We start from the raw sequence: 60,045 nt of genomic DNA on the forward strand, positions 1-60,045 counted from the left end.
AATAGCTTTTTTGTCCACAAAGCATCTAATTTCTGTTTTAGATTATAAATTCCTGGACAGCAAGATCATGGAAAATTTCCTATTTGGTACAGCTCATGTAAAGTGCACTTTGGGACCCTATTTAAAGAAAATGTATTAACATGCGGGCTACTTTTTTCAAGTTCTCATCTTATACAATGTCTTTGCCCTCTGGGACAACCCTGTGTCTGTGTCCTGTGTGGCATATACTCCCTCTGGGCATTTGCTAAGTGATAGTCATGATATGGTTTCACTGTGTCCCCACCCAAATTTCATCCTTTTTTTTTTTTTTTTTTGAGACAGAGTCTCATGCTGTCGCCCCAGCTGGAGTCCAGTGGCACAATCTCGGCTCACTGCAACCTCTGCCTCCCAGGTTCAAGTAATTCTCCTGCCTCAGCCTCCCAAGTAGCTGGGATTACAGGCATGCACCACCACGCCCAGCTGATTTTTGTATTTTTAGTAGAGCTGGGGTTTCACCATGTTGGCCAGGTGGGTCTCAAACTCCTGACCTCAGGTGATCCACCTGCCTCGGCCTCCCAAAGTGCTGGGATTATAGGTGTGAGCCACCACACCTGGAACCAAATCTCATCTTGAATTGTGGTTCCCATAATCACAATTCAAGACATGAGGGACCTGATGGGAGGTAACTGAATCATGGGGTGATTACCCCCATGCTGTTCTCATGATAGTGAGTAAGTTCTCACGAGATCTGATGGTTTTATAAGGAGTTTTGCCTCTTTGCTTGGCACTTCTCCTTCCTGCTGCCATGTGAAGAAGGACGTGTTTGCCTCCCCTTCCACCATAATTGTAAGTTTCCTGAGGCCTCCCCAGTCATGCTGCACTGTGTGTCAATTCAAACTCTTTCCTTTATAAATTACCCAGTCTCGCGTATGTCTCTATTAGCAGCATGAACTAATGCAGTCAGTATAATAGGAATTATTATTATTATAGTTCCATTCCATCTATTTCCTTTTACAAAGCCTGCTCTTCTACAAACTAGTTGAAGAAGCTGATCACATGGAAGGTATTTCATTTTTATATAGTCTTTAATGGTCTACTTTCAGTTCATCATAAAATACAACCTAGTTATGGAATCTGAAAATTGGAAGAAACACTGAAAAGCAATCTCTGTGGCTACCCTGGAAAAATATTTTAATAAAAGTTTGACAATCCTCAACAACCTCCTTCAACAAGTAACATAGGTTATAGCCACTAAAATTAGTTATTTTATATCTGGTATAAATCCTTATTATGGAAAAGGAATCCCGTGACTTATATTTATGTCTTCTATGGAAAGATTATTTAACAAAGGGTTACGGGTAGTATATATCATGAATAGGTAGAAAAAGAATTTCTGTTTTCTTAAGATCCATAAAGCCCAAGCATGGTGGCTCACGTCTGTAATCCTAGCACTTTGGTAGGCCGAGATGGGCAGATCACTTGAGGCCAGGAGTTTGAGACCACCCTGGGCAACATGGTGAAACCCCCTCTCTACTAAAAATACACAAATTAGCCAGGCACCATGGCGTGGGCCTGTGGTTCCAGCTACTAGAAAGGCTAAGGTGGGAGGACTGTTTGAGACTGAGAAGTCAAGGCTGCAGTGAGCCCGGATCACGCCATTGCACTCCAGCCTGCATGACAAAGTAAGACTCTGTCTCCAAAAAAAAAAAAAAAAAAAAAAAGGATACAGCTAGAGACTAAATTAAGCCCTGTGTTTGAATTCAGGAGCCACTCTTCTGGAAGCCAAGGCTTCCAGATTTTAGTCACTTCTGTTGGGCAGAGGCAAGTAAAACCTGACGGACAGTCTTACAGCTTGCCTGGGAACATTTGTGTCCCCATTTACCCTTCAAAGTGAATCATTCCCAAGGTTGACTTTAATTAATTCTGATGTAATTCACTTCCTTTCATTTAATAATTATTAAAAATTTCAGAGCAGGATGCAGTGGCTCACGCCTGTAATCCCAGCACTTTGGGGGCCAAGGCGGGATGATTGCTTGAGCCCAGGAATTTGAGACCAGCCTGGGCAACATAGTGAGACCCCATCTCTACAGAAAATTTAAAAATTAGCCAGGCGTGGTGGCACGTGCCTCCCAACTACTTGGGGCACTGAGATGGGAAGATTGCTTGAGCCCAGAGCTCAAGCCCCTCGCCTTAGTCAAGGCTGCAGTGAGTTATGATCACGCCACTGCACTCCAGCCTGGATGACAGTATGAGACCCTATTAAAAAGAAAAATAAAACAAAGAAACAGGGCAAGCAAATACATATAAGTTTTTTAAGTTAGTTATTAAAAGATTTTTTAAAAAATTGAGATAGGGTCTCACTTTGTCACCCAGGCTGGAGTGCAGTGGCACAATCTGGGCTCACTGCAGCCTCAACCTTCCAGGCTCAAGCCATCCTCCCAACTTAGCCCCCCAAGTAGCTGGAACCACAGGCTTGTGCCACCACACCCAGCTAATTTTTGTACTTTTTGTAGAGTTGGAGTTTCGCCATGTTACCCAGGCTGGTCTGGAACTCTTGGGCTAAGCGATCTGCCTGCCTCAGCGTCCCAAAGTGCTGGAATTACAGGCATGAGAAACTGCGCCCAGCCCCGTAATCTTTATGGTACTCCTTTGCCAAATAAGAATTATACTGAAAATTTAGATTTATACAGATTATACTGTTAATACATAGCTGGCAGTCCTGAGCTGGAAGCTCCCTTGTCATTCAGGAAATTTCCTAGAGAAATAACCTTCCTGATTCCATATTCCTGGGGGCAACACAATTGAAGATGGAGGGCCAGAAGAAATACTCAAGTCAGAATGCTGCACAGCATTCAGAGAAAATCTGGTTGGAGAGGAAAGCCATTTTCATAATTTAGAGAGCTTCCCCAGCTAGCCTGTAGGTGGGTGTGTTTAACAGAAGAAAGCAATGGGAACCCGCCTGTCAGCTAGCCTTTCGAGCTAATTAGCTCAGCATACAACAAAGATAAGTGAGCCTGGGAAGAGGGCCCCCTGAGGGGTCTTTAGATTCTGGGAAATGTCTGATTGGCAGATGTTAAAAGGGATTCTTTGGTAATCCAGTGCATCAATGAGCTGCAGAAATTCAGCCCAGGACTGCAAGAATTCAGGCATGAGGACACTCTGTACAGGAGGCTCACACAGGCAGACCCAAGATGGACAGAACCTTGGAATCTCTGAGACACATCATTGCCCAGGTCTTGCCTCACAGAGATCCGTCTCTAGTCTTCAAAGACTGTAAGTACTGAAGGGGGAAAAGTTTTTTGACTTTTTAGAAAATAGTCCTAAACGTCAAGTCACATCCTATTTAAGTAAGATTTCTCCTAAATCTCTGCAGTCGTATGCTGTGTTCTAAGTGATATTTTAACTTGTTCCTGACTTCAGTCAGAAGAACGATTTCATTTCACCTACAGGCATTAGGCGCTGGGTTATTCTGTCAGTGATACATCTTGCTAACTATTTGGAAGTCTCTTCTATAATCCAAGACCTGCCTAAGACCTAATGAACTTTTTCTGATGCTTTTAAAGTAAAGCAAAACTGATTGGTGCTGAGATTAAACCTAAAAATAACTTGGAAATGATACTAAAATATATCATTATTTGTTAACCTGTTTAATACCCCACAGCACATATTAGTTATGTTAATTCCAGTATCGTGTTTGTCTGAAAATTTTTGTTGCAAACCAGAATTAACAGTAAATCACCGCTGAGCTTTTAAATTTTGATAACAGATTATAATGCTTTAGTTAAAAGGCCAATAAAATGAGATGCCTCCCAACCTCAGCAACACTCGCTGTGGGGACCCCACACCCCCCCACCACCAATTTATACAGCAAGGCAAAGTTATTTTAAAATCTTTTTTTTTAAATGATTTAAAAATAATTCAATCAAGATTTCCAATTCTAGCAATACTATTAAACCATTTGTCATATAACTTCGTTTCTGGAACCAATTTGATTTCCTGCTGCTGCAAAACAGACTATCTTCATGTTGTATCTTATCTACAGTGGGTTTCATATTACAAAGGGCTTCTGAAATAGAACTTTGCTATGGAACTTCCCAAAAGGTAAAATGCATATGGATTTTTTTTTAACTTCAATAGGTTGCAGCTTTCCTCTTTGTGAATCTAGTTATGTTTGTCTCCATCAAAACATCAATGGTTTGAATTTTTGCTTTCTGATTGCTGAATAATGTTCCTTTCCAGATGTCCTCTTAGCTTAGATTTCTCATATGTTGAAGAAAGAGGAATGTTAGGCTATTTAATTCTATAATTTTTTCCTCTTAGATGTTAAATTGTAACCAATCTGTCCTTTAAGGCATAAAGTGAAAGCCTTTTCTTTCTCTCTCTCTCTCTTTTTAAATATTGTCTTTAAGCATTTGCCAATAACTATGTTAGATCTAATAAAAATCACTCTCTCCACTACTCTAGCCTGGAGTCTATTCAGGTTTGTTATGTTTTTTAAGCGAAAAGGGAAGGAAAGAATGTCTCTCTCCTACAATAGAACTGAATTCACTAGTGCGGGATAAAAGGGCTCTTGGGCTGCCCAAGCTTTGGATAAATTGTATAGGACCAGGGTTCTTATGCTGAGGGTTTAAATAGGGGAAGCAGTTAAAAAAATAGGGGGACATTTTTCACTGGCTCATTGAAAAACTCAATAAGTTCAAATGTGAAACTGTACAGCTCATTTTTAGATGAACTAAATTGCTGTGATTGTTTACAGTTTAGAAGAGAAGATAGACTAGAAAAAGGATTACAATAAAGCATACATTAAGTTCTGTCACCCAGGACTTCGCAGGACTTCTTTCATATGGGAGAACAAATAAGTGTCCTGTTTTATATATTTCATTCATTAACATAGAAACTAAATTTGACCAGAGAACATTTCCTGTTTACCCTAGAATGGACTGCTGCTCTGCAACTGCTTGCATGGCTTAATAGACGTGAATATTAAACTGCCGATTCTCTCCCTTCTTTTCTAATCTGCAAAATGACTAAATGACAGTAAGCCAAATGGCACATTTCTGTACCAGGAGTTTTCCTAACTGTAAAACATCCAATCACTTACCAATCTCGTGGAATAAGTGGGAATGGGCTTGCTTACTTTCTGGGACAGGACATCAAAAGTCTGTCTGGAGCCTATGCCATTGCCCTAGCAAGCTGTAGGTGCTGCACACGCCAGAGTTTGGCATATGGACCCATTTTCTTTGGCATACCCATAAGTTGCTGCCACCACACTCCTATTGGCAGCCTGTAAAAAGCTGCCACCAGCCTTGAATGGCAGGTTCTGAGCAGTCCCCTCTCCTCCTAGTCACTCCTAGCTCCTCCTCCACTCTAACCGGCTCCAAGCTCTTTCTGCCAGAAGGAAAGAGCTGAGCACTTGAGCACATCACTGCCAATTCCTTAAGAAAAATTGCTACCTTACTTTCCTACAAGATGAAAGCTGATCCAAGAATTTTTAAAACCCAGCCCCGTTGAACAAAAGAGCACACACACACAAACACACAAACACACACACATGCACACACAAAACACTTAAATTTTTTCTAAATTTCAATCCCATGAATGCAAACACAGTTTTTCTCTCTTCACTCTTTGGTTATACATAATGCAGGGAGTGTAAATGATCATGCAATTCATTTATTGCCCTCAGTTGGCTTTTGATTTGCTTAAAAACAAGCAACAGTAACTGAATTTTCTCTTCAAGAGAAAGCACCCAGAGAGTTTTCTGGTCTGAAACAGATGCACATGGGAATAGTTACGTTCATTTAAAGAAATAAAATTCAAATGCTTTCTCAGACAAGGAAGCTCTTCAAATGGTATTTTGCAATACATTAAACCTGTCATTTTATTTTATACAAGGCATTCATCTGGCAATAGTTGTGATTTGTTTCTTTTTTTATTTTCTCTTCTAGAAGGAAATAAATTCCATAACGCTTTTTTTTCTTTTCCCTATTTCACATTTCATATGAAAAATAATGGAAAGAGGTTTCAAATAAAGTGGACTCCCAATTTGAAATTTGTTCATCTAAGCTGACACTGGACTGTTCTTCCCTGCATAAATGTCTCTCTTTTAAAACAAGTAGCACTGGAAGTCTCCACACTACCAGGCAGAATCTCTGCAAAGTGTGTCTTGTCTCCATGTTGCCTTCCATTCTTGGCTTTGTGCAATATCCAATTTTGTTTCATGTGTCATGCATCACAACCAAAGCTGAGCTATCCTAAAAGCAGCCCCTGTCTGCTCTTTTGAAGAAGTGTTTGAACTTACTACTCGTTTGCCGCTGTTTGACAATTCCTTGCGTACCTTCTCAATAGAAATCACCATATGACTTCAAGATAGCTATGCTTTCAGATCCTAATCTGAATGTTAACTCTTCATATTACAAGAGCAGAATACATTTATCTGACATCTTTGGGCTCTTCCTTCAACCATTTAATAGTAAGGTTAAGATGTCAAGTCCTCATCATGTGCTAGGCACGGTACTAGAAACATTTATTCTTCATAGTAAGCTAGCAATGTAGGTACTATTGTTGTTAGAGGTGAGGAAACTGAGGCACGTGGCAGTTAAAATGACTTGCTCAAGGTCACACAGCTAGTATGTGATACAGCCAGGAATCAAATTCTGTCTTCTAACTCCTCACCTTGAAACACTATGAGACATTGCCTCTCACAAGTGCTAGTTACCATGTCATTAGTGTTGTAATACCAGTACAGGTTGAGTATGCCTTACCTGAAATGCTTGGGACCAGAAGTGTTATAGATTTCAGATTATTTTTGGATTTCAGAACATTTGCATTATATATACTTTAGCACCCCAAATCTGAAAATCTGAAATCTGAAATGCTTCAGTGAACATTTCCTTGGAGTCTCATGTCAGCAATTAAATGTTCTGGATTTTGGAACATTTTGGATTTTAGGTTTTTGGATTTGGGATGCTTGACTTTATCTGTTAGGAAAACAGAGGGGAGAAAAAGGAACTCTACCAGGAGCATAGAGGGAGTCCATTAAATAATCACATTTGAACAGAAGTGTGACAAGAAAGTGGAGAGGGGAAGATAATTTTTTTTTTTTTTTGAGACGGAGTCTCGCTCTGTCACCCAGGCTGGAGTGCAGTGGCGCGATCTCAGCTCACTGCAAGCTCCGCCTCCCAGGTTCACGCCATTCTCCTGCCTCAGCCTCCTGAGTAGCTGGGACTACAGGAGCCCGCGGCCACGCCCGGCTAATTTCTTTTCTTTTCTTTTCTTTTTTTTTTTTTTTTTTGTATTTTTAGTAGAGACGGGGTTTCACCATGTTAGCCAGGATGGTCTCACCTCCTGACCTCGTGATCCGCCCGCCTCGGCCTCCCAAAGTGCTGGGATTACAGGCATGAGCCACCGCGCCCGGCCAAGGGCAAGATAATTTTTGATGAGATAGCACAGCTTGTCCAAAGACAAATTGGGCAATACAAGAACCATGTGGTGGGGGAGGCAGAGACAGACTGAGGAGGCAGGTTGGGTCATGCTGACATGCCAACAATAGGGAGCCATTGGAGTTAACAGTGATCCTCAATTAGTTCTGGAAGTTTATGGCCTTATGTTGCATTGGGGAAAAGTTTATATTGACATTGGTTGGAGGTACACATCCCGATACCTAAGTTAGGGAAAACTGCAGCTTTTTCTTAGCAAGAAACCGTTTGCCAACTCAGATAAGATGCAAGATTTGTGAATGTCAAACATGCCTATGGGGAGAAACCACTTTCACTGACTGAAGGCCAAAACCAGGGTAAACTTTCTCAAAAAGATTGTTTAAAAAGTATCTTCATTGTCACTGTAGCCATGAGAATGAGTTGGTTTCTAGCATTGACTTATGAAGTGACGTGTAAGATTTCACTGGTATTTTTTCCCAAATTTTATAATGAAAAAGTAAGATGGATCCTTTAGTAAGCGTTGAAAAATTGGAAGCAAATTTCTCACATATTTGAGGTGCATTAACTCTTCCATTTGGGAGAACATTTTTCTGCATGAAAGATTTTATTTATATCAGATAGGTGAATACTTTACTTCAAAGAGTTCGTTTTTTACCCTTTGGAAAAACTGGACCAGACTACAGGGCTATTAAAAACATCTTAGTAATCATGAATCTAGCTATATGCAGCATGAGAGAGCAAGAATCCTCAGGAGTCAAGTACTTTATCCACCCCATGCTTTTCAGTACAGTTACGTGAAATCAATAAATTTGCTGATAAATGTATAGTTTTCACATTTCACTGAAAGGAATGGAGTAGGATGTAAAGGCTAAAGATTATTGTGTAGTAAAATCCCTATACATATTGCATTGCATTCCACCACCCCTGAAAAAATACAGTTTAAAACCACAAAAAACCAGCCAAACAAAAATAAACCCTATAGTGCTTGGTAGCTTATTTTAAAATAATGAGTGCATCTTAATTACAGTAATTTGAACTCTGCTAATTTTAGCATCTAAACTATGGATGTCTGTTTGTCTGAAGCCTATTCAAATGCGAATTTTACTTGATTTATTATAGGGCCTATTTTTATTTGAATCTATACTAAGGGAAAAATGTAAATTTTAGTACAACTATCAATGGCATAAGAGCTGGTTCTTTTTCTTTTTTCAGTAAATATACATTTGACAGAGTTTACAGTCAAATGTATAAAAGTCTCAACCCCAGAAGACAGGTTTTTAAAGTGGAAAAAATAGGTAGCTTCTTGATCACTTTATGGCCATATCTGTCCTAGTACATTTATTTATCATAGATAAGTGAGATTTAACAGATCAAAATCAAATATGACAGACACCTGTTCTGCGAGATCAAATCCGGGATCTCTTCATTGACTGCTCTCCCATCTCACCAGAGGTTTTTGGTGGTGGTTGCTGTTGTTTTTAACAGTTAAGATTTGTTAGTCTGAACTCAATTTTAACAACTTCTGAAACTCATGTGTTAAGTTACAGCCCATAATAAGATACAGATGCATAAGGTTGAGTTTCTAAGTTATGATCTTCTGTTTAAATGACACGGTTTTACTGATTATGTGCTACAGATTGATTTAAGAAATATAAGACAACTTTAGAAGCCTTTCATAAAAGAATCTTCTTTTTGTAATACATTTCATATTGATGTTTTAACCCCAAAAGCTCTTACTTCTTTACCTCCATGCTCAAATGCCCATATAAGTTTAGTCTGTCAAGGTAGTTAAAACATTTATATTTTAAAAGAAAAAGAAAAAAAAAGAATCCCATTGAAAGATTAATATTGACAAAATAGACAATTATTACACTCCCCATAATTCTTTATATTTTTTTCTCTGGTGTCCATGAAATGTTTGAATTATGGTTTTGCTTTTTTTTTTCCTCCTGCGATGATAATCAGTTGATCCCTATTTTGATCTCATCCCATTAAGCAGCTGTGAGAAACCATCATTTAGTCACCACTCCTTTGGCACTTATGGCCTGTGCTATTTAGTTTACATTTCCCTCATGTGGCTCTGTACAAAGTGTTACAGCTTCACTGGGGTGTTTTTGTCCACACCTAAGTTGTAAGTTCCAGGAGGGCAGAGCTGTACCTTGTACTTTCCTGTAACCCCCAGGTACCTCACACAGGGACACACACCTAGCAGGTGCACAATCAGACATTTTTGGATTGCCAATTGGTTGATTTTTCTTCCTCAAATAAAGGGGGGATGATTCTCCCCATTGTCAGGTGTTCTCCTTTACGATGAAATAAACTGTGCCAAGACCCTTTTAAGCCATTTATCCTCTGACTCCATTATCACAGGCTAATTACATGCAGGGTTAAGTTGATAGCCAGATAAAAGAGAACAGAGCATCAAGAAAGTCAGGGCTCCAAAGACAAACACACCCGCTCGGCTAGAGCTCTGCCGTGGGTTGGCCCTATCACACTCTCTCAGAATCATTTCATATGCCATGTTGGCACAATGGCTTAAATTGCCCATCCTTACATTCATCCACTGGATCTTCCCCCAACTGTGAGTCACCAAAGCCATGCATGCACCACGTTCTTTAGAGCCAAACTCTGTGCCTTGTACATAGACCTTCGTTAAATAGCTGTGGCAGGATCTTGAGCATTCTTATAATGATTGTTTCCAGGGAAGGAAGATGCATTGCACAAAGCTACATTTACACTTATTTGACCATTTTGACTAAGAAGAACTGATCAGCAGAGCAACCAGCATGACTAATCCTTTATTGGTTGTCTAAAATCATTGGTCCTCTAAAGTCTCTTTTAAATACAGTGCAATGTCATTATCCAATAGAATGTGAGAAAGATATGTACTTTCTGATTGGTTAAATAGGTACATCAGGCTTCTATTTTATGCAGTTTTTGAGATTGGATGACATCATCTGACCCAATGTGCACATATAAACCACACATGTGAAATCAGGCGTGCTGCTTAAATATGGGATACTTAATAACTTTTTACTTTAATTTGTCTTTGTGATTCCCTCTTACACCTTCATTAATTTTCCCCTCCCTCCTCAAAAAATTACCCTGTGCTTCCAAATATACATAAAATAAGTGTTATTTAAATTTTCCCCTAAAAGGATTTACAGTTCATTGGTTTTAAATTCTAAAGGTGAAAATTAAACAAAAAAGAATGATATCCCTTTTGCATGTTTTGCAGAGTCTCCTGAGAGGTTAACTTTGTAAAACAACCTAAAGGATCATAATTTCCTCAGGAAAATGTTTGGGGTAAAGGGTGGGCATGAAAGAAGTAAAAAAAAAAAAAAAAGCAAACAAAAGAAGAAACACAACCAGCTTTCCAGTTGCTGAAGAGTTAAGCTCTGACTTGGGAGCATTACCAAAGGAAAGTCCCTCTGCTGGGAACAAAGCAAGACTCCAAGCTGTCTCAGTCCTGCTGTGTGTTGTGGCTACCTTTAAAAGTGACTACACAAAAGAAAAGGGGTCCGTGATTCCTACGTGTTGTACCCTGTGTGTCCACAAGATTCCATTAGCCTGGCCAAAACTTGGCGAAGGCTGAGGATGGTTATAAACAACTAGACAGCAACTCTGTTTGTCAGTGTCCTGGGGTTCAGCTAAGACCAGCACAAGACCCAAAGGTACCGCATTTTTCAACTCATTTTGATTAATGGTAAATTAGCATCACATGTTGAGCTTGCCCTTTAAATTATGTAGGGGTCCTTTTCCCATTGTTCCTCAAGAAAACTAGGAAGTAACATTGGTAAAAACAAGTTGCACATGATTGGATTGCTAAAATACAAAATACTAATTAACTTTATTTTAAAATATCGCCTGCCAGGGATAATTTAATTAAAGGTTATATTAAAATATTACATGACATAAATCCATCTGTTCAGAGACAGAGAATCAATTTAGAAATATGGCGGCCGGGCACGGTGGCTCACGCCTGTAATCCCAGCACTTTGGGAGGCCCAGGCGGGTGGATCACCTGAGGTCAGGAGTTCAAAACTAGCCTGACCAACATGGTGAAACACCATCTCTACTAAAAATACAAAAATTAGCTGGGTTGGTGTTAGGCACATGTACTCCCAGCTACTCAGGAAGCTGAGGCAGGAGAATCACTTCAACCCGGGAGGTGGAGGCTGCAGTGAGCTGAGAAAGCGCCATTACACACCAGCTGGGTGACAAAAGCAAAACTCCATCTCAAAAAAAAAAAAAAAAAAAAGAAAAAAAAGAAATATGGTAATCATCTTGAGAGCCTCTTAATGATTTATCCTTAAATGGCAGCCTTTCCAATTTGTCTTTATTTTTGACAAGGGAAATTCTACCCAGCTAGAATATTTCCTCATGTAAGTCTTAAAGAAATTTGCTCTTTTTTTTCTATCAAATTTATAATGGATTTTTAAGATCCCTTTTTGTGAACAAATGACTGTCTTCTATGCAGGACTTGTGTCATATTAGGCAATTGAACTGAGCAATGAACTATATTGTTTCTACTTTCCTGAAGCATACACTGTTATGAAAATTAATTTAAAATAAGATTAGCTCCTCATGGTAGTTTTTGCTAGGAGCAGGTCTATTGCCTTTAGCATCCATTAGAAAGTGAAAAATTGGGACCAAAAAAATCCACATTTTCAAATTTTGAGACATGTAGCATTTTATCCATTATTTTCTGGCTATTAGGGAGTTCAAACTTTACCAGTGAAATGTTATCAAAAGATCTTTCTCTTTTCTATCCCTGAACTCTGCACCTATCTTGGAAATAAATAGCACAATGTGTTCAATTAGAGAATCTTCAGGTTGTAGACTATTTTTAGACTATTTAATGACTTAGTTTCCAATACAGGAACAGTTAGTTTCAAAGATGCAATATGGAAACATATATTCATGCCTTTTCTTTTCTTCCTTTACCTCCTCCAGTCACAAATAATAGCTAACACTCTAGTACTTACTATGTGTGAAGTTCTTTTCTGAGCATTTTCCATTTTAAGCCTTACAGCACCCCTGTGATATAGACACTATGTTCCACAGATGAAGAACTGAGGCATGGGGTGGTTAGACATCTTGCAGTGATAGAAACAGGATTCAAACCCAGACAGTCTGGCTTTGGAGAACAGTTTTTTTAACTACTAAGGAAACTGCCTGTCTGTTGATAAAAAGTGGAGAGACAAGATTCAGTGCATATTTTATTGTGTAATGAACTCATGCCTGTATTTGAGGACTCTTCTATAACAAACCCTATAATCCATAGAGCATTTAAACTCTCTACATCTCAAACTTTCCCTATGAAAACATAGATCATATATCCTTACTGGCATCTGCATTGTGTCCAATCTGTGAGAATAAAAATATAATTATATATATACACACATGATAAGCCCTGAATGTTGATTATGATGCCCTCTGGGTGTCCAATTACTGATGTCCTTCTCTGAAGGGGTTTCATCTCCTTCCAGGCTGCAGAAGGAACACTCTTTTGCTTACTCATCCCCTACCCACTTCTAGTGGATTTTTCTGCCCAGGCCCCTCTCAGAGAAATGTTCTACCTTGGGCTCACCCAGATATACAAGAGCAACCGCATATTCTCTCTGGAGATCCAGGCCCTTCCTCCTGGCTCCACCTCTTCATGGATGGAGCCAGCACAGGCAGCACAGCACCTTCGGCAAGGGCAAAGGACAAGGGACTCTGTTCCTACCCTTCTCTCCTGCTTGGGTAAAGCTGGGGTACCAGGGCAATGGGGTTCACATCCAGTTATTAAAAGAAGCTAAGTCCTCTCACCTTGTCTCTTGTCAAATCATATCCCTTCCTACTGGCACTCTTTCCTATTGCTCCCTACACAGTTCCTCAGTGGGAGTATCATTATTTCTCTCCCTTCCCCCATCCCTCCCTCAACCTCATTCCTCTGAGAAGGGCTCAGCTTAGGCCTTTTTCCTACACAAATTTTTCCTGACCTTTTCAGCCCACATTCATCTACTCTTCCCCTTGCATTTATTTAATTATTCTGCCATAAATTTTACATCTTACACGTCACTTTAACATCATCTCTGTTCCACAATTTAGCACTCTAATATTTTGTTCACTAACTATATGATGAATATATTATTTCTCCAGTTGGATTGTAAATCTCCATGGGCCGAGACCTGTCTTGGATTTTTCTATTACTTCATAGCATCAAGGTCAGAGTCAGCACATAGACATGCCAATGCCACATTGCAGGTTAATTATGGTGTTCTGTTCCACTGATCCCATATGGTATTTTTCAATTCTTTTCAATAGAGTGCTTCAGGCAGTCTACATAAATCAATTAGTGTTGGCATCCAAGACAAACAGACTTATTATCCCTGTTCAGGACTTTCCTACACACTAGTTCTTATGAAGGTACAACTGACTGCCTACTCACAACCCAAGTGAGTAGGCAGTCAACAACCATGTTTCTACCCTGACCAGGCTTCATCTCTCTCTACCCACTTTGCGATCTCCAGCTGAGACATGATTGCCACCAACACACCCATGTTGTGTGAACACCATGGTGGTCTATCCATGAAACCTCCTATTCCAGAATTAAGTCCTGACCGCGCTGTGGATCACAGGGACTTCACTTACTTTCTACATGTTCATTCAATTGCACTAAAGCTGTTTAGACTATGTCGAGGTTTCTTAGATTCCAGATGAATTCAATGACTGCTTCTAGGTGAGTATCCAGCCTGTGCTGGATATCAAGGAGGCTACAGAGAAGAATGAGCCAGAGTGGTGACCCTCTAGAATCCCAGTCTGCTGTGAGTTAAATAACAGAAAACTGTATTCTATAAGATGAATTGTTACCACAAGGCATTTCATTCCTCTGGCCAGAAGAAAGTACAGCCAAGTCTGACTGGATACATTTAGCCAGGAGCACCACATCCATTTTATTAGCATGGTTTATAGGAGATTAAGTGCTAAGACATAGGGCCACTCACGGAATAAGAGTTCAGAAAAGGAGGTGCAAGTGGGAAGGAGCCAGTGAGTGAGGCACAATGGAGGAGGTGTCATTTCCCCTGAAGTGTGGGAGTAAACTGGATAGAGGGAAGGGAGGGGAGGGACCAAACACTCAAAATAGGAGGGAGCACTTGAACCAAGGTACAGATAACAAATAAGCAACATGTGTGCAGGGAGGTGTCATGAGACTGTCCATGCTGAAGCCAATCACGAATTTATGCTGGAGAGGGTCAAGGGTTAGATAACCAAGGTGTTCCATGTTGCTGGATGTCTTTATCAGTTAACTGGGAAAGCCTCAATGCGAACTTTATAATTAAAAAAGGAAGCTTCAGGAAGGGGAAAATGAAAACCTCACTTACAAAGAGACTTGCTTGGCGATGTAATACTACTCTGAAAACTCTGTTGTGTTCAAATTTCAAAACACAGTGAAGAAGAAAGTAGCCACACTAATGTCTATAAACTACATAGTACATTTTCTTGTTATTGAAAAACAAAATATTTAAAACTCCTGCAGAGGCCTATCACCGCGTTAGCGAAAGCAATGAGGGGCAGTAGAATGAATTAAGAATATCGATCTGCAAAGCCACTTCAGAGGTACACTGCTTTCCTTTTTTTTTTTTTTTTTTTTTTGAGACGGAGTCTCGCTCTGTCGCCCAGGCTGGAGTGCAGTGGCCGGATCTCAGCTCACTGCAAGCTCCGCCTCCCGGGTTCACGCCATTCTCCTGCCTCAGCTTCCCGAGTAGCTGGGACTACAGGCGCCTGCCACCTCGCCGGGCTAAGTTTTTGTATTTTTAGTAGAGACGGGGTTTCACTGTGTTAGCCAGGATGGTCTCGATCTCCTGACCTCGTGATCCGCCCGTCTCGGCCTCCCAAAGTGCTGGGATTACAGGCTTGAGCCACCGCGCCCGGCCTACACTGCTTTCTTTACTGTAAGCAGTTATAATCTGATAGAAATCACAAAAAGGAACTGGATTTCGTGATATTATTAATACTCCTCCTAACAGTTCTCTCTCCTACTTCTTAAGTCCCTTGCTGAGGCAAGGGATTTGATATTCTGCTTCTTTATTGTAACTTTATCAGTTAAACATCAGTTACCTTGACAAAAGCAAACCCAAAAGATGGTTTGTGAAAGTTAAAGGCAGAACCTGAAGTGTTGCTCAGCTCATCCTTAATTCAGCGTCAGCCCAACTGCTACCTCTCGGCTTTCTCCAGAGCTCTGGCTCAGGAGTCACTGCTACCTGTGTCCAGTGTCTAGATTCGCTGTATGACTGATTTATCTTGTCCTGGCTGTGGATAAAGCCCCTTCCCTATAGTGTCCACTGGGAGAGAGTAGAAACATTTCAAAAAGAACTTTACTAAACTTTTGGAGAAATAATGCAAAGCCAAAGATAATATGTTTTCGACTATAGCTTCCTGACCCTGAGGTGGGAGGCACAATCAGGTAGAGACCTGGCCTTGCCAGAAGGCTCATGTCCCTCTACCCGGGAAATCAAGCCCTTCAGCAGTCTCTGTCCTTGCCTCTTATTTCTCTTGAGGTCCCTCCTTTGTTCCTTGAAAGAAAGGGCTGGAATGAGAGGCTCAGTCACAGCCCCTCCTGAGCCAGTCTGTGGGTATTTACACCATTGTTTAAACTAGAGCAGTTGGTTGAAGATTGATGATACGGATGTGTGTTTACACGCACATGGACTGCTCATTACGAAGGACAGTTCCAAGCTGGAAACATGTCATATGACTTGTTTGAAAATGTACAAATAAAGTCTTTTCTTTCATTTGACTTTTTCAAGAACAAATGTCAGGAAAATGGCCCACAGAAAAAGGTAAATGAGGTAATTCTTGGGGAAGACTTCCATGCCTACACTACCAACAGCCTGACAAATGCAGCTCATCTTCTATACTTTTGATAACATTCAAATACTTGGCAAACATTTCTTATGTTTCTACTATGTTCCAGGGGTTGTGGGGAAAATGATATAATTCTTTCTCCAACGAGCATTGTTTATATTACAGATAGACGGCATGAAAATAACTTAAGTTCTATTATATTAAAGAGTAACTCAGGATGAACCAAGGACATGGACTGTAGAGGCAAAACTAGGTTAAAAATCCTAGGTCCAAGACTTAGTAGCTGTGTGATTACACCTTCAACTTCTTTTTTTTTCCTTTGTAGGCTGTGGATGATAATACCTATTTCAAGGGGGTGCTGTAAGGATGAAAAGGGAAAATGCATATAATAGATACATTAGGAGGATAGGAATCGTCACTTCTTCCTACAGCAAGGTTTCTCAAATTTTAACATGCATCAGTTTTTTTTTTTTTTTTTTTTAATCTTGTTAAGAAGGAGATTATAGTTCAGAAGGCCTAGAGTGGAGCCTCAGATTCTGCATTTTTAACAAGTTCCCAAGTGATACCATGATGTTTCTTGGGGGTGGGGGGTACACTTTTATTAGCAAGGGCTTTGAGATTATTTTGTTTTTGTTTTTGAGAAACTGATGCTGGAAGCAAGTCTTGAAAAAGAGTAGGCACCATTCAAGAAGAAAATAGACAGTGGAAAGAAGGGCATTCCAGGAGGATGAATGGAAGTACTGGCTTTTGAGAAGCATAAGAAGCATATAGAGTGAGGAACCCGGAGGATGAACTTGGGGAGAGGAGGTTAGGACAAGAGAGAATAGTAAGACACAGGGTCTTCTATGCCTTGCCAAGGAGTCATTCATTCCATAGTTAATAAGGGACTCACAGAAGGATTTGAAGATATGAGTGATTTGATTGGCTATGAGATTTAGTGATATTACCCTGAAAACAGTGGGAGTATAGGTTGGATGGGAGGCTGGTTGGAGTCAGGAGGGTATTGTGGTATGCTTGATGAGATACAGTAAGCATGAACCAATGCAGTAATGGCAGTATAGACTGAAAGAAACTGATGCTGATGGGAGACATCAGGATATGAAATTGACAAAACTTGGGCTTTTTTTTTTTCTTTTTTTTGAGATGGAGTCTCGCTCTGTCACCCAGGCTGAAGTGCAGTGGCAAAATCTTGGCTCACTGCAAGCTCTGCCTCCCAGGTTCACACCATTCTCCTGCCTCAGCCTCCTGAGTAGCTTGGACTACAGGCGCCTACCACCACGCCCAGCTAATTTTTTTTGTATTTTTTTTTAGTAGAGCCGGGGTTTCACCGTGTTAGCCAGGATGGTCTCAATCTCCTGACCTCGTGATCCACCCGGCTCGGCCTCCCAAAGTGCTGGGATTATAGGCGTGAGCCCCCGCGCCCGGACAAACTTGGGCATTTATTAGATATTGAAAGAGGAAATGAAGTTTAAGGTTTATGCCCAGTTTCTGATTTAGGTAACTAGGTAGATGATAACATCACTTTTTTTTTTTTTTTGGTAACTCAGGAGAAAGAAAAGTAATTCAGAGGAAGAGAAGAGTTTATGAAAAAGAAAATGAGTTGAGTTTGAAAATATGTTGAGTTTTTGCAACATCCAAATGGCAGTGTCTGATAAAAAAAAATTGGATATGCAAGAGAATAGTTTGGGAGCTGTCTGTGTTTATTATGGTAGGTTCTGTCATTCAAGGAGAATAGCTGGAAGAGAAGCAAGACGAGACAAGACAAGATTTCCATGCTAGTCAACATGAGTAGTGAGCAGAGGAAGAGAAATTCACAAAAGACACCAAGGAGAAATTATTAGGAAGAAACACAGACTGAGGAGGAAAAGCCTAGGGAGACGAGGTTTCTGGAAGAAAGTGATCAGCTTTGTCAAATACAGCTAACAAGTCAAGTAACTAAGGACTGAAAACCAGGAATTGGTACTATTTGTAGGAATTTCAGCAGAATAATGTGGAGGAAAGCCTATATTACTTGCGGTGGGTTAAAAATAAATGGAATATAAGGAAGCAGAGATAGTCAATGTGGAATATTCTTTCTAGCAGTTTGGCTATATTGGGAGCATTTTAATAACTAGTAGCCAGACATAGTTCCAAGATTGAGTGTTTCATTTAATTGATTGATTTATTCATTTATTCATTTAATAGTTGTTTTGAGCACAGCTTTGGCTGCTGGGAAAGAGTGAATAAGGCGGGAACTTTTAAAAATAGGCCATGGGAGTGACTAAGAGAACAATTTCCAGGAAAAGCAGCACAAATTCATTTGAGACTGTAGGAAATAAAGTGGAGCTGAGCATTTGTGCAGATGGTCCCTAGACATAGGGGTAGATATTGCACACTTGGTAGCTCAAGTTTATTCTGTAACATGGAAGGCAGGATCATTGGCTGGGCAATGAAGGTGCAACTGCACCTAGAGATTAACTATGTATTGATTGACACCTGTTCTCAAACTTGGGTGATTTTCTTCAGCAGCTCTTGACCCTCTGCTCATATTTTCTTTGAAATTGTCCACAAACCTTGTTGATGCTACCCCCCAAAATAAAGGAGCATGTGTTTCATAAATAGAGCATTTTCTGATATACCAATCTTTGGTATATCTTTGGAACTCCAAACGGCAAGCTGGCCTTCTTCCCTCTGCACTTCATTTGTCTGGTTTTTGAGTCGACAAGAAGAGATAGAGATAGAAAGATGGATTGTATGTCTGTATGTATATATATTGCACTCTTGGCGGGTGATGACATCTGTGGGATCATCAGAGAAATCTTACAAAATTGCAGAATGAAAAGTTTGAAAACTTCAACTTTTATTCACACAGAAATCTGACTTAGTGCATAGCTTCAAACTCCTTAATCCCAAGAGCTTTACATGCCAAAATTCTTGTGTTCATTTTCCCCAGATTGTCATGCGTTTTACCTAGATTATCATGGGTCCTCAACTTCCTGCTCCACTTCTCAGCTAAACACCAGTCAACAACTGACTGACAAAGTAGGAGGCTAATAGTCCTTGTCGACAAGAAGAGCAACAGGCTACTGGCATTAGTTACAGTCTTCAATCTTCAGGACATCTCTGCTGACTTCTGGAGGTCAAATGCAAGCAGAGACTCAAGTCAGCTAGCTCATAGACACTTGTTTCCTCAGGGGTGGGAGGAAAAGGAGGAGAGTGAGGGACAGAAAAATAGTTTAGAAAATGAAAGTTCTAATTCTAGTTTGAATTATATCAACTGGTAGAAAATATAATTTCAAATATTTTCAAAAAAATTAAAAAGCTCTGTAATGACTAATTCTCAACTTGACCATTCAATATGTATTTTATTGATTAATTCAAGTATCCCCTCACTACTCTTAACATTCTCCCGATTTCTTTCCCAAATCACTTCTTAAATTACTAAACACTGCGGTTTTTAAATATACACAGGCAACCAGTTCCTTAGGAGTTGCCAGAATTTGCCTGAACTATATACCATGAAGCTGATCAGTGACCTACAGAGAAGGTACAGACACCCAGTGCTCTAGTAAACAGCTTAGAAAGTGGCTATACAATGATTTTGTCTCCAAATCAAACTCTGAGATATTCCAGACTCTCTGAAAAATGTCACTGTCCAGAATTTTAAAGCAGATCCAAGAATATATTCAGGATAAAGGCAAAGTGCATAGATGCCATGTTACATGACGCATGTTTGAAAGAGCAAAAACTATTTAATCTAGAACTTGAAAAAACCTGAGTGTTGTCTGTTTGGTGTACTTTTCATATGCAAGTGAGAGATGCCAGTTGAAAATGGCTTAAGGAAAAAGCAGATGGGTTGGTTTAGATAACTTCAAGTCCAATCAAGGATCCTGGATTACGGGCATAGCTAGAACCAGGAGCTCAAACTATGTCGTCAGAACTTAGCCTTTCTCTATCTCTTTACTGAACCATTCTCCGGGCTGACTTTCTTCTCAGCCAGATTTTCTTCTTGCTCAGGCAGTGCCATGCTTACCTCCTACCGCTCCAGAAACCCCACTGAAAGATGGAAACTTTCAACATTTTCACACACTCATTGTCCCTAAATGGCTTGGATATGGCCAAATTCCCACCTGCACCCCTAGAGACTACATGATTCTTCAAGGAACATCTCAGTGCTATTTCCACAAGAAGGGAAGTGAATGCCAGGCAAGCAAAACAACAGATGTCCTATGCTGCTTTCAGACATGTGGTGGGCTCTCATGTGGATAAGGAAATAAACTTCTTTGAGGCCTCAGAAATGAGAAGTAGACCCTCTGCATGAACCTTACAGGAAAGCAGATTTCAGTTCACTCTTAAAAGGACCTTTTACAGAACCATTAGCAGTTGAAATAGGCTGCCTCAGGTTGTAGCAAGTACTAGGTCCTTCCACATGTTCAGGTACAGGCCAGATGGGCAGCTGTCAGGAATGCTGGCAAGGAATTCCTGCATTAGGCAGGGCTTTGCCTACATGACCTATAAGGTCACTTTTGACTCTACAATTCTATTATCCTTGTTAATTTCTACAGTTTAATTTGCAGTACAGGATAAACAAACCAACCTAATTTGATCTGGAACTTCTGCAGGCTATCACAGGTCATTTAATCTAAAACATATGGCTCTAGCCATTACTATGTTTTCTGAAATACTTGAACAGACCTTGTTCTTAACAAGGTCTTCATGTTATTAGTTTCACTCATGGATTTTTCCGGCCTCCTGCTTATTCCACAACTGCCTTTCATTCTCGTTTAGATTGGGGTAGAAGGAGCATGAAAAGAGTTCCCTTCTTTCTGGCTTTCTCTTCTTAAATCTTTGCAGGCTTAAAAGTCTATGAGAAATGAGAAAGAGGACCATAGATAATCACAGTTTTGGATAAAGTCTATTAAGACAAATGCTCAAAACAGAATGAGATTTTTGATTTTTATATTAAAAATTAATTTATAGAGTAAATTTGAAATACTGCTATATTGTTTTAATATAGGGTACCAAAACCATTTCTTGAGCCTTACTCATTAAGAAATATACACATTTCCATTGGTTAATTTGTATATTTTAACATACTTTAAATATATTTAAATAAAGTATATTCTTTCACAGCTAAAAGCCCCCACACCCCACTATCCACATACCCAGCTCTACTTAAACTGGAACTGTCATACTACAGAATCCAGCTTGCAAATAAGCTTGGTTTTGCACCAGATTATGTCCATCCTTAATAACTGATGGTGTTTCGCCAGGCACGGTGGCTCACGCCTGTAATCCCAGCACTTTGGGAGGCCAACGCGGGTGGATCACGAGGTCAGGAGATTGAGACCATCCTGGCTAATACGGTGAAACCCTGTCTCTACTAAAAATACAAAAAATTAGCCAGGCGTGGTGGCGAGTGCCTGTGGTCCCAGCTACTTGGGAGGCTGAGGCAGGAGAATGGCGTGAACCCAGGAGGCGGAGCTTGCAGTGAGCCAAGATTTCGCCACTGCACTCCAGCCTGGGCAACAGAGCGAGACTGTCTCAAAAACAAAAACAAAAACAAAACAAAACAAAAAAAACTGATGGTGTTTCTTGTCTCTTTCAGTGAACGTTGTGTCAATGTTACAGGAATTTTGGGAAAGCAAGCAGCAGCAGAGGGCTGCATTCCCAAGTGAAGGTGTGGTGGTCTATGAGTCACTGCCAGCTCCTGGGCCTCCCTTTGTGAGTTATGTGACCCTCCCAGGGGGAAGCTGTTTTGGCAACTTTCAGGTAAGAAGTAGCCATTAATTTGTCAGTGAAAGTTCATTGGGTTAAAGTAAAGTAAACCTTTTTGTAAAATGGTTACATTGTAAGTTTTCTTGGAAATAGTGAACAAAGTTGTACCATATTCTATGAATGAAGACAGAGGGAAAGGAATTTCTAAATTTGCCAATATCCTTTATAAATACCCTTTTAATTGAGTAAATTATCCCTCAATTTTCAATAACTGGCAAAGATGTTTTATTTCTTGCTTATGGATACCATGAAACTCATAAGCAATCAAGTTTCTCTCTTAGTTTGTCAACTAAAAAGCCCAAACGCAAATTTTCAGGGTTTTTTTTTTGTAGTGTAAGTCTACAGAACATAGTATCACATAATTTTTAACACCAACTTCATACATGATACTATTTATATTTTTACCTTTACTTTCCCTTTGAACTTATTAACTCACTCATTTATTGTATCCTGTTACCAGGTGTATCTGTTTTACATGGGTTCAAATCCTTCATTGAGTGAGGGAAGGGTATAATTTAATAAACAGACTTACAAACCTTTGCTGCCTAGGGGAAGTCAAAGAAGTATTCACAGGGAATATAAACGTGAACTGAGGCATTCAGTTGATGATGTCTTGGCCAATGGGAAAAGGGAAAATGACATTCTTAGCATAGGGAACCACAGCATTTTCAGAATGAGGGAAACATAAGGGTCAATGTGTGTGGCAAGGAACTGTTGGGAGAGGACAGGTAGGCACTCACATCAAACCACAAGAGATGTAAATACTTTGCAAAGCAGTACAGGTTTTATTCTATATAAAATCAGAACCTTTGAAGGATTCTGAGCAGAAGAGTGATGTATTCAAATGTACTTCAGAAAGATTACTTAGGTCACAGCATGAAGATGCTTTGGATTTAAACGATTTAAATGGCTGAGAGGCTGACAGTGATGACGGAGGCCCATGGAGACGAGCTGCACACACAGCATGCTCAGGAGCTAAAGGTGAAGGGATTTCATTAGGAGAAAGTTGGGATGATACTTTCATGCCTAATCAAGTCTCTTCACCTTCACCTTTACCAGTGGTCAGCCCTGGCTTTAGTCACTGGGTGGGGAACACAGGAGGAAGTGGAGCTGGTATGTGAAAGGTGAAGACGCAGTCAGTATGAAGTGCCTGGAAGCCAAACAGAGAAGAGCAATCGCCTTGCCCTATCCAAAAAAAAAAAAAGTAAGACCTGAAGCTCAAGAAGGAGATATGGGTTGAACTTCTATGTTTCTAAGCTGAAGCCATAGCTACAGGTACCACTGCCAAGTGAGAATGTGTGTTATAAGAAGATGATCAAGGAATGCTCCTAGGAACACTTTTAGTGTGGGAAATAAAAGGAGAAAGATTTCTCTAAAAAGCCCAGAGATTTCCCAGAAAGAGACAAAGAACCAGAAGAGGGGATTTATGGAAACCAAGAGATGTGACACCTTGAGACTGAGGATGAAGTGAGCAGGGGTTAGCCACAGGACAGATGTCCAATGAGATGTTTCCACTGACTGTGATGAATGTGAGATCCTTATCAACCTTCCAGAAAGTAACGTCAATGGAGAAAATGGGCTACGAATTAGGTTACAGTAAATTACAGTTGTTAGAGTAAAATAGGGGCTTAGAAGTAGAGACAGTGTCCTTCAGTAAGGATTTAGAGGGCTCCTTCCTACTCTTGTGGTCAGCACTGCTTGTGAAAATAGGACAACCTTGCCTATTGTCCAGTGGGGAGCTGGAGACAAAGCATGTTCTGGTCAAACTGACATCGCTGACTTCCAGACATCTAAGCCATGATTAAAGCTGGGAAGGACAACTAAGACTGAGCCACTGAATATTCTGACAGTTCTCAAATAGCCTGCAAAGATGGGCCAGAATCAATAAGATGAACTGCTCTTAGAATATAAAATAAAAATAAAAAAGTCTCACGATTGAATCAAGATGGAGTGGACTTAGCACATTCTTCAAACTCTTTTCTAGTCTGAAATTCCCTAAAATGTCAAAGATATGTTTTAAAATAAGTAAATTCACAATAGTGCAGGCAGGAAGAAAGGGTGCCATTGGAAGAGATGAACTTTGGAGGCAATTCTGGGAGAGTCGAATCAAATTATTAGGGGCACAGATGCCACAGTCTAAATATATATATATAGGAGAAATGTACTGTGAAAGTAAAGAAGAGCTAGAGAAACTCCAGGGTCACATGAACAAATGCAAAAAGCAGGAGGCAGTCCTGGGGTAATTTCAAGGCTAATCAAAGAACTGCTTTCAAAACGTCTGACCCATTGATCCAGTGACGTGGATCCCCACTCTGAACAGTAGTTAGCAGTATGTTTTTACCTCTGGTAAATGAAAGTGAATTGACTGATGAGGATGATTTGAATGTGAGTATAGAAGCCTCAGAACAGAGCTTGATGTAACCCTAGACACCAAAGACAGGGATGAGAGGCAGCAAAGGGGAAAGAAAGGCAGCCATTGAAGAAGAGGCTCTCCAATGCACATACACCTGCAGGTCCATTATTGAGCATCCTAAGGTGAAGTCTGCCTGTCAACACACCCCACTCAATACGAAGCACCTGGCAGTCTCTCATTCAGGGGAGCCACTCTAGGGACACAGACATTCTCAATCATAGAGGAAGGTTTTGTCAGCCACCTAACCTAATGTACTTGTTTGTCCATGTATGCCAATGAACATAAGATCACCAAACATTTGAGGAAAACCAAATGCATAAGGGAAAAGACCAAAGGCAAGCAAACAAAAGAACAAAATAATTCAAGCAGCACAGAATGTAAAAGAGTATAACAGTTAATATCCTCAGAAAATTTTGAAAGGATATTTCTCTCTAAAGCAGCTATTAAAATGGAGCAAGCAGGGAGCAAGAAAATGAAATATGATTGCCAAATTATAACAATAAGGATAAAGAATTAAAGAGGAACTAAGTAAAGTCTTCTAGAACTTAGAGCAAAAAGACAGAGATGGAAGACAGTACAGGAGACATGCAGATAAATTTTGGAGGTAAACATCAATTTAGTAAGAGCTCTAGAAAGAGACAAAGGAAATAGAGGGGAGGAAATAAATAACAGAGGCAATTTTCTTTGAGTTAAAGAAAAGCATAGGTTGTCAAATTGAAATGGCCCACCATATTCCAAGCAGAATCATAACAGAAAAGCACAGCTCTGTGGTTATGTGGGACTTAGAGACAGCATTCTGCTTAAAAGGCAGATCAAGGGACTTTTTTGACACTGCATATGTACACTATCTGTTTTTAAAATTAGATTGAACATATACGTAGCTTTAGGGAAACTTCAGGGGAGCTAATGAAATGGGACAAAAACTGGCGAACTTGGTTAACAAAATAAAAAACTGTTTCTTTGAAAAGACAAATAAGAAAGACAGATCTTTGGCATTTCTGATTAAGGAAAAAAGACACACCACACTAAGCATGAAAGAGAGGATATAATAGAAGTGTAATATAAGAATACTATATAAATCATTACTCATTGAAACATGAAAACTTAGGTGATATGGACTACTTTCTGGGAACTCTTTACAATCTTTGAAACTCTTCTATAAACATAGCATTTATTTCAAAATAAAAGGTAAAAAATGGGGGCTTCAATGGCTCCCTATTACTTTCTTATTAAAGCCTAAATTCTTTACTCTGGCAATAAAGTTTCTACAGCTGGTCCAACTTTCCCTTCCAGTTTTATCTCCCCGATTTCCTTTTCTGACACTTGATGCTTCTACCTAACTGTTCCTCATGCATGTCTTGACCTCTTCTAACCATTCCCATACTCACATTGAGATCTACTTAGGAAATGCTATTGCCACCTTCTCTTCATATCTAAACCCTGACCATCTCCCGGGACTCCACAAAAATTTTTCAGAGAAAACAAAAAGTTTTCTCTGAATCTCCCTGATGGAACTCTCTGCCTCCTGTGATTTCCCAAAGCAGTGTTCTGTTTCTCTACTAGGCTCAATGTTTTCTACTATATGCTCAAGTTACCTATGTGCGCGTTCTTTCCTTTTACTGAAATGTAAGTTCCAGGGATGGGGTGTGTATCCTTATGTTCCCCATGACTTCAAGCACTGTGTTTTGCATATAGTGCATAAAGTGCCTAATAAATTGTGTTAAGTGAATAGCCAAATGAATGAATAACAAATCCAAAGAATAAATGAAGTTAACATTTGTCCATTCTTGTATGTAACCAATAGCTAAGATTATTCACCTAAGTCTGCAAGATAGTGGGCTAAGGAGGAAAAGTCAGTAACAGTAAAATCAGCCGATATTATTTTGTTCATATCTGTCGTTAAAGTTTTGAAAATGGATGAATTTCAAAGTATTGATTAAAAAGACCTTGTGATTCTCTCCGGATTTAACTTATACATAGCAACTTTTTCCCCACCCGACTCTTAGGACCATAAATAACCAAGATTTGGCAGTACTCACACCCAGGCATGCGTTATATTAGTTCATACATTCATTATACTCTATCTAGAATATAATGCATTTGACAGATTCGTGAATGGATCTAGAAGATATGAGTGTAAGAAATTCTAGTGTTCTTGTTTTTGTTTTTGCTACCCGGAGAAGTATAAATTTTCCTATCATCTCATAAATTTTGACCCAAAATGATAGCACTTCCCTTAGGTAATAAATTCAACATCCTTCTGTGGTCTTAAAAAAAAAGAAGAAATAGGAAACACAACGAAAAACTGAACACTTCAGCAGGGAGGCCTCTTGGTGATTTCTCTGATCATTTGAGGGTCCCCTTTTCCTGATGTTTAAATCATCATATTTTAAGGTTCTCAGGAGGATTGTTAACATCTTTGCTTAAAAAGATCCAGAATTTCCTGAATCAAGTATGTTTTGAAAATGTGTTTGGGTGGTTGGCTGCCAAATCTGGCCCCTTCACCCATTTGGCCCTCCGAAATATGACTTGAGAAGGAAAACCAGGCGGGAAAAAAGAACGTTTCTCCTAAAGCAATGTGCTTACACTTTTCTTTGTCAGTTAGAAACCATCTTAAATGTTATTTTCACCATATAACATTTCATCATGTTTTTGCCAGGATTTGGTCTGTAAGAGCCTACATGCTCATTCCTGCAATGCCTTTCACATAATCAAATGTCACCCCTGTGCATTACAAATCATTTCACGATGGATTATTAATGCCAAGACCATGTGCTGAAACATGGAGAAACCATTATGCCAGCAGTAGCCTTCTTACTGAGCCATGGACGTCACCACCAATGGTGCCAAGTAATTGAAAATACTTGAAGTGGAGTATGGGACCGGATTGTGGGACTAATCCCTCTGGTTTCAGGCAGTTTCATGAAAGCTGTAAGAGATTATGCTCATTCATTCTTTAGGAAAGTAGTATTCAGACTGAACTTTAGTTTTCTCATTAATCAAAGGAAAGCAGTCCAGTCAAAGGCTCTGATGGACACAAACCACTGGTTTTTATGCAAAGAAGCCTCTCACTGAAGTAAATGGGAAGCTTGTGTCCATGAAAGCTAATTAAAGAATTTTCAGTTAGCCTTGACACCACAACCTACAAAAAACAGAAACAGAGTGAGAACGAAAGAGAGAGAGAAAGCAGCCATAGCCCTGCTTTTAGACTAGGCCTTCATAAACTACTACAGGATAGAAAAAGAGATGTGAAAATATAATTTCATTTCTGCATTTCTAAACAATAAATAAAATACTCTACTGATTAAAAATTATTTTTTTTTTCAGAAAGTTGTATTGAAACACAGTAGTACTTGTTGGATCTTTTATAAAAGAAATCATTTTCGAATATTACAAGCATTAAGTATTTCGTGTATTCTAGACATATTTTCTTCATGCCACTTTTGTCTAGGCAGTTAATCCTTCCCTAGCCACATATCATGACCATGAAAACTTGCAGTAATTTCCATTTTTTTACAATAGAGCAATGCAAAGGCCATCAGAGCCACGTCTGGCTCCCCTCTTGATGAACTCAGAAGGAAAGCCACTCATTGTTGCAGCAGCTGTTTTTGCTTCCAAATCCAAAAGGGAACTTGAGTATTTTATCTTATTTTACATTTTGATTTAAAGGGTTTGTGATTCAAGTTTTGCTTTCAAGTCAGTGACATGGTCTTCCACATAGCATCTGCTGGAATGACTTGAATTAATGAATTTCGTTCTTATTTTGACTAACAAGCAAAAATTTCCTTGAATATAGTACTAGAGCATGTGATTATTTATGCGCATGAATTATGATTGAATAAAAAAATGCATCCTGGCAAAGACATTGATGTGATAGCTCGATCTATTTGGAGTGTGAGACACTCATCAGGGCATTATATCTTTTTCACATGAGTATTTTGTTGTTAAAATGGCTTCACAGAAAATAAGTACAGGTGTTAAGCACTAGGTTCTGGTACTTAGGCTAGTTGAATAATGCCAAGCACTCTATGAAGTTGAGACATTCAGTTTTTCCATAGGCAAACTGTTGATTGACCTTTCTTTTTTCCATTTGTAACCAATGCTTGGGGTTGCAAAACAGGGCTGTAGAGTAGTGAGATGCGGGGTGGAACATAGTGCAGATGAGCTCCTTGCAAAGCTCTGTCTCTAAAAGGCAATGAATTCATTTGAAGGGTTTTGATTTTTATGCCATTCTGGTTTTCAAACCAAAGCCACTGCCTATGCTGATATCTAGAAAAACTATTTTTCCAAGGAGCATACAGCCTTAAACAAGGTGAGGAGTATTTTGTTTAATTTTAGTTACTTAAGGCAGTAAGCATACTTCACCTGCATTATCAGACATAAAAACGCATTTTATACTTTCATGCATTAAATGAGTCTTCTCAAAGTACATGGAATTAAAAGTACATTTAAATTACAATAAACTAAGTTTGTAAAATTAAGTTTCTCCCAGTAGAGGATGACGAAGAAAATTTGATTAATTCATACACTCGACTCAATGGAATTGTAATGCTCTTTTTGCTGAGTGTTAAATAAGGCCTGGCCTTGACATTCCATATCCCAAATAGGGATTTAGTTCCTGCTATAAACTTGAGACTATTGCCCAGCACTAATGCTGTTTTAATGCCTAGTATTTCTATTTGAAATTATCCATGACCTCTTCTCTGCCTCTAGGGTGGTATACCTTGACTCAGATGGACGACATGCTATGCAATGTAACTTAACTTCTAAAGGAGGTATTTCCTGGTGGAAATCTCCACAGGAAAGCATCCTGTTTTATAACTAATGAGACTCAAAGACGGGAAGGTTAGTTATAACCATTTGAAAGTCATATGTCAGCTAATTATCAGACCTTAATGAGTTGCCCATGAAATTGGGAGTGCATATTGCTTTAATGAGACCCTTTATTCCCCAGCCTCCTTCCCTAACTTTAATCTGTTTCTTTTTTTTATTAAATAAAGCAAATAGAAATTCTTGACCTCCAAACATAGAATATAGTGAAAGAAATGGTTAGGAAAGGCCACAGGGTAAATAAGGACTTTGGACTATCTCCACAGGAGTCTCCCAGCCCCTAATTCATAAACTTTAGAAAGATGCTCACCGGCTCAGTGAGTTGCTGAGTGGGGAAGAAAGCCTGACTCCATCTCTGCCTAACCCACCCCCCATCCCTCTTATGCAATCAGAGCCAAGTCCTTTCACATCAAAGCAACTATAAAAATAAACCCAAATCTTGAGCCCTGATCAATTCATCTTGTCTACACCTTAACTTGAAAAAAAGAAAAAGAATAAAAGAAAAAAGAAAAGAAAAGGAATAAAAGCTCAAGGAGCAAAGCACAACATAGGCTTGTAATAGTTACCAGGGACCTTGGTCTAGGTATGTGTGTAGAATAGCATTGCGGCAGAGGTAAATGAGGAGAACGCCAGGTGGTTTATATTATAAAAATAACATTCTGACCCACCATGTGCATGAAACATTTCTTTCAGTTGACAGGAACTGGTGAGTTTTCTCTGAAAATTGGACTCCCAGAGCAGTCCCCTCCCCCACACCTAGCTAAGACCCCCATCCCCAGCACACACAGAGCTCTAAATTGTTCCCAACATATTTGCAGCCACCCTGACCTATGGATAGACACGATATTAACTTGGGTGACTGAGTTCCAACGGTTGCCCTTTTTCACATCACCATCTGGAAGGAGAAAAAATGCTAATATATCCACAATTAGATAAATTGGAACACATGCAAATGTTCGTGCTTTGGTCAGGGTAGTCAAGGTTTTAAAGCACTGAAAGGGGGTCCGTTACCAACAGGGTCTGGTTTGTGGCATTCTTCGTGAAGGCTTGCTGTCAGGATGAAACCGAGGTGTTGGTGACACTGACCAGAGCTGTCAGGCAGTACGCACAAACTCCGCAAGTCACTTGCTAAAAGTCAGACTCCAAGTCACAAAAGCAAAATGTTCCCAACCACCTGAATGACAGACCTAACAGCCGATAGGATTTGGGCAGGAATTCTCACCTCTCACAGAGTCATTTGGTTTTGCCACCTCCAAAGTCCCAGCTTTGGAAAACCCCGTGGGTACCATGTGCTATTGAATGAATGCCACCTAAATAACACTGACCCACCCTTGACCCCAGTGAAGATGGCATCTTCAGCTTTGAATCTGCAAATAGATACAATCTGTCACATTAGCTATTACATTACTGTTTTTGTTTGTTTGTTTTAAAATCCTGCTTCTTACAGACCGAGTTTCAACTCCTTGGCTACCATTGGGAGGCACCAATAAAAATGCGCCTAAAATGTGTTTTATACATTTTAGATCTGGAGATAATTTTTCTCCTGATGTCTTTAAAACACATGTATGAATAATTGTAGAAAGTCTGTTGTTTAAGATGGAGAGAAAGTTACTTGTATCGATGTCCTTCCATATACATTTCTAAAGAAAGCACTGTAGTTGGGATGTAAGTACAGTAAAACCTTGAGGTGTAGAAACAACTACTCAACACATGTATCCTGCCTGTTTTCTAATACAAAGCATGGAAAAAATCATTAATCAAATGAGGGCTACCAAGAAAATTACTGTTTCATGTCTAAATTGCTTCAGCTTGGCCAGAAGATGTTTCTATAATTAGTAACACACCTACAAATAGTTTTTAAAGTATTTCACAAATAAGTAATGAAAAAAACTAATTTCTTATTAGGCATTTCTATTTATAACACATACATGACTACCAAAATTTTATTTCAATTAATATAAGAACTTCTGCTAATGCTAAATAGTTAACTAGTCATTATTTTATTTCAGGACAGCCTACTGGTCAACAAATTAATCTTGGTTGAATCTCGACATTACATAGGGCGACACCCTGGAAAATAATCATAGAAGAAATAAAACCTGCTAAGCAGAGAAATGAAATTGAGACCTCAGTTAGTTAAGTCAGTAGTGCTTATGTACTTCCTAAGGACCTAATTTTAGAAGAACTGTCACAAAGGACTTTTTTAAACCTGAATGCTACTTTCCTTGACTCTTGGGTAGAAGCAGTTTCTCTAATGAGAAATTAGCATTTCTGGTGTTAGCAGAAGTGGCTTTATAATGAAGACAATGAAGCTTCTGCAGAGGCTCCTTGTAAGTCACAATGCCAGCTTTTTTACTTGTAATTTCATATTGTTTTCCTTAAACAGGGGCCCCCAAATTGTGTAAGCCTCAGGCCCCACAAAACTTGGTTCTGCTCCTGCCTGTTAGAAATGAGACATGGCAGGGGCAGAGGTTTCAGCAACGCTCCTCTAAGAGTTGTCCTGGGTCCACATGTGTCAGAATCACCTGCAAATCTTATTATATGCAGACCCCCCACCAGGACACAGCTGAAGAGATTCTGATTCAGTAGGTCAGCTTTGGACCCAGGAATACACATGTTTAACAAGTTCCCAGGTAATTGTACTATGAAGACTAAAGTTTTTGAACTCTTGGTCCAAACTCCTGGCCTAGGCTTGGCAGCAATCTTCATAGTGTACCCTATAGGGTCCTGGTGGCTTGTTGGTCATCTTAATCTATGATAAAATACAGGGCCAAAATGAGTTAGTCTTGGGGGGAATTTTTTATTCATCAGAGCTGGGGAAGTTTATTTTTTGTTTTATTTATTTATTTATTGAATTTTAGTACAGACAAGGTCTCGCCACATTGCCCAGGCTGGTCTCAAACTCCTAAGCTCAAGTGATCCTCCAGCCTCAGCCTCCCAAAGTGCTGGGTTTACAGATATGAGCTACCTTGCCTGGCCAGGGAAGTTTCATTTAAATGACTTTTACTCTTGAAGAGTTATCAATACTTCTTGAAATGTTAAGCAACCTTGTGTGGTAGAATTCCAACCTCTCTTGGCCCCGTACTTAATCAAGAGAGTACTTCCGGTTAGAATGAGATGCTTCCTACAAGGTAACATCTGATCTCTGGTCTAGTCACAGTTGGCCTTTCTATCTCCATTTTCCTTCTCCCTATAGTCCAGGAAAGCATCCAAAGGAGAACAATAGGAGGGAGGAGGATATTGAGATAATTTCAGCATATTCCCATCCTCAATGAGTACCATTTATCCCCACAGTGTACTGCATCTTGCTTGGCCTTTTGTTGTAAACGAACTCAAGTTTGTCATGGGAGGAGATATCCTTGTAGTCTTATATCAAAATGACCCACAAAAGCACAAAGTTGAAGCTTTGTCTAAAATACTGTACTGATTTAGGACATGCTATGTGACCTTAGGCAAATCATATATCCTCTTTATTCCAAAGTGGGTGGCCATTTCTATGAAGAGCAAAATAGCAAAGTGGTTAAAAATCTGGACTCCCAAGTCAGAGAGACCTGAGGGCAAATCTTGTTTTGTTCACATCTTAAGGTGCATAACCTTGGAGATGTACAACCTCCTTAAGCCTCTATTTCCTCACCTGCAAAATAAGGATAATAACAAAACCAACTTTATAGGATTGTTGTGATAACAAAATGCGATAATAAACATAAAGTGCTCAGCATAGTGCCAAGCACATAGTGCCAGCAATGTAGATTATTTCATTGAGACTTCTTAATTACCTGTGGTGAGCAAAGCCTTTGTATTAGTTATCTATTGCTGCATAAGATGTTGCCTGTAACCTTACAAACATTTATTGTCTCGCACAGTTTCCAAGGATCAGGGCTCTGGAAGCAGCTTAGTTGAGTGGTTTTGGCTCAAGGTCTTCTAGAAGGAGGTTGCTTTTGGTAAGCTGTCAGCTGGAGGTGCAGTCATTTGAAGGCTTGATCAAGGCTGGAGGATCAGTTTCCAATCTCACTCAGATGGCTGCTGGCAGAAAGCTTTAGTTACCTGCCATATGTGCCTTTCCATGGGACTGCTCTTAACATGGCAGCTGACTCTCCCCAAAGCCAGTGACTTTTCCCCTTGGTTCCACTTCTCTTACAAAGAGATGGCAAGTGAGACCACGACGGAAGCCATAGTGTCTTTTATAACCTAATACGGGAAGGGATTTGCCATCACTTCTACCATATTCTATTGGTTACACAAACGAACTCTGGTGCAGTGTAGGGGAGGACTACACAAGGGTGTGAATGCCGGGGGGCAGGGGTCACTGGGGAATCTTACCAACTGGCTACCACTGTCTTTGAATAGCTTTCCTGAGCAATGCCACAGTCACTCTTTTTTTTTTTTTTTTTTAACTTTAATTTTAGATCAGAGTCAGGAGGCTTTGAAATGATTATAGTGGTTTATAATCTACCAGCAAATGAAAGGCATCTGAACATCAAGATCAATGTCTGAGTGAGGTCTCCTGGCCACTTGGAAAGCATGTGGCTCCACATGCCTGAGAAATTCACAGCTGACTTTAGTAAAATCTTGACTTAAATATCCCAGCTCTGCACTTTCACAAAGTACAAAGGACAGAAGTTGTCTTTTATATTAACAAGTAAGAATGGTTAACAGAAAAGACATGGTTTACAAATCTATATTTATGATTAGGGCCTGGCTGAAAAATAGCAAGAATAAACTGTATAACCTGGGAAGCCTAACTGTAGCAGGAAGTTACTTTGAAATAACATCATACTTCACTCGCTCCCCAACCGATGTCTTTGACGACTGGTTTGGACACAACCATAAAATGTCCTGTCACTTACCATATTTTATTTTCTTACAGTGTTTCCCACTGTTTGATAGTAACTTTAACAGTGCCTGTTCTTACAGCAACATTCACATTCTGATTTAGATTGCAACCAAGTAGATTGCCGTTTGGTTAAATTTCTTCCCCAAGTAAAGATTCTTATGGGTTGAGAGGTCCCATTAAAAGATCCCTAGAGAAAAATATGCAGCCCTTACTGGCTGGGATTTGTAGTTCTAGAATTTAGAAGAAAGCGGCTGGTTAACATTATAGACATTTTGAAGTACTTGTCTTTCAGAAATGCCAAGAACAATAGCAAGAAAAGCCCTTTGATGGCTCAGAATTTATTTTATTTTATGTACTTATTAATTGGAATACTTTCTCCTCCATTTTAAGCAAAGATTCTGTACATTGAAATAATAAAATAAGCATCGACATGTGTCTGCCTTAAAATCTTGATATTGGTTAGGTCTCTAGTGCTTTTTCATGCTTTCTGGGTAAAGGCTCTTTCTGTTCTCTCAGCCGGGCTGCACTTTGATCTCCCAAGCAGTGCCATTTGGTTGTAAATGTATGTGGTGCTTTTGATCTAGTACTTAACTGGTCTTATTTAAAATAGATAGCTTCTTTTATCTAACTAGTGTTTACTAGGTCTCTCTCTCCATAAAAGATGGTTTAAATTGCTATTATTTAGATAGAAGTTGTTTCTGAAGAGTGCCTGGATCTGAATCTAATTCTCTAAATTCTAAAACCCCAACAGCTCTATGATAGATTTTGTAAAGCTAAATTCCTATTATAATGAGCTGTTCCTACAGATGCCAGGTAATACTTGCAAAAACATTGTTTGCTTTTTAATGGGGAACTGATTTTCCAAAGAATAATAAACATACCCTACTCTCAGGCAAAAATGGTCATCTCAAAGTGTCTAAATGCAATGACCAATTACCCATCTGAAATTCATTAATATATTTTTATATTACTAAGTTACACATACCATAGAGGGTTTATTGAAATTGTGCTCATTTAAAAAAATAAAAAGTATATATCTTTCTTTCTTTTCTTTATGAGGATTTCTTGAACATTATGTCCAGTGCTTCAGTGACTTGTTTTTTAGTTTCCTAGCCTGTATTGTTGCTTATTCAGCAAACTAGGTCACAGGAGGCAGGAGACAACTAAGTCATAGTCTCTGCCTTTAAGGAGCTCACAGCTAGGAGATGGTGGAGGCAGAGCATTAGCAAACAGTTACACTGCAGTGTAGCCAATGCCTCCCTTGGACAGTGGTCCTCCAAGTCTAGACTTGAGAGTGATCAGGGAAAGCTTCCTAAAAGAGATGGCACTCAAGCTTCAGTGAAAGACTGGTGACTCAATGTCCTACAAATTTTCAGCCAAGCCCATAACACAAAGCCAATCTATCTTGTCAAACCCATCCTGGTTTCATACAAGTTGCCTAAAACTTGGAAGAGGTCTAAACCTTGAATGGCCTTGCTGTCTAAAGCTTCCCCCAAAGCCTTGTTGTGTGTCAACACCAAGAAAAAAAAAAACCAACTACTTTCCACAGTCTTTAGGCTGGGCACAGTGGCTCATGCCTGCAATCCCAGCACTTTGGGAGGCCAAAGCGGGAGGATCACCTGAGGTCGGGAGTTCGAGACCAGCCTGACCAATGTGGATAAACCCCATTTCTACTAAAAATACAAAATTAGTTGTGGTGGCACATGCCTGTAACCCCAGCTACTCGGGAGGCTGAGGCAGGAGACACGCTTGAATCCAGGAGGCGGAGGTTGCGGTGAGCCAAGATCACACCATTGCACTCCAGCCTGGACAACAATCACAAAACTCCGTCTCAAAAAAAAAAAAAGAAAAGAAAAGAAAAGAAAATCACTCTTTATGATAAATTATAATATCTTCTTCTGCCTGCCCTTAATTGTTCTGCTTTGTTAGTCTCCTGGCAAGTGTTGTTAGTTTGGTTGGTTTTTGTTATTTTTTAATTTGTGTTTGTTTTAATTCTCCTCAGCATCTTGTTCTCGCCATTTCAAAAGTCTTATAATTATTTCATCAACACACTCACCATGTACGAGCATCTCCAAGCGTTGAGCCTGGCTCAGCTAGTGGAGGATGCGCAAGTAATATACAAAAACAGTATGGAGATTCCTTAAAGAACTAATAGTAGAACTACCATTTGATCCAGCAATTCCACTACTGGGAATTTACCCAAAGAAAAAAAATGTCATTATATGAAAAAGACACGTGCACGCTCATGTTTATAGCAGCACAATTTGCAATTGCAAAAACATGAAACCAACCTAAGTGCCTATCAACCAATGAGTGAATAAAGAAAATGGGGTACACCATGGAATACTACTTAGCCATATAGATGAACAAAATAATGGCTTTTGCAGCAACTTGGGTGGAGCTGGAGGCCATTATTCTAAGTGGAGTAACAATATTTGGAAAACCAAATATTGTGTTTTCACTTGTAAGTGGGAGCTAAGCTATGAGGATGCACAGGCATAAGAATAATATAATGGACTTTGGGGACTTGGGGGAGAAGGTTGGGATGGGGGTGAGGGATGAAAGACTGCATATTGGATACAGAGTATACTGTTCAGGTGACAGGTGCACCGGATTCCCAGAAATCACCACAAAAGAACTTATCCACATAACCAAAAAGCACCTGTATCCCAAAAACTACTGAAATAAGAAACAAAATAAAAAAGAAATACACGAGGGGGCCAGCGGCTCATTCCTGTAATCCCAGTACTTTGGGAGGCCAAGGCGGGTGGATCGCTTGAGCCCAGGAGTTTGAGACCAGCCTGGGCAATATAGTGAGAACCTGTCTCTACAAAAAATACAAAAATTAGCCAGGTATGGTGCCCAGTGCCTGTAGACCCAGCTACTCAGGAGTCTGGGGTGGGAGGATCCCTTGGACCCAGGAGGTGGGGGTTGCAGTGAGCTAAGATTACACCACTGCACTCCAGCCTGGGTGAGAGAAGAGAATCAGTCTTTAAAAACAAAAGTGTATGAGGGCTCCTCCCAGGCCTGGAGGCTGGGAGAGGGGGTGGGGCAAGAAGTTACCCACAGTTGAGGACAGGATCTTTACAATATATAGGCACTACTGTTCTAGAAGGTTTGAGGGAAAGTCACAGAGGACCTGGAACCTGGCTTCAGGACACTCCAACTAGGTTTGTGGAGATGGGGAGGAGAGACAGGTCTCTAGAGGACACGAGAGCGTAAGACTGGAGCATTCCTGGGATAGTGCAGAAATAGTCAACATAAGGCAGATAGGATGGAGGCGGGGATGTTGTGAAAGCAAATGAGAGGGATTTGGCTTGCTTCAGCTGGTGGTACAGAACCCTTGCTCTGTGAAACTGCAAAATGAAGTGTGATATTTGGTATTTTTCCTTTTCTTTCCCATCAGTCACCAAGAACTACTGATTCTGAGAATCATGCATTTTGGGTAGTAGGAGCCTTGGAGATCAGACAGCCTAGCCTCCCTATTTGTCCAGTGAGAAGATTAGCTCCCAAAGTTCAGGTGGTCCAGGTTTCTGAGAAGCAGAGCCAGGGGTGCCAGGCTACCCCACTAGTCAGCCACTGACCTAGGCCTGGACTTCTCTTCCTCGGACTTGTTTCCCCCCAGGAGTCCAGGATCCTAGACACTTATCCCTGGGTCCACAGGAGCCTATAGGAGAGAGGCCATCAACTCCTGGGCTCTCCAAAAGGTGTGGGCTCCAGGAACAGTCCAGTATTCATGACACTTGTCCCTCTATCTGCAACCCCAGGAACCATGCCAAACCAGAACTTGAAAAATGGGAGTTGTTAGTTGTTCAGAGACAGGGAGGACAGAAAAGAATCAGGATGCATCGACCAGATCCATATGAGCCACAGAAAGCCAGTCTAGCAGGATGGAGAACAATATTATATTTGAGAGGAGTGAATTTTTTATGAGTCACTAATCATAGGCTGCCTGTGGCCCTAACTTCAGGAAGGTTTGAATGGAGTATGTCCCACCAAAACCACATGGATTGAGAGCAAGGGAGAAAGCCTAGTCCTCAAGAAAATCAGATAACTGTTACCAGAAGGAAGGTGGGGGACAAATGTTGGAAATGCAAAAGCAATAGATATTGACAGCAGCACCCTTGTACTAACCTGGAGATAAAAATGTCTGGCCGGCACGTTCTCATAAGTGCTACTATGTGCCAGGTATTTCCAGTGCTTTATCTATATTAACCAATTGATCCTAACCTCAATCCTACTATATTCCCATTTTATAGAGGAGGAAATTGAGGTGCAGAGAGACTAATGAACCTACTCAAGGTCTTATAGTTAGTAAATGCCAGAGCTGAAAGCAGTCTGACTCTAGAATTTGTGTTCTTAATTATTGTGTTACAAGTATTTCCAGATTCCTTGCTTTTCTCCTTTCCTTACATCTTTTCCTCTGAAATAGGGATTTGAGGAAGGCCCTGATAATGAATATAAATTATCTAGCACACAATAATAGCCATTATTAATTTATCGTTACTCATTAACAGAGTATGCAAAGCTTCTGACATATAGTAGACATTCAAAGACTATAAAATAAGGCAATAGGTAACTGAAGATCAACCAAGACATTTGCATGGACTCTGGAACTGAAGGAAAATCTGCGTGACCTTCAGGGAGATTAGCAATGTATATGAAAAGAATAGATGCAGACAGCAAATGCATAAATAGAAATGTCCAGAGACCCATTGATGCGGGAGTGAACTGGTGAAATGCTAAATTCTCAAATGACTCCTTTTCTCCTTCCCTTCTCCAGTGCTGCTTAAGTAGAGCTGAGGCCAGGCGGGATGCAGCTAAAGTGGCCCTGATCAACTCCCTCTTCAACGAGCTGCCCTCTCGCAGGATCACCAAGGAATTCATTATGGAAAGTGTTCAGGAAGCAGTAGCCTCCACCAGCGTGAGTACCCACCCGGGAGGGCAGGAGATGGCTGCACTGAGAATTCTGAAGCATTTGAATCTTGAGAGATGCTAACATGAGCAAATTCTTATTTTAAGAATTCTGTAGATTCATTTTTTACCCATTAAATTGTTAATTTTCAGAAAAAAGAATACTTAAATTGGAAATCATAAAATTCACACATCTCAATAATACTTTTTAATCTCCCTCTATCACAATTAATCATGCTTTAAATCAAGGTAGATCGTTGGATCCACCTGGATATGTTTAAGTGAATGCTTATTGAGGAGTGTTGACTCTTTTAGGGCCTGAGAATGCAAACAGTGGAATACTCCTTTAATCTAGTGGAAAACTAGCTCCATTTTCCCCAAAGTTGAAAGATCGTGAAAAATCATCTGAAGTGTTTACTGAAAGTGTGAATTCCCCAGCCAGTGTGGGGCCCTGCAATCTGCATTTTTAAGGAAACATGGACTGTTTAGATATGGGAAAAACCATATGCCCAATATGTGTTAGCTATTAGAATTACTATGGTTAATATCAATTACCTCTGCAGAGAGCACTGAAAATTTCTGTAATTAACACAATTAAATGCAAAGTGCTTTAAGAGCAAAACACCCTGTCTTAAAAATTAGATAGGATTTTTTTTTTTTTTTTTGCAATACAGGACAGGGTATTTGTCCCATGAATGATTTGGAGCTCCCAACTCCCATTGCTTCCAAACTATAAGCCAGGAAAGAAGCCTTGGGTCCCCACCTGTGGCAAGTGTCTCCCTGTGTGTGCTCAAGGGCAGGAACCTGGCATTACCAAAGGGATTAACCACCTCTGGCTTGCCTTTAGCACGGATAAACCCCACCTGAGATTTCCTTCTCTGTTTCCCTTAACTAGGAAGGCTCCGTCATTCTGGTGAAGCTGCTGATGATGAAGGAAACACTATCAGACTAGATGTGACTCTTTTCCCCTCATAAATCTTCTTATCACATAAAGGAGAGCTAAGGAAGGAGCAGGAGAAGAAGGGTGATTGACTTGGCTGGGAGATGCCAGGGAGTTCTGTTCTATATCTGGTCTGAGGATGAAAGGAAGCCTTTATTTTCCAGTCCTGTAAATTTCAAGTGCTTTTGAGGAAGAGAGGTTAGGAAAATTATGCCTGATTTATATAAGTGTGAAATTTACTCAGGAGTAGGGAAGGGCCCTCAGTGTAAAAGTAATTTATCATTTTTTAAATGGAAATTTCTAAGGAAACAGATTATATATGGTTGCATGCTTCTAGATGGATTTCCTCTGGGATATTTAAAAAGCCAACATAAATATTTCAGCAGCAGTGTGTTAATGTTATTGCATTCAAAAGCTATAAATTTGCTGCTATCTGATGCTGGCACTTGTTTGTTCAGTTTCACAAAGTCACCATTGCCCACCTTCCCAGGAATCCGTGTCCATAGGACACGGAAGGGCTGGCCCAAAGGCCATACCAGAGTTGTGTTAGCTTCTTAGCAGCACTCCCCACACCCAAATTGAAAGGGAATTTCATTTCTGCCCATCACCCACCCACCTCGTTTCCTAAAGATTAAGTGGTACAGGAGTGAAAAAATATAAACCATGATCCATGTCTCCAGGCCAAACACCAGCATATTACGAAAAGCTCCTATTAAGAATCACAGCAGTAAAATATGAATGGTCCATACAACTGACAAATTCTTTCCAAGTCAATTATGTAATACTGCCTGGTTATCATTGGAATCAGAGCAAAGTCAGTGTTTCAAGATTTCAATAACCAATGAAGGCAGCCTCGGAGCTCAGCCATGCAAATGTTAACACCACCACCACCAACACCCTGTGCGATAATACAGAAATGTCTTCCTTTGGAAAATTATTCTATCAGCGAGTATGTAACAATTAGCATTCTAATTAAATGCTCAATTCAAATTGATTACAAAACCCTCAAATCAACTGGAGACTTGGTTGTAGAGTGAACATCTGTTCAAGTTAGACCAAAAATAGAAGGCTTGCTGTGTGGTCACAGAATTAATTTGTGACCATTCAAAGAAGAGGAGGAAAAATCAGTAATTTTTCTTTTTCTGCTTGCTTTCCCAAGGGCACTTTAGATGATGCGGATGACCCCAGCACCAGTGTTGGAGCCTATCACTACATGCTGGAGTCAAACATGGGGAAGACCATGCTGGAATTTCAGGTACCTGCCTGCCTGCCACATATTTATTTGATTATCCAATCCAGAAGCCTAAGAGAAATGCAACACTTATCACTAATATCTCCTGACCCAGTAATCTTTTGGTATTAAGTGTTTTTGGTCATTTTAATTTAACCCTCCTGGAATCCAGCATGGTAGCCCCATCTCGGCCACATCTCATACGCCTAAACAAACACACAATCGGGAAACAATCTTTGCTTTTATAAAGGAAAGTATAAGACAAATCTAAGAAATTGGTGAGGTACACCACATGCTTATGATTCTGTAATGTTTCAGCACAAAGCTCCCCCCTAAACCAATGAAAACAGTTTGACATGTTGGTTGTTACCATCTGCTTCTTAATTTTCAAGTCCTATAACTTCTGAAAGTTCCTGCAGTGCATATTAAACAAAATCCTCCTTGGGTCTGGTTTTCTATTAAACAAGTTCTGTCACCTCCTATCATCAATGAAATAAAAAAAAAATTAACAATCTGTAACTCCTTTTCATCCACTGCCAACAAATGATAACAAGAGCTGAGGAACTATATTACCTATTATTTCTAAAATATATTGTTATGTTAGTAACAACAATAGTAATAACAGCTGACACTTATGGATGCTTACTTTGGCCCATGCTTAGCATTTAACAAATAGTGTCATAATTTAACACTCACAATAACTGTATGAGGTAAATAATATTGTTATCCTCATGTTATCATTGAAGCTAGGGTTCAGGATCAGGCAGTCTAATCTCTGAGCTCACACATCTGACTATTATTCTATATCAGGCTAGACAGATAGAATTTTAGTAGTGATTGGGCATGAAATGTGCTTCCCTTTAAAAAACTTAACTCCAATGCAGTTGAACATCCGTACACATGCAATGCTGGTAGGAATCAGAATGCAATATGACAAAAAGACTTCATGCTTAGAAATTCTGTTTTCTTTTTTTGTTTTTGAGATGGAGTCTTGCTCTGTCGCCCAGGCTAGAGAGCAGTGGTGCGATCTCGGCTCACTGCAAGCTCCGCCTTCTGGGTTCACGCCATTCTCCTGCCTCAGCCTCCCAAGTAGCTGGGACTACAGGCGCCGGCCACCACGCCCGGCTAATTTTTTGTATTTTTAGTAGAGACAGGGTTTCACCATGTTAGCCAGGATAGTCTTGATCTCCTGACCTCGTGATCCACCTGCCTTGGCCTCCCAAAGTGCTGGCATTACAGATGTGAGCCACCGCATCTGGCCTTAGTCATCCAGTTTTATTCTTAAGTAGCCATGGTCTTACTGACCTTTGACGTAGCCTATCTTGGTTAGGAAGCAACAAGGTATCCTTTAAGCCTAGTGGATGGGGCACATGTCAGCTCAGTGGCTTTGACCCAGACTCTGCAGTGGGTTGGCCAGTTCGAGCCTGGCTCTTTTCCTTACCTCAAAATCTATTTCCTCGTTTGGGTGTAAATCAGGGAGAATAACAGTACCTTCCTCAAAGTGCTATTGTGAGGATTAAATGGGATGATATGGGTAGAGTCCAGAAGAGTGCCTGGGGTATAATGAATGCTCAGTGAAAATGAACAACCATTATTATATGTATTTCTGAAGGAGTCTTTGCTTGAAACGCCAGAGGCTACTGGATGGATTCCGTTGACAACTCTGTCTAACCTAGCTCTATTTGAACCTGCACAAAATGGTTCAGGGCCCCTATTGTAGGATAAAAGAGTCGATCTGTAAAAGGTCCTTTTTTTCATAACAATCTAAAACTAAGGAATAATACTTTTAAAAAGAGGTACTTTTTTCAAGAGAAAGAACATAAACTGTAAAAAATCATACAGACCTATGTGTGAAGTCTGCTCTGCCACTTGCCATCTGTGAGCTTGTCCATCATCTGTGAGCTTGTCCATCATCTGTGAGCTTGTCCATCATCTGTGAGCTTGTCCATTCTGAGACTCAGTTTTCTCATCTATAAAACAGGAATACTAATGCCCATTTTGTGGAATTTTTGTGGGACTTAAGTAGTGTAACATTTATAAAGCATCTGGCATAATGCTTCCCCAAGCAGGAATTTCATTTAATTCCTGTTCCCCCTCCAAATCATATTGTAGTTCTTTCATTATGGAATGAACATTGCCTGCCCCCAGTACACAGTAGCTTGTATGTGATTTAGCGCTATTTTTGGAAAAATTAAGAATGATTTTGATTGTGATTGGTTTCGTCTACCAAAGATGGAGGAAGGTGAGATTTTAAAAAAATTCTTAAAATTCCTTCCAAGTACTATGAAAGGCTCTACTCAACCCTCTTTTAGTAATACTTTAATTGCTTTGCTATAGGCTATGTGTTTTCTGTGTGGTCTGTAGTAAGGTATTTAAATTTGTGAAATAATAATTTGAATCCTACTGTGGACATGCTTCATAAATTCTCCTAAAGGAGTCTGGGTACAGGATGGAGACAAAGGAAGAGGAAGATGTGAGGGCAGGGAAAATCCAAACTCCCTTCCCCAGTAGGGATACCGGCAACCCAGGAGGAGGGCCTGTGGAGCGCATCCCTTTTGCTTCCACCAGCCCTAGCTTGCCTGCTGGGACCTGGCACATTCCTTAGTGGCCTGGGTTAAATGCTTCCGCTTGTGTCTACACATAATGGGAATTGCCCACAGACCTGGACTGTTTCTGCCGCCAACACAGCAATTCAGTACCCCTGGTGGGTAATAGATGTGTGTTTGTATCTAGCTATGGATGACTCTACCATATAAAAACAAGCTGGTGTCTCCAGACTGCCCTCGGGCTTTCGCGGGGCGGGAGGGGGGTGGGGGCGTCCTGCAGCTAGCACTCAGAGGAAACATGATAGGCCTCTGCTTACCTTCACTTCGTGGGAGGGAAGCCGGGATGCCTGTTTCGAGGTAGCTTTGCCACAGAGAAAATTGCCTGCTGTTTGCGGGGAAGGCTGGGAGCAGTACTAGTCACTGGGTCTTGTCAAGGTCGGATTCTAGGCAGACGTTGACTGAAGCTGGTTAATATATTTATTCTGAATCCTAATGCAATCCAAGGAAGAGTTGTTTATTTACATCTGCTAAATTTTCCAGGTCGCCTTTTAAAACCTCATCCCATAAACAAATTTCCTCTTAAATCCATTCTCTTGGGTGGGGAGATGGTGCCCACCTGTTTTTCAAGTTCTCCATTTACAGTGTTTGTTTTTCTTATTTCTGATGAATCACAGAGCCAAACCTGTCTCCTAGAAAGAGTTCCAAAGAGAAGCAGTGAGCATTTTCCCTCTACGAAGTAGCTGAAAAGCCAAACATTGTTTCTAACAGAGGCAACACCAGGAAAGGCTGTGAGGACAGAGCCCCGTTGTTGTCTGTTTAAATGAAATGAATGACAAAATAAACCAGGAAAGCTGCAGAGTGAGAGCTGCAACCGAAATTTTCCCCGAAGAGGAAAGAAAATACACAGCTTGATACTTTGTTCTTTATTAAATTTACTCTGCTGGTCAGGACCAGCTGGATAATTTGCCAGGCCCAGTGCAAAATGAAAATCTAGGGGCCCTTGTTGAAAAATTACCAAGAATTTCAAGACAGCAGAGCACTAAACAAAGCAGGGGCCCTGTACAGCGGCGCAGACCTCATGCCCGTGAAGCCGGGCTTGCCCTGAGACAGAGCCACAAGAAGAGACCAGACAAGGGCTAGGCAAGTGAGGCATTTGTCTTGGGTACAAAATTGAAAGGGATGCATAAAAACTTCATAATCAAGATGAATATTATAATGCATTATTTTTAAACTCAAAATTCATGCAAAAAATGCACGATAAACAAAATATCAGAATTATAAATAAAAGACCATGAACATGTATAATTGGCCCCACTCACTTTAAATCTTGCCTCACCTGCCTCACCTTATGAGGCTAAATTGTTTTTCTGTTGGTCTAGGTGGGCCCCTCAGGCTTCCAAATTACCCTACAAACCAAACACCACACCCCCAAAAGACTTCAGTGAGGAGTATGACAGATCCTACAGGAAAAGACAACACTAATGTCCTTTATTTAAAAAAAATTGTGTATATATTCTTTTTTTTTTTCTGAGACAGGAGTCTTGCTATTTTGCCCAGGCTGGGCACAAGCTCATACTCTTCCTGCCTCAGCCTCCCAAGTAGCTGGGACTACAGGCACATTCCACGGCACCTGGCTACACTAACTTCCTTTAGAGTAACAGACCTTCTCCAGGTAGAATACGAGCCAGCAAACACCAGGCAGCAAAGAATCATGGGAAAACTGGCAAGCGGAACTCCACAGCAGCCCTCTCCTTCCCACTCTGCAATCATTCAAGGATTTTCAATGGAATCAGTCAGAGGCATGCAAAGATTTTCTGGAGTTGAGCCAAGAGCTCAAATAGTTTTGGGAAAATTTGAAGAGAGTGAATTTGGTCTTATGAGGGGAAATAAAGAAGTGAGACAGAAAATATGTGAAAATATTTAAATATACTTTATATAATGATGGCAAGATGAATATCTCTACAGAGGACAAAAACTAGATGGGGATATAACGTACGAAGTTGGAAAGGAGGTCATCTTCCCGAGGGAATTTTAAGAACAAGAGCAACACTGAGGAAGTGGCAGTTGTGTTACTGGAGAGAAAAAAATAAAGCTGCTTCATGACGGGATAGAAATTTAGACAAACCAGAGATGGTGAGGAGGTTGACCTTCATCCTGGAGACAAAAACAGTTCAAGTCTCTTTGGGGACATTTTTGAAAGATGAAGGTTGTCAAGGGGCATGAGAAAGGGTTTTGGTTCTGTTCACAGAAGAGCTGTGAATTCTAAAGTCTTAGGAGATTTTCAGGGTGGAATGATAGTCGCTTATGGGGCGGGGAGAGCAGTTAGTGTATAGATAAGAAAGAGAGCCCGGAAGACCCCAGAGGAAGAAAAGTATGTTTCTAAGACAACAATTATCAGAGGATGGAATTAAGAGCCCTGTTAGCAATAGGCTGTTTCTCAAACTGGGCCACAAGGATGCAAGAACAATGCCAAGATAGCTAGCTATAGGAAGCCACAAAATAAATCCCATATATGTGTCTGAGTTCTCAACTTTACGTAAAGATTTAGGGTGGTGGGGATCAGATGGAGGAGTGGAGTCTCACTCACTTGCCCAGGCTGGAGTGCGGTGTCGCGATGGCAGCTCACTGAAGTCTCCGTCTCCCAGGTTCAAACAATTCTCCTGCCTCAGCCTCCCGAGTAGCTGGGATTACAGGCACCCGCCACCACACCTGGCTAATTTTTGTGTTTTTTAGTAGAAACAGGTTTTTACCATTTTGCCCAGGCTGGTCTCCATCTCCTGACCTCAAGTGATCCGCCTGCCTCAGCCTCCCAAGTGCTGGGATTATAGGCGTGAGCCACCGCACCCAGCCAATATTTGTTTTCGCTTTTCTAAAAATGGACATATACAATTGAATACAAAATTTGAGTGGATTTTTATGAGACATAAAACCAAAAAATTTTTCTTATTTACAAATATTTTCACTCCTGTTACATCATAGAGACTGGTTCCCAAATATTAAAAAAAACCTTCGTATTCATTTTTATGGCTTCAAAGTATTCAGTGAGTTGATTTGTTAGTATGGTAGGAAGGGCAACACAAATTTGCCCTCCTCAGCCACTGAGGCTACTTTGATGGAACGCCAGAGAAGAACAGCAGTGACAGTCAGATTGGACAGGATTTGATTTCTAGAACAAAGCACTCTCACTTTTTCAACTTAGCATAGTGATGTGATGAAGTGAAAATCTGAACAAGAGCAGGAAGATGTGGAGGAGAGGGGCCAGGAGGGGGCAGCATCCCTGGGCACGGGACCCAGGACCCTGTGCAGACAGGGAGGTCTCCATCTGGGGCAGAAGGAGCTGCTCAGCTGGTATTCATGTGTGTTTTAATTAGCAGACACAAGTGGTTTTGCTTTTACTGAGGTGTCTGTGGGCTCTTAGAGTGCTTACTGTGCAGTGAACTTAGACAAAATGCCAAACTGGATCTCTGACAGAAAAGAAGTAAAACATTTCATTCTAATGGCAATTTTAGACATGAGAGAAGTGCTATTTGCTCTTCTAATAATCTGATAGCTTTAAAATTTACCAAATAATTTTAAGATGCCTAAAACCTGACTATGAATCTCCTGATTTTCATACGAGAACCTCTTCCCGAGCAAGCAGATGTAAAGACAGTTAATTAAAGTCAGCTTTTTTGTTTTGTTTTAAGAGAGAAAATATTATGTTGCCCAGGCTGGTCTCAAACTATTGGGCTCAATCAATTCTCCTGCCTTAGCCTCCCAAGTTGCTAGGACTATAGGCACACACCACCGTGCCCAGCTAAAAGCTTTTTTGAATGAGCAATAGGACATCTGTCTATGTTAAGTTTTCATAACTATTTTTAAGACATGAAAGCTCCTTGATTGTATAGAGTTATTTTTCAATAATTTCAATAACTGCAGGCTATTAATCCACAATAGATGTATCTCTGACAAAAAAAAAAAAAACAAAACTATAAGTGAAATGCAAATAATTTCAGTGGAAAACTCATTATAACCGCATTAGGAAAATGAAAATCTTCAGTATACCTTAGCTTACCGTTGATATCACAAAAGGCAAGGAAATGATGGTGCTGATAGTCTGAATGCTGTGCTTAGCCCTGGCCCTTGGATTTGGAAACCATGGGTGAGTTTTAATGTCAATACAACCTTATTGTATACATTTCAAGGCATTTTTCTTGACTGAATTTATAAATTTAGGAGTATTGAACAGTTTCTGTAGTTTGTTCATTATATGTTTTATATTGACAAAAGACAAAATAATAATAAATTTAGTTTAACGATCTAGCTGACTTTTACTTGCAATTTTAGAATTGGGTAACACCTCCTTCTGTAAAACAGAATGAGTGTTCCGATGGGCTGAGCAGAGGAAGTTGGCTTTAGGCAGAAAAGGGCTGAAGAAGGAAGAAACAGAGGACAGAAATGGATTGGTCATTTCATAGTTACTTCTCTTGTAAAGATTAAAGCAGACGAGACTTCTTTATTATGCTGGCTAAAACTGGCTTGTTTGGGGATTTGGGTATATTTATTTTTGGGCTTAAATTTTTGAGAGTTAAATTGTTTTCTTTAAGATATAACATAGTCACGTGATTCAAAACTCAGTAAGTTTTGCAAAATAATGTCACAAGAAGGTCTCCCTCCTATTCCTGTCCCCTAGGCATTCCTCTGGTATTCCAGAGACAGCTAACGTTACCAGATCCTTTTGTATCTTACTAGAACTCTTCTAGGCATTTACAAGCAAACATGTATATAGCAATCTTCTTAATCAAATAGTAGCACACATTACACACTGTTGTGTACCTTGCTTTTATTTTAACACATCATAGAATTCTTTCTATTTAAACTTATGGAACATTCTCATCCTTTCTTTGTGATTGCAAAGTGTTCAGTAGTATAGATATATCATACTTTAGCCATTCCTCTAAAAGTGACCATTTAAGATGCTCTCAGTCTCCAGCAATTTTTAAAAATGATGCAATGTAAAACCTTGCCTATACACTATTTCTCAGATGTCCTGGTATATTTAAATAACTTCTTGAGTGTAGAACTGTTCAGTGTATTATTTTTAATGCTGAAAGACATTTGTCAAATATTTAGCCATTTCATTACACAAGTAATGTAATGCTGTGGATATAGCAAAGGAGGGAGAGAAGAATGTTTCAGAAGCCTGGGGACCCTGGGCTTGGGAAAGTCCCAAAGTGTTGTGACAATATTGTGTATTCTGTTTCCTGATATATTTGGGAATTAAGAGTTATGCCCTGCTCAGCTCTCACCAATGCACATTTCGGATTTGGGACCAATGATAGTTGTTTGGGTTTTGTAGGAGCTGATGACCATTTTCCAACTATTGCACTGGAATGGAAGCCTAAAAGCCCTTCGTGAAACAAAGTGTTCCCGACAGGTAAGATTTTCTAATCAAGTCTGGTTCGTGTTGTATGAACTAAGCAGGTGGCTCATGATCTTCCTAGGAGATTTCCTTTATTCGGATTTTTCCGAATATAAATTTGGTAACTTATTTATTAAGAGCAGAGGACACATGAAGAAATATATGGAACAGCCCCACTGAGTCAGGGACTGACCAAATATACACACTAAAAAGAACGTGGGCACAGGACTGATTTAGGTACTTGTACTGAATGCAAACCGAAAGGATCATAAAGGCAGACAGCTTCTAAAGAAAATCCTGGATCTGCTCCATACGCCTCCCCTGCCTCCCTGGAATGTGTGCCCTCTTGCACGTTCTGATGCAGAAACTTGAAAATGCACTGCTTCTGAAACCTCGTCGCTGGAGAGTGGCCAAGTTGGTGGCCGGAGAAGAGTATTTCCTACTCCTGCCAAAAGTCCCCAATAAACAACAGAAATGATTAGAAACTCTGACAAGCCGGCATTTAATCACCCCCGTTTTTTTGGGTTAGAAGTTTCTTCTTTATTTTTCAGAGACACGGTCTCGGTCTCACTATTTCTTTGTTATTTATGAGAAGCACCCTTCCCCCTTTTTAAATAGCTAATGTAAACCCCCTCCTGTGTATTTAATGGTTTTCACCTGTTGTTCTCCAAGATTTATCCTTCCTCTACCCACCGTTAGAATGTGAAAGATGGTCGTTTATTTCTGAGAATTTCCTAGTAGGAATTGGTATGAGGAAGAAAGCCTCTGGCAGTCAGCAAGGTAAGGGTGGGTGTAAGCAGCTTTCCATGCACTGCAGCCCCTGGAGATTTTAGTTGTTCTTTGCTTAGAAAGTCTAGGTTTCAGATGTCAAAGATGGAAAAGAAATGAGTAGCTGACAATGGCTTTGGGTTTTTTTTTTTCCTTTTCCTTTGATTTTACAAAAGGCCTTTGAAATATGCTGGTTGGGTTATAAACACTTTTCCATGATGGTTTTTAATTTGTTAAGGTCATAAATGCATACCATATGTTCTTGAAAATAAAAATAAGCAATGCATTCGCTCCACATGATCAACTCTGCATATGATGTTATTATGTATTGACAAATTTTTCACACAAGAATCGACAGGCAGTAACTAATTTTTAATTATTTGCAAAAGTAAAAGACAATGTACCATGAAGGTATCATTATGATATCAATAATGGAGATATCTACCTTCCATCATACATTTCTAAACTCCCTTCTGTATTTACTGTGAGACAGTTGGACCGTCTCCCTTGTGCTGATACCACAGTTGATTCTCCTGGTTTCTAAATGATACTCTGAGATGCCCTTAACTAAGAGCTTCCTGCTTTCTTCAGTGGGTTTGACCAAATGCCATTCTGCCCAAATCCCTCTGTAGAGCTACTTCCCTCTCTTTCCAAAGGAAGTAATGCTGGGCAACAGGGTTCAATGAATAAATGAGGTCATATTCATACCAGTTGTTGTAGGAATGTATTTTCAGTGAATGGCTTGTATTTCTAGAAGTGGCAGAGCTGTGTTTGGTGAACATTATTGAGTCATTCCGGTGATGTGTTTTGACTCAACCTGGAGTGGTGTGCTTTGCTAGGCCAACTTAGCCCTTCATTTCCTTTACAGAAGTAAACCAGTGGGTTTTGGTTTCAGTTTTTGAACATGAGAGAGGTTGGGTTGTTGATAAAATCCTAATGGACGTGGGAAGCAGGGGGAGGCATGTGGACAGGTTTCTTTGTTGCTCTTTATTGACACCCTGGACTTTGTTTCTTGGCCCCCAGGAAGTCATCTCCTACTATTCTCAGTATTCTCTAGATGAAAAGATGCGCAGCCACATGGCCCTAGACTGGATCATGAAGGAGCGGGAGTCACCAGGAATTGTCTCTCAAGAGCTACGAATGGCCCTGAGGCAGTTGGAGGAAGCCAGGAAAGCAGGACAAGAACTACGGTTTTACAAAGAAAAGAAAGAAATCTTGAGCTTAGCCCTGACTCAGATCTGCAGTGACCCTGACACTTCCTCACCCAGTGATGACCAGCTGAGCCTTACAGCCCTGTGTGGCTATCACTAGCAAGGCCAAGCCCCGGGTGCCCTCAGTGATGGCAGAGGCCAGACTCTAACATTAGGAATCTCAGCGCAGAGGTCCTCAGAGGCTCTAGCATCTCTAGCTACTACCGGAAGGCTCTCCTAACCCTCTCCACACATTCCATTTACAGAGTATGAGAGTTGTAGGACCCTTACAAGACCCAACAAGCCACTCAATGCATTTTTTCCATCACACTCTCAATAGTTCCAGCTCAGGATGAAAGGATAGACACAAAACTGTTCGAAAAACATTTCCAGGCCTGGCTCCAACCTAAAGCCTGATTGACATGTGCCTTGCTAGATTATATATGTTGTTTCAAAGAATAGTCCAATATAGCATCCCCCAAAAGAACAGCAGCCAGAACTAGGTAAAGTAGCATGATAGCAGTTTTAAAAGATACTTAGGATTAAATAAATAATATGGATTGTTTTAAAAAATATATAAGGATCAGAGTCTCTTTCTAAGCTTTGTAAGCTAAGCAATAGTTTATGTCCCACTAGATACACTGCAAAGCTACAGTGGGGATTTTATCTGGGCATCTCACCATCAAAGATCTTGAAATAGTAATAGTATGAAAATACTAGATAAAACTAATGTTTAAAATGCTTTTGTAATAATAATTTTTTAAAACCCATGCTCTTCCATATATGGGGATAAATATCACCTAGAAAAGTAGCCTCACTCTTATTCCTCAAGAATATCCAACTTTTATGAGTCTTGCAATCAATTATGTTCATTTTTAATTTGCAAATAGATAACCTGAACTAATTTGTTCTTATTTTTTGCCACTGCAAACATATATCTACAGGGAGAAAAATTAATGGCATTTCAAAGGTTAAAACATTTTGAAAAATTATTAGCATGTGACAAAGAATGCTTGCATTTGATTAGTTTCACCAGCATTTGAAAGAAGGACTCTTTAGCTCTTTTTGTTATTCAAGAGCATAAGCAACCAGTAGCTCAAATGTAGTATCATTATTAAGTTTAAGTCACTGGAATCTTCTTTAAAGGAGGGATAAGACATTGCCATCTCTAATTGACTCATCTGTATGGGTCAATCCACTGATCAGAAAATAAAAATTTTTTTTTTTTTTTTTTTTTTTAGTAGAGATAATATTTCATCCTGTTGCCCAGGCTGGTCTTGAACTCCTAGGCTTAAGCAATCTGCCTACCTCTGCCTCCCAAAGTGCTGAGATTACAGGCGTGAGCCACCATGGCTGGCCTAAACTAATTTTTAGATAGTTCCTGGTCACTCAAATTTAAGAATGTCAGCAATGTCAATTTTAAATGCTCATAGGTATTTCCTTATCTATAACGTGAAAATGATTATTCTGCATTTTATCCAATAGTCCAAATTAAAGAAAATATTTTTCTCAATTTAAAATAATTTCTTTTTCTTTTGTTTATGCAAGTGCATACATGCTTCACTGAAAGCAAAACCATTATAATTACATTAAAGTTTATAAAATAAGATATTTTAACCTCATATCTAATAAGTATGTACAAAGGTAACTATCACTCCTTAAATTCACATGAAAACTACTGTAACTGATCATGTATTTTGGAATTAGACTTGATAATAAAAGATTATCATGTATCACATATCTCACACCAGGGGAACATTTAGCTACATAATTGTCCCACTTTAATATCTTTTAAAGGTAATAGTAATTTTTGACACATTTTATTTTAAAATATTATTTAAACAAAAGTTACATTCCTCTCCACAATGAGGCTAAATGTCACTTAGGAAAGAACTTTATTCCCTTATATTCCTGAAAAGGAATCAGAATTAACATTTTTATGTTGAATAAATTTTAAAATCTAGGAAACATTCTATTTAACTTTTTTCATAAAGCCATTACTCTTTACATTGCCATTTCCAAAAAGCTACAATTTCCCATGTTGGATGTGATTAAAGTTAGGCACACCTTTACTACATTAGCAGCCTTTGACAATGACTTCCTCAAACTGACACCATCTTAATTAGATGCAGGGACAGGGATCGGATGGTATGATATCAAATTTACTTTCTGTCCTACAAGTTAAAAACTGTACCCATTCTGTAAATTGAAAATAGAGGTTCTCCCTTGGCCACTGTCAGTTTTTCCTGACTGGTCAAAACTGCCCATTCTTCTTGGAATGGTATGGAAGCTTCAGCAAAAGACGTAAAAGTCAGAATCTTTGATGGTTCCTTGAATGCTCATTTGGTAGTAAATCAATTTCAGCTGAGACATAAGGGCTGCCAGTACATCATATAAACATCTTTATAGCCTAGAGAAAAGAAGGTTGAAGAGCAAAGCAGATTTTTTTTTTCCTTTTCTATATCTTGTTCTGAACAACACACTGTGATAAAGGGGACTAGAGTGGAAGATTCCCTATTTAAACACATGAAGCTCTGGATCCTAGCCTTTTTTGGTTATAAACCCTTTGAGAATCTGATAAAAGCTATGGATCATCTCCTAGGAAAATCGAACAAAACATATACATTCACGTTACACAGTTCCAGAATATATGGACCCCCCAAAGACCATGGATTGCCCTAGGAGATCCTTAGATTCTTGTTTAGAACTGTTGATTTTGAACACAACATACAGTGTCAAAGTTTACATCAGTGATCCACCATAACTCAGACATAGCCCAGGTAGCCTGTTTCTAACACAACTGTCATAATTCTGAAATCCAAAATTGCACTGTGTTTAACAGGAGTTAGTTTAATTTCCACAAAATCCAAATTTACCGTATTATTGTTTTTTAAAAAGCAGTTTAGAGCAAACTAGTCGCTAAACTCGGGTGAATGGGACAGAAAGTACAGATTTAATAAAGTCATACCTCTAATGTTCAGAATTTGGTTGTCTATTTGTTCAAAGCTATAGTTCACTCCTATTTTTGCTGTTAAATTTATTTACCTATTTCTAGAAAAGGAAAATAATTAAACCATAGATATTCCTGAAATGCTGTACCTGTATCAACTATGAATCTGATCAGCTAAGTCTCCGGAAAAAGAGAATCAAAAGGATAAAGGTTTAACACTTTTCTGTTTCTTTAGAGAAAGTTTTCAAAGCCAGAGGTGGTGTAGTAGTTGACTTTATCTCTAGCTGAGATGCTTTAGAGAATTCTGATTTTTATCATGCCATGCCTTTCTTTTTATCCAAAGGACAAAAGAAGCTGGACTAAGAATATTTTTATACTATATTCGAAGGTAAACATTAGTTAAGATGTTATCTCTTATATATTATTGATTTTTTTGTTGGTTTGCCTTACAGAAATGCAAATATCAAGATTTCTTCTATAGTGTCCATCCTTAAAGGTAACATTAAGATTGTTTTTAGGCAAGGCTCTAGGAAAATGAAAATCCTTCTCCTTATAACAGTGGTTCTCCATTTTGACTGCACATTAGAAATACCCAAGGAACCTTAAAAAACCCTAAATATCCAGATTGTACCCAAACCAATTAAATCAGACTCTGGGAGTGGAGCGCAGGCATCAGTATTTTCTAAAGCTCCCCAGGCAGTTCTAACACGCGGAAGGCTGATAACCACCGCTCGCTCCAGAAGTACTGGCTCAGAGGTCTATGCCTAACCACTGGGAACTATTACTCCACTTGACCTTGACATCAAACTCAAATGTGAAGCTCTTCTGAGCTGGGTAGAAGCACATTTTTTTGCTTGGATAAGAGGTCACTCCTGGAAGCCAGGACTAAAGCAGGGCAAGTACACACACATGTGCATACATGCACAAACACCCCTCATCTGAGCAGGAGAGCCAGGTTCTGCCCCAGGGTCCAAGCTCTCTTTCTCAAATATGATAGATAACTATCTGCACCAGAATCGTATCGGTTACTATTTAAAAATACAACTTCCTAGGCTGCACCTTAGACCTTGCAACCAAATTCCAGGAGAGGGTCTGGATTTTGTACCACTTCACCAGGTGTTTCTGATCATACTTCAACTTGAGATCTTCTGGGTGAAAGCTACCTAACACATCCTTTACTGGGCAGCAGAGCCCTGGCTTCTACAGAGAGAGCACAGAAAGGAATAAGGGAGTGTGTGAAAGGTTGCCTCTCCGCCCCTCCTGGAAGCTAGAGAGAAGAAGGGGCAAAAAGATGTGTTGCATTTACCTCTCAAATGAGCAGCACCCGCTCTTTGATCACTTTGGCCCCAACATTTGGTATTACTTTTAATCCCTTTCCTAGAAACCATAAAAATATCTATCAGCTCGTGGTTAAAGTCACATTTTAATATCTAACTAAGTCCCGGTAACACTTTCCTCCTTGGAGCAAAGTAGGTGGTCAAAAAGGCAAGCAGAAGCTTCTTTTGAGAGCTATTGATTCTCTAGTGTTGTTGCTTCCCAAGCAAAAGTCCCAGATTGCCACCTATTTATAGGCACTTCCCAATTCTAGCCCCAACTGGGCTTCACATGTCCATTTGTAAGTCAGTTCAACTGTGAGGATAATACATTTTTCTGTAGGATCAAGGTCATAAATGGTGGTAAGTTTCCCAGACCAGCCTATACAGGCCATAGAGTGCCTAAAACATTGACAGTGGGACATAATGCAGTTCTGGGTTGTGAGTGGGCAGAGGAAGGCAGCACAAGGAGCAGCTGTGAGTTTAGGGCATCATATGGAAACACCTCCCTGGAGAGTGTTTCTCAGTTTCAGACTGGTTCTCCAGACACTCCCTTTATTTTCGCTTTGTCCCCTCACAGATTAGCTTGCCAGTGCCCCACCTACTCCCATGACCTATTGCCTTTTCTGATCACGGCTGCTTCTACTTTTGACTTGCTAAGGAGAGATTTTTTTTTTTTTTTTCCTGTGTTTCCTACAAAACTTTGGAAGTGTCTGAGTTAGTACCACTAGAAACAGGAACATTCAGGTGACCTGAAAAAGGCAGCCACTAAGCCTCTTCTCAGAGCCTATTTTCACTAGGGCCTGCGGGGAAAGACATGAGCACACAAGGCAAAACTGTGTGGGACAGGCCAGCAATGGAGCCTGACCCAGTCACCCAAACCTCTGAGGTTCTTGCTTGGCTGTTGTTGGCTTCACGTGATGTTGCCCTGTCCTGATCACAGCTAGCTACTCCATAGGCCAGCCAGTGATTCTGGGTATTTGGGCTCAAAACCACAAACTGGATCAATCAGTCTGTCCTCTCAGGATGTGAACTTAAAAGCACAGAAGGAACTGGCCAGTTAGAGTTCAGAGCTGAAGTGGGAAGAGTCTGTCCATGAAAGGTGTGGTCTCTGCAGGTGGAAGGGATGAAGAAGCAGGAACCATAAGTCAGCAAAGGAAGCTGATCAGTACAAGGGGAAGAAGCTGCTTGGTGTTGAGAGCAGATGCAGAGAGAGGCAGAGACGGGAGACGATGAGGCCCAGGAGGGCATGATAATGATGAGGAATTGCTGGCCCATGTGCCCTGCAATAACCTTTCCTTGGTTGCAAGGATCACATACCTCGCAACCAAAGAAATCTCACTGTATTAGCCCATTTTCACGCTGCTGATAAAGACATACCTGAAAGTGGGCAATTTACAAAAGAAAGAGGTTTAATGAACTTACAGTTCCTCATGGCTGGGGAGGCCTCACAATCATGGTGGAAGGCAAGGAGGAGCAAGTCACATCTTACATAGATGGCAGCAAGAAAATAGAGAGAGCTTGTGCCGAGAAACTTCCATTTTTAAAACTATCAGCTCTTGTGAGACTTATTCACTATCACAACAACAGCAGGGGAAAGACCCGCCCCCATGATTCAATTATCTCCCACAGGGTCCCTCCCACAACATGTGAGAATTATGGGAGCTACAAGATGAGAATTAGGTGGGGACACAAAGCCAAACCATATCACCCACCTTACTCATTTCAGAGCAAAGTCACATTTTATTATTCCACTCTTTTCAACCTAAGAAAAGACCAGAAACAATGACACGAGGAGGACCTTCTTCAAGCGATAGAAATGCTGTGGAGAAAACTAGATTTAGGACTGGTGCAGGGTTAACTTTCTCCTCACCCACTGCCCCCTCACTCCAGTGTTATGTCTCACGCTGGTCAGGAGTTCTCCCCAACTCTGAAATAAACACATGTATTATATGCTAACCATACAGTCCTTGCTCCATACGTACAAATTCCTGTTTTCTCACTTTCCACAGGAGGTCTGACTACAGGGGGAAAATATAACTCTATTTTTACAGAGATAGAATTCATAGCCTAACTATTTGTTGTCTTCTTCAAAAATTAATCACCTTGGGAAATAAATAACATGTTCTGACCACACTCAAGAGTGCTGTCTTTGCCAAAGACATTCCTGTCACTAACTCCTCCTTGAGAATGTCCCTCTGAGTCTGCGTGAGCAAAGGAAGAAAAGCAGTCTCTTCTAGGCTGAAAGACCTCAGCATCCTGAATGGACTAGTTAATCTCAGCATCTCGACTATTAGGCCCAGCACTTAGCAGGTGATCAGTGTTGAATATAAATCTGTCATAAATATCTTGATGCCTTCCTTCTTCTCTTCTTGAGGAAGAACCTTACCTGGCTCTATTCTGCTGGTTTAGTCAGGACTCACTTGGTTGCAAGATTGAAGCCCAAATCAACCTGCGAGGCGAATAGGAAGGTTACTGGCTCATGATACAAAATAGTCCCAGGAGAGTTTCTGCTCCAAGTATATCCGGATCAAGGCATGGAAATCAAGACTTAGTCTCATTATGTGGATATACACACATGTGCACATCCATGGGTCTCATCGCTCATGTCTTAAATCTGTTTCCTTTTATGTTGGCTCCATTTTTAAGCAGGCTCTGTCTTTGTAGTAGCAAGTGGAAGCCAGTAGCTTCATGCTTATATCATAGCAGAATGAGAAATTCTCCTCCCAACAGTTAAAATCCAAGTACCAGAATTGAATGCCATCATGCCCCGTTTCAGTCATGTGTCCATCCCTGGATCAATGACTATGGCCAGGCTCGTCACATGTCTGTGTCCTGGGACTAGTGGTCAAGTCAGCCTACCTGAACAACTTAGACCTGGTTGAGGAGTAGTCACTCAAGAAAGATATGAGTTCAATTGCCAGGGGAAAATGTGGCCATTTCCCAGGAGATATTAAAAGCTGTTTTCTCCTAGAGAGCCTTCAAAGACAGAATGAACGACAGAAGAAACACAGCCTCTCCAACCACAAGTTGGGACAGAGGCTTCTGGGTAGATAAAAACAACAGATGTATACTATGAATACATCGTACCATTTCCAACAATCTAATCCATCCTCAAAGGACACACTTTGTCACCACTAACAGTGTTCAAAAGCACTTTCTGTCCAAAGGGCATCCAAAAATGCTTCCAGACAAATCACACACTGGAATAAGCATACGGGTTCCCTGAGGACTCTCCTGAAGGAGACAGCGCTCATTTGTTTGTAAGCGTTCTGTTGTGCAGAGAAACCTAATCACTTGCCTTACTCTGCAGTCACACTTCATATATCTTCAGTGCTGATGGACTGTTGTTATGCAAGTGAGTCAGGAAATTTCCTCTGGTCTATTTCTAGTGGGCCCTGGCTTTCATTATCAGTGGCTGCTAATACCTTAATAGGAAAGAAAACAGTTGATCCCAACAAGTAAATACAGTTTTAGGGAAACTGGACAGTTCAACAGCCTGGTTGGTTTGTTTATCTCTTGCTACTAAGCAAGTTGCAAACCTTAACTATGACTCTACTCTGACCCATGAGACCCGACTCAGGTGGTCATAAAATGATTTGGGCAACAATTAATTCTGAGGCAATCCACTGTGTATCTCTCAGATATTTCCATATTTTCCTGTAGTTATTTTATAGATGATGTCTAAGAGTTAATAGGAAGTACTTGGCACAATCATGTTTTCACACGGAAATTTTGAAAACACAAGTGACCCTATGAGGTTCCAGATTGCCAGGTAAGTTAAAAAGTAGTCCTGACATTATAATTAACTGAAACTAAAAAGGAGGAGATGCTTTGCCTTTTCAGTTAATCTTTTCTCTCAGATGGCCTGAGAATTTTATTCGTTTGCTCATTTATTTATTGTGGCTATTTGGATTAAAACAATTATTTTTTTTTTGGTCACAAAGCCACCAAAGCAAACAAATGAAAAAATTGGGGAAGGAATTTTAATTCTCTTAAAAGCCAAAACAAAAAAGCTTCTGATGCCTCACAAAAATATATTTGTTAAAGAGTAGGTTTAGTAAAATAGAGAATTTAAATTAAGACAACTTTCCTTCATCCTGCCTTGCATCTAGAGCATTCGTATTGGCAACATGTTTTCCAACCTTTTTCTATTTTTTCACAGACATCCAAGGAGAGTGTCTCCTAGTCCTGTTCACCAATTGTCTATGAAAAGCCAAGGCGGCTTTGCTCTCACTCCACTGAAAAGAGGCTTCGACAGGCTGCTGAGATGGGCAGCTTGGGCAGCTTCGTCCCAGGCATTGCAGGTGTCACACACACTGACAGTACGTTTCACAGGATCTAAAATAAATGGCCTAAAAAGCAAGAAAATTAAAAACCAAAACTGTCACTTTCTAAAATCTATTTCTTTCTCTCTCTCTGTCTATATATGTGTGTGTGTATATATAAAATATATATTATATATTATATATTATAGTTTTGGCTGCATCCCCACCCAAAATCTCATCATGAATTGTAATAATCCCCACATATCAAGGGTGGGACCAGGGGGAGATAATTGAGTCATGGGTGCACCTTCCCCCATACCATTCTCCTGATAGTGAGTGAGTTCTCATGAGACCTGATGGTTTTATAAGGTGCTTCCCGCTTTGCTCAGCTCTCGCTTCTCCTTCCTGCCCCCATGTGA

At 40.1% G+C, this 60,045-nt stretch overlaps 1 protein-coding gene and 1 long non-coding RNA gene across 2 annotated transcripts; one reads left to right on the forward strand and one right to left on the reverse strand.

Moving 5' to 3' along the window:
- Positions 1–2,944: 2,944 nt before the first annotated feature.
- Positions 2,945–54,101, forward strand: LOC105484286 (limb and CNS expressed 1). The gene is made up of 6 exons (XM_071098676.1): positions 2,945–3,252; positions 21,859–22,022; positions 38,889–39,029; positions 41,119–41,214; positions 49,075–49,152; positions 50,929–54,101. Exons 1-6 carry the CDS (start codon positions 3,171–3,173, stop codon positions 51,214–51,216), a joined length of 849 nt encoding a protein of 282 aa, XP_070954777.1. The 5' UTR covers positions 2,945–3,170; the 3' UTR covers positions 51,217–54,101.
- Positions 42,400–44,487, reverse strand: LOC139363595 (uncharacterized). The gene is made up of 3 exons (XR_011624260.1): positions 44,353–44,487; positions 44,054–44,225; positions 42,400–43,160 (listed from the first exon to the last, which is right to left on the reverse strand). It is a non-coding gene; the product is annotated as an uncharacterized lncRNA (long non-coding RNA).
- Positions 54,102–60,045: the final 5,944 nt, after the last annotated feature.

The sequence above is a fragment of the Macaca nemestrina genome, chromosome 6, assembly GCF_043159975.1.
Source record: "Macaca nemestrina isolate mMacNem1 chromosome 6, mMacNem.hap1, whole genome shotgun sequence".
Taxonomy (NCBI): Eukaryota; Metazoa; Chordata; class Mammalia; order Primates; family Cercopithecidae; genus Macaca; species Macaca nemestrina.

Bases quoted from the DNA above. Each gene is read 5' to 3' on its own strand.
- LOC105484286 (XM_071098676.1), top strand. From the start codon at position 3,171: ATGGACAGAACCTTGGAATCTCTGAGACACATCATTGCCCAGGTCTTG. The intron at 39,030-41,118 runs GTGAGTACCCAC...TGCTTTCCCAAG, and splicing joins AAGCAGTAGCCTCCACCAGC to GGCACTTTAGATGATGCGGA. The intron at 49,153-50,928 runs GTAAGATTTTCT...CTTGGCCCCCAG, and splicing joins AAACAAAGTGTTCCCGACAG to GAAGTCATCTCCTACTATTC.